The sequence below is a fragment of the Mustela erminea genome, chromosome 4, assembly GCF_009829155.1.
Source record: "Mustela erminea isolate mMusErm1 chromosome 4, mMusErm1.Pri, whole genome shotgun sequence".
In the NCBI taxonomy this organism is placed as follows: Eukaryota; Metazoa; Chordata; class Mammalia; order Carnivora; family Mustelidae; genus Mustela; species Mustela erminea.
Genome location: NC_045617.1, coordinates 127,999,944 through 128,071,432, shown reverse-complemented (window position 1 = coordinate 128,071,432; position 71,489 = coordinate 127,999,944). Strand labels below are relative to the sequence as shown.

The 71,489-nt window shown below is 48.2% G+C and overlaps 1 protein-coding gene across 1 annotated transcript; it reads left to right on the top strand.

The window, feature by feature from the left end:
• The first annotated feature begins 32,129 nt into the window (after positions 1 to 32,129).
• PXDC1 (PX domain containing 1) lies at positions 32,130 to 60,069 on the top strand. Its single transcript, XM_032340987.1, has 5 exons — positions 32,130 to 33,044; positions 46,237 to 46,328; positions 47,068 to 47,185; positions 54,585 to 54,696; positions 58,850 to 60,069. Exons 1-5 carry the CDS (start codon positions 32,789 to 32,791, stop codon positions 58,965 to 58,967), a joined length of 696 nt encoding a protein of 231 aa, XP_032196878.1. The 5' UTR covers positions 32,130 to 32,788; the 3' UTR covers positions 58,968 to 60,069.
• The last annotated feature ends 11,420 nt before the right edge of the window (positions 60,070 to 71,489 follow it).

The window sequence follows — 71,489 nt, the reverse complement described above, 5'->3', positions numbered from 1 at the left end:
CCCACCAACTTCCACTCTCCACCCCTCCCCATGCCCTCGTAGTCCTGGCTTTGTGTTGGGTTGGTCAGCCCAGCCACACTCACTTCTTAGCACCCCTCCAAGGGGACTGTCCCCTCACATTCAGCTGCCAGTCGCAAGCCCAGGTAACCACTGATGCTTCTGACCAACCAGCTGCAGACTGAGTTTTCATGTCTCCCTCCAACCCAGAATGCCAATAAGCCCAGGTGGCTACTGGGCCATCAATCAGAGATTCCGTGACCTCCCTTCTTGAGTTTGATTAATTTGCTCATATGGTCTTACAACCAGATTCTCTCCTGCAGAGTGACATGGAAATGAAGTGTGCCAACTCTAACGGTCCCCAATCTCCCCAGAGTAGGTTATATACCAGTAGAATCCCATTCCCGAAATTTAACATATATTGAGCTATTAACATGAGCTCAGCTCTTTATAGACACGATGTCATTTAATCCTACCAACAACCCCATGAGGCAGGTTTTAAGAAAAATCTGTTTTTTTCTTTACTATGTAGGGAAAACCCCGGTTTCTCCTACTGTGCCTTTCTGTCCTGGGCTTTTCCTCTGTGTTCCCATCACTTTTACACGATGACCACGCTCACACAGAACACTCACACCTCTGACCCTTCTGGTCACCCAACATGTTGCGGGGGGGTCTTCTCCACACCGAGCCAATTCTCTGTCACACCAGCTGGGTGTCCTACAATTTAATTCCATTCTGACACTACCCACCCCGAGACAGTGTCAGATCCCACAGGTTAAATGTTCAGTCGATCCTACAGGACTGTCCCCTCACATTCAGCTGCCAGTCGCAAGCCAGGTAACCACTGATGCTTCTGACCAACCAGCTGCAGACTGAGTTTTCATGTCTCCCTCCAACCCAGAATGCCAATAAGCCCAGGTGGCTACTGGGCTATCAATCAGAGATTCCGTGACCTCCCTTCTTGAGTTTGATTAATTTGCTCAGCAGCTCAAAGAACTCAGGGAAACACATTTCCCAGTTTGTTAAGCAGTATTTTAAATGTACAGAGGAACACCCAGAGGGAAGGCATGTGTAGGGCAAGGCAGCTGGGATGGGGCAGGCACTGCTCTCCCAGGACGTCCGTGGGTTCCACCTGGAAACTGTCCAAACTCTGCACTCTTGGGTTCCTATGGAAGTTTTCTCAGGTAAACATCATTGACCATTAACTCCATTTTTAGCCCCTCTCCTTTCTCAAGAGAATCAGAGAAAGAGACTGAAAATCCCAAGCATCCTACCAGGGTTTCTTTCTGGTGAACAGCTCCCATCCAGAAGCCCACCCAGAGTAGCCTCGCTAGAACAAAAGTTGTCCTTAGTGCTCTTACCATTTAGGAATATACCAGGGTTTAGGAGCCCTGTGTCAGGAATGAAGTCAAAGACTCAGTATCAGAGCAAGAGATGCCCCTAGTGGGTTTTTTTTTTAAAAGATTTTATTTATTTTTTTGACAGAGACAACGAGAGAGAGAACACAAGAAGGGGGAGTGGGGGGACGCCTGGGTGGCTCAGTTGGTTAAGCAGCTGCCTTCGGCTCAGGTCATGATCCTGGCGTCCTGGGATCGAGTCCCACATCGGGCTCCTTGCTCAGCGGGGAGCCTGCTTCTCCCTCTGCCTCTGCCTGCCATTCTGTCTGCCTGTGCTCGCTCTCTCCCCCTCTGTCTCTCTGATAAATAAATAAAAAATCTAAAAAAAAAAAAAAAGAAGGGGGAGTGGGAGAGGGAGAAGCAGGCTCCCCATTAAGCAGGGAGCCCAATGTGGGGCTCAATCCCAGGACCCTGGGATCATGACCTGAGCCAAAGGCAGATGCTTAACCCACTGAGCCACCCAGGTGCCCCACCCTTAGTGTTCTTATCACTTAGGAAATGACAAGGGTTTCAGGAGCCTTGCTTCAGGAGCTGCGGACATGGAGCAATCAATACTTTCTCCTATTTCACACAGGTACCATTATTCTCCCGACGTTAAAGATGAGAAAACTGATGCTACAGCCTCAATTTACCCTGTGGCATGTGGTGTGTGTGTGTGTGTGTGTTTGTATATATATATATAAATGACCTGAAAAGTTATCTGCTAAAACATCCTAGTGGTCACTTCTGGATTTTCAGACTATAAAGACCATATATATGTGTGTCTATACATATATATGTATAATTTTGTGTCTATGTTTTCTCATGTGTGCATATATGTGTATACATTTTCTCAACAAACATAGTACTTGTATAATTTTTTAAGATTTTATTTATTTGATGGAGAGCGAGATCACAAGTAAGCAGAGAGTCGGGGGGGTGGGCAGGCTCCCTGCTGAGCAGAGAGCCCCATGTGGGGCTCGATCATGACCTGAGCCGAAGGCAGCAGCTTAATCCACTGAGCCACCTAGGCGCCCCTTGTATAATTTTTAAATGTAAAAAACTCTTACACACGGCATAATCCATTAGAATTTTACGGGTAATAGATTGTACAGTTTAAGACATTAGCCAAACGACATTCAGAAGAGTACAGATTATCCTTCTTTTCTGGGGTACACACAAATGATTTTCACTACCAAAATGGTAAGCCAAATCTGAAAGCTTCAAAAGGAGATCAGAAGAACTAATAATTGCTGGGACTTCAGAATTCGCCATGACCTTCCCGTGAGACCCTTGGATTTTCTATCATCTGATAAGGAGCACGCGATTCTGACCCCTGGGTCCTCCCCTTCAGGACAAATACGTCAGCATTAACCTGTGATAAACCAGAGGTTAGCACAACTTTTCAATAAAGGGCCAGGTAATAAGTATTTCAGGTTTTCTTTTGGGTACAGTCTGTTTTAACTACCTAGCTGGGCAAGACTGTCCCCCAATAAGACTCTGTTTACAAAAGGAGGCATCTGGTCTGGGAGCCATGGATTACCAATCCCCGTGACAGACCCTTGCTACTCAGAGCTTGGTCCCTGGACCGGCAGCATCCAGACCACCCGAGAGTAAGTCAGAAATGCAGAATCCCAGGCCCCTGCCCAGACCTACTAATTCAGAATCTGCATTTTAGTTAGATGCCCTGATGATTTGCCTACACATTCAAGTTTGAGAAATGTTGTCATAAAAATAGAATCTCAAGCATCTGGGGATTTTTTTTTTTTTTTTAAGTATTGATGCTCAGAGATTCTGATTTATTTTGTATGGGGTAGAGTCCAGGCACAGGGATTTTTAGAAATTGCCAGATGATTCTAATGTGAAGTCAGGATTACAAATCTATAGACATGGTCATCTGAGCCTTTCTAATCGTCACTCGAGAAGAGAGAACACTGCCCATCGGAAAGGTGAATAAAACATGTGCAAGTCTGGCTCAGCTACAGGAAGGGAGGCCGTGCTCATTTGTTTCTACCTTGCGGGGAAGCAAGCCTGCACCCCTAACCCTGGGGGTGACACCCATGAGGACTCCTACCCAAAAGGAAAGCTGCCACCTGCTGATTGGTGTTATCTCAAACCGGTCCCCGTGTGGCTTGCACAGACCCGGTCATGGGGCAGAGCGAGCGCTGAGAGCTGGGTGCAGCCACACACAGAGCAAGAATCCAGGCACCACCATGGCTTGCTGGAAAACATGGCAATACTTAACAGGCATGAATCCAGAAAGGATGGATGACTGTGGAAGTAGGAAGGATCACATGACCAGCAAGCCTAACCCTTAATTTCATCACAGAACATATTTATAAAAAGAACAAACATAAAGATGCTGAATACCAGATGGAATCCTTTTGAAATTTCCTGGGAGGGCCGGGGGAGGGGAAGGCATTGAAGCATATGCTGCGGCAGTCACATCTGTGGCTGGGGGACCACCAAGGGCGAGGCGTCTAATTTACTAGAAAATAGGATGCTAATTGTGCGGGAGGTCTGACTGGAGCTGAAGACCTGCTACCGTGCTATGTGGTCGCAGCCGCCAAACTGGCTCCCGCGGAACCTGCGGATGGATTTCTGGGAGGCTTAGGTGGGGTCGGAATCAGGACTCTCTGTTCCTTCCCTCAAACCTTGCATCTGCATCCCGATCCCCAAAAAGTACCATGCAGGAGTGCAAACGGAATGTGTGGTTGACCTCCAGGGGTTGGGGGAGGGCAGGGTCTTCCGAGAGGGGATAGGATGCGAGGTGGTCAGCCGGCACACACCTGTCGTTTTTGGTGGGGCAGCTATCATTCCTGCCTTCTCTTTCAAAGATCATCAGAACCCTTTGTCGTGATTCTGAAAGACCCTTGATCCACACCCAAGAAGCAGACACCAAGCCTCCACTGGATGCAAGTTGCAAGAGGTTTATTGGTTACACAGGCGCCTGCAGACGCATCAGCCTCTGTGGGCTGAGCGTGCCGGGCTAAGTTGGGGAGCAGATTATATAGGGCAAGGTTGGGGTGGCGGGAAGCGAGTTTACAGAAGCAGGTATGCATGGTTACAGGAGTCTAATTGATTAATTTGATTCAGGCATGATTGGGCGTTGGGGTCAGGGCGTTCTGGTGGTTCCTTGGGTCAGCACTCTGGAAAGTCCCAGTTACATTTTACTTTTCATTTGTCTTTTCTTTTGACAGACCGGGTGATCACAGACATCCTGCTTGTGCAGGATATATGTTGTCATTCGACTATGGGAACAATCAAGCCTTCAGCAAGGGGAGAGGGGGTGCTGTGGGGACATCAGGTTACTTAAACAAGCCTTTAGCAAGGGGAGAGGGGGTCTTTCAATTCCAGCAGCCGGTACAGTCCAGGAGAATACAGAGTGGCACAGCAGGGAAACGGGGACTTGAATCCGCCACCCACTGGCCTGGCAGTAACAGGCAGCTCCCTTCATGGACCAGCTCCTCCCTCATTTGAAGATGGTCTCATCTCTGAGGTCTTCTCCAGCATAGACATCCCAGCAATCAGATGATTACATCTCTACAAAGCTTCCTTGGCCACAAAGTCATGTCCACAGACTTGACCTTATTTATTTTTGGGGAGTTGACTTTGTTCTCTTACATGTGCATAGACTGACTACTTACAATTGTGGTCATAGTCTCATCGTTAGCCCAAAGTGAAGGCCATGGGTGTTCTCATCTTGGAAGACTGACCTGGCCCACTCCTTTCCAAGTCTGGGAAGAGGGTGGCTTGGAGGCTTTGGACAGGAAATCTGTCCCTTCTTAGAAATCAGTTTGCATGGGAAACCTAATACAGAGCAAAAAGGGAGGAAAAAAAACATGCTGTGTTTTCCAAGTTGGGACAACTGGCGTACACTGGGGCTGATCTGGACACACCAGACATACGGTCACTTCCTGCTGCCACATCACCTATGTCCTTTAGCCAGATAACAAAATTAGAACATGCCTTTGTTTGGTCAGGACAACATGCACACGGCACCCCTGAGACCTTTATGACGTGTGCATTTCTCCTACTGGCCACTACACTCTTCTTTCGACACACCTGCTGTGTGATAGGGGAGCTACCCCGCCTTGCCTCGAGCTCACAGCAATGACCAGCAGCTGCCTCCGGGGGGATGAGCCAGCACTTCTCCTATACAGCTCAGGAAACGATTTACAACATAAGACCCCGGGGCAGGCTTCCGGTGTGTCTTTGTCCTCTGACATGGCTGTACCTCTTACCCACTCAGATGTGTGAAAATGTCCCTTCTCAGAGTTTACAAGACACGGTGGCCCAGATCACCTCACATTGTCTAAAGGGCTGAGAAAATACCCTCAGAGATGAGAGATGACTTTTTTAAGAAAAGATTTATTTATTTATTTGAGAGAGAGCAAGTGGCCAAGGGAAAGAGCAGGGGCTGAGAGAGAGGGCGAATCTCCAGCAGACTCCAGGCTGAGTGTGGAGCCTGCCTCGGGCCTCAATCCCAGGACCCTGAGATCGTGGCCTGAGCTGAAATCAAGAGTTGGATGCCCAACTGACTGAGCCACACATGTGCCCCATGAATGACTTCTTAAAGACTCTGCTTCACTGCAGGGAGGCTAGCTTAGCTCTCGTGAAACAGGAGATAGGAGACATTTGTGGGCAGGAGAAGGGTGACCAGCATTAAAAAGCCAGGGGTACAACGAAACAGCTAGAGAATGCCCAGGTCACAGTCCCACCATACGAATGCTTCTTCAAAGAAACGTTTTTAAAACCAGGAGTCAAAGCCAAAGTTGTATCCATCACTGGCTTTATGACCTTGATGGCAATGCTGATCTCACTAAGCCTCATTTTTCTCTTCTGTAAAGTTAAAATAAAAATAATGCATGCATCTCTTGGAGAGAAGATAAGATAATACGCGCTTGGCTCTCTAGCACTGTGCAGAGTGCCCTATAAGGGCTTGGTAAGTGCTAGCTGTTACTGCTGTATCATTTAATTCTTTCTTCTGAAGAAAGCCCCCTAAGGCTCGTGACCTGTCCCTGCCTCCCTGCTGTCTGTTCTCCAACCACCTAACCTCTGCCTGCCCAGAAGAGCAAGAATTCACCTGTGTCTTCTCTGATGGGTCCCATGTGGGACTCAGGGCTCTATGCCCCTCTTCAGTTATAGACTGGCCTCCAGTTCTCTGCCTCCAAACTTCCCCAAAATGTCCTCCAGTACGTCAAAATCAACATACGCCAAACTGCAATCATCAGCTTTCCTCCCCAGCCTGCTTCTTCTCCCTTCGGTCTCCCTCAGAGAAGGGCGCCCCTCAATTCCCATCACCTGGCAGGAAACCTGAACGTCGCTCCACCTCGTCCCACTCCTCGCCCTCAGCAGTAGGCATCACGTCTCCTGGGATCTCACGGCGCAGTGAGATCACAACAATCTGGATGATTACAACATCCGGAAGGAGTCGACTCTCCACCTGGTTCTCCGTCTGAGCGGTGGCTGTTAATTCTTCAGTTTTGAATTCATAGTGCCCAATGATGACACTATAGCCATTTTGCCCCAACTGAAGTTTAGAAATTACCAGATTCAGTCATAACTGAGTCATTGGTTTTCTTCATAGCTGTTCAAAATATTAATAAAAGTTTTGTTGCATGGTTAAAAAAAAAAAAAGTGGAGCAGAGACTCCACTTCCCCCACAGCCCCTGCCTAACTGAGGTCCTAGTAATGAGCCACATGAGGACCCTGCCCACCCCCGAGCTTCAGGACCTTCAAGCTGGACTGCCATGCCAGAGTTGGAATGCCCCGCTCCTTCGTCTGGGGCTGAGATTGCGCATGTCCTAAACCCAAACCTATCTACCCCACAGCCATGGGGTGTGTGTGTGAGGCTTCCTTCTACAGTGGGAGGCCTGCCTCTGTCCCTGTCCTGCTTCTCCCACCCCTCACAGATCTCCCCAAGATTGCCCCTTCAGTAGGTCTCTTGCTTGTGAATCCTTATCTCCGGACCAATCTGCGCCTGACCTTCAGCAGCCCCCAGCATTTCCGGCCCAGCCTATCTCCGTGGCCTCTTCCCTGCTTTCCCCATGGCAAATACCTCTGCACTGCATTATTTTTCACCCTCTGTCTGCAATAGTGAAGAACACCGGACAACTCCTCCATCACAAAGGAACCAAGGTTCAAATTCTCGAGAACGACATGTGCAGAAGTATTCAGGAGGGAGGTCTCAGAGAGGTTATAGCTTACCCTCAAAATACCAGTAATCACTGGATCCACATATCCCTGCTACTCTTTCAACTCTCCTATGTTTTTGTCATTAATAGAATAGGGAGGAGTTCAAAAGCCTCTACACTAATCATTAAGGAAACGCAAATCAACACTGAAATGAGACACCACCTCCCACCGGTTAGAATGGCCACGACCCCAAACCAGGAAACACGTGTTGGCGAGGATGTGGGGAGAATGGAACCCTTGAGCTGTTGGTGGGAATGTGAGATGCCGCAGCCACTGGGGGACATGGTTACATGGTTCAAAAAATTAAGCATAGAATTATCGTCCGATCCAATAACTCCACTTCTGAGCGTACATCCAAAAGAAAGGGGAGCCACGTCTGGAGCAGACACGTGTATCCCCACGTTCACAGCAGCCCTGTGCACAAAGCCCAATGGGAGGGGGAACAGAATGTGGTCCAGATACCATGGACTATTATTCCGCCTTAGAAAGGAAGGAACGTCTAAGCCATCAGATTCATAAAGACAGAAAGTAGAAGGGAGGCTGCCAGGGGCTGGGGTAGGGGGACAGGGAGTCCGAGTCCACCGGGGTCAGAGTCTCAGTCTGACAAGATGCAAAGCGTTCTGGAGGTGAGTATGGTGAGAGTTGCTAGTGACATGAATATATGTAATGCTATCGAACTGTACACTTAAAAATGGTTAAGGTAGTATGGGGGGCAGCGCTGGGAGCCACCCGACCCTTGGTTTCAGCTCAGGTCACCATCTCAGGGTCATGAGATCAAGCCCCGTGTCTGGCTCCACGCTCAGCACGAAGTCAGCTTAAGAGTCTCCCTCTCCCTCTGCCCCTTCTCCCCACTCTGCCCTCTTAAAAAAAAAAAATGGCTAAGGTGGTAGATTTTATGTTGTATGTATTTTACCAGAATAAAAAAATGGAAAACAAAGTCTCTTATATGCTCACAACCCATTCCTGGATTGTCTCCAGCCCAAGTCCTCGGCGCTGTTCCCACCCTACCCACCGACCTCACACTCCAAGTTTACGGCTTTCTAAGCCGTTCTGCGACATGCCCCTTTTGCCGCTCGGGGGAAAATTCAGCCTCCTGGAAACGCTCCACCTTCATTTCTCACCAGTTGGTCCCACCCACGCTCCAGGGCCTCTACCGAGGCTCTCCCCCAAGGAAGCTTCTCCTGCCATCACCCAGCCCTGGGCTCCCGCTGCTCAGAGCCGTGCAGTCTCTCTTCCGACTGCCTGCAGTCATTTCAGGGTCGGCCACGAGCCTAGTGAGCATGGCCTCTGCTCGGCACTCAGAGCCTGTGCTGGGAGCGCGGAGTGCCCCACCCAGTGCCTGCGCAGGGAGGAAAAGGCAAACTCCTTCATCTCCCTGTTCTCTCCTGCACAGCCCCTGGATCAGGAAACACTTTGCTAATGGAAGTGGGTCAGAAATGAAGGCTTGGTGAGCCATCAGGCCTCAAATGTCCCACCATGTTCCAGTAAGGCCACAGGGCTTTTGTTAAAACACTGCACTATTTTGGACTGGTTGGTAATCAGCTCTAGACCCCAACTCTCAGAGACCCCTTCAGAGCTCTGGCCTCCCTGGCCCCTCCCCCAGCACCCCTCGATCTCCCCAAGAGCCAACATCTAATGGATAACCCCCGACACAGCAGAAATCCTCTGGAAACTGTCCTCAAGGAGGGCCCCAGCTGATCCTTGGGTGCCCGTACCTTGCGTGTGATTATCTACTTCATGGTAAAAATGCCCTTGGTGTTGATAGCTTCAGGTAAGAACAAACAAAAGAAGAGAAGATAATAACTGCCAGGACACCGCAGGTCCCGAGCACCCTGGCCTGAGCCTCTTAGGGGCCCTTTCACTGCATTTTGGCCCTGGGGGGTTAGCAGATGAGTTTTAGGAGCTCACACACTCCTACGAGAAGGGTAAGACAGCCTTGGCAAGAAGCAAAAGTGGGCGGCAGCCTCCTGGGCACAGAAGTGCTCTTGGATCTAAGATCATGGGGAATGAATCACACACGGCTTTGGGAAGATCTCTGCCAAGCGCCCACCTGGGACAGCTCTGACATGTACCGTCTGGAATCAGAGTGTTAGGAGAAGCTCCCCAGCCCGGCCAGAGGGCAGACTGGTGTCCCATCTGAGCGGACCCTGTGGACCCTGTGCAGGATCTACCTAGAACACATGCAACATTTTTTCAGGTAAGATCCAAGTGGAAGTTTTCTTGCTTTCTTTTTTTTTCCCCCCCAGCAACCCAGAAACGATGCATACTTAACATTTTAAGAAGGAGCTCATCACTGTTTACCTTCATATGCAGACACCCTGAGTAACTTCAGGCTGGTTTGGACACGCAGGATTTGAAGCAGAGAACAGTAAAGGTTTCAGGATTAATTAGGGCGGGAGTCATTGCCATTTTTCAGGTGCTGCGATATGACCCTTCATGCTGAGTGCTACACAGCCAAGGAGGTTGAGGGAGGCTGGAAGCCATTGCTGGCTGACGCGGAACGACAAGTGTCCCCAGTAACCCACCACGCAGCCCACGGGAGGACGCACTCCCAGGTCTTCTATGGTCACCCAGCCCTCGGGTCGTTCACAAGAGCAGCACTGCGGTGTCCGTAGCTCTGGAAAGTTTGAGAGAATGTATCCTTGGATGAATGAAGAACAAGCCACACACACACACACACACACACACACACACACACACACACAGACTTTGAGAGGTTCATACCTTGATGTCATATGAAAATAACAAATTACTGTGAGTTTGTGAGTAATGCGAGACGCGTTGAGACGTAGACATGGATTTCAGTTATGAGTGAGGGAATGAAAGGGGAAATTGCTTACTGTAGGCTGGACTGGGTTCCCTTAAACACATACTGCTTTTCTGGGTAAAGAAGGGGCTGTATTTTCATCTCGAGCAGGCGGCGTCAGATGAGCTGAGCTTAAGGCTTTGGCACGCGGACAGTCTATCAGCATGTAGCCGTGCGTGTAGCCGCACATCCTTGCTGATTTCATCCCATTTTGTCTTCTTAGAAGGAACTTCAAGCTGCTGCATGAAAATGACATGTTAGTGGTGGGAAAGAGAAATGAACCAGAAAAAGCCGTTTTCTTGCCTAGCTTTCGGTAGTGGAGCGGGGTCCGACGCATGTCTGAAAACTCTTCCTCTCTCGCTGGCAATCGCACTTACTGATCTATGTATTTGGAGGAGAGAAGCACTGACTTAAAAAGGCTCCCTCCTGAATCCTGCTGTTGAACAGGAGAGCACGTGGTGAGAAGCGGAATGCAGTCGGGAGGAGGGGCCCCGGCATTCCCTCCCCCTCCCAGCGACCACCCCGCCCGCCCTGGACCAGAAGCTTCACCACCAGCCGCTTCACACCCAGAAGGCAGAGGCACACTGAGAAGGAAAGAGCCCTGTGCAGTGTTGTTCCGTGGGCTCGATGCTCTCTCTGATGGTGTGTATGAACTGCGCAGAAGGCCCCTGTGATAGGGACCCCAGGCTGGGCGAGGCTGGGGGAGGCTGCTCAACATGCAACTTGGGATTGTCCTTGGTGTTTCTCGAAGACCCCTGGGCAACTTTTGGTTTTACCCTTAGAGTTTCTCAGCCATTTCAAAGTCCTGACTACTATCTCCGTCTACAGTGTGCTTGCCTGGGACACCGAGCTGGCCAGATGTTGGGCCTGAGAGCTCAGGGACATGCTGCTCGAACAGCTAGCCATTCTTGCCAGGTCTGTCACCTCATCTAATGCCTCTCTGGCCCGTGGTCAAACATTTCCTCCTGCCGTTGCTCTCTCTTTGACGATATTCTAACATCTTGAGTTTCATGGTCCCTTGAACAATAAGACACACATGAGCTCAAGGCTCCTCTCCAGTTCCTTCCTGTGCTCCTCACCTCCCTTAGAGGTCCCCTCAGGGTGGGGAGCACAGCTCACAGCCACGTTATCCATTCCTGGGGCCCCACATCTAGTTAGTCTCAAGTTCTGTCACCAATCCCTTTTCCATATTTCCTATCCCTGTCCCTTTCCTCCTGTTTCCTTGGGGACTTTCTGAGTCAATAACCCCCTACAAGCTCTCTTTGCACCCAGCCAGAGACTGTCCTTGACAATGCCGCTTACAAGCCACCAACAACTGTCTGCTAATAATTTCTCGTACACTCTAAGACCAGGAATCCACCAGGATAAACCTACTCCAATCACATATGCTTGTGCACACACACGCACACCCCTACACCATACACACCAGCATATCCACACACCCAACAAACACATCCAACATATTCACCCAATACACACATATCTAACATATTCATACCCAACACACTCACCTGATATACACACCCTGAACACACATACTCAACACTTACCCAACACACATACATCCAACACACTCATACCCAGCACATACGCAACATGTTCACCTAACACACACACTCGGAACATGCATACCCAACACTCACCCAACACACTCACCCAGCATCCCACCTAACACACACACTTCCAACACATTCATCCAAAATACCTACCCAATACATGCACATACCCAGCACCCCACTAAACTCAAAACACAGAAATAACACACACACCTAACACACATACACCTAACACAAACACACAAACGCACACACTTACAAACTCCTGTCAGCTCTTCAAAATATCCAGAGTGAAATATCCAGCCTGGCTTGCAGAGCCTCCTACAGTTAACCCCCACCTACTTATCTAACTGTTCTCCCATTGGCCCCCTGCTCCAGAGAGGACACATTTAGGGACAATTTGGAATAAGCTCATCACTTGCAGTGGAAATAATTTTTCAGTGGGATATTTCGTGGTGTTTACCTGTTCTGTAGACAGCAACAAAGGTTATATACGCAGATATACTTCTGCATTTATACACATATATAGACATGCAAAATATAATATATGCTATGTAATATGTAATACATATGTGTCTATGAAGACAGAGAAATTGTCCAAATGCTGGTCTTTGTCATTGTGAGTTTTGGATTTGAGGCAATGGTGTGGTTTTATAGGATTCAGTTGCTGACCCACCAGTTCACTGCTGGTGCCCATCACATCGTATCCGTCCCCAGGTGGATGGGGATTCCTTGGACTGGGAGGGGAAGGAGAGGGGGAGGGTGTATCTTCTTCATCAGTGTGTTCTCAGTGCTCAACACAGCACAAGCCAATGGGGACCCCCTGTGATCTCCTATAATGAAAGTGGATCTAGGGAGCATTTCCATACTGGGATTGCAGGGAGCATGGCAAGGGTAGTGCCCAGGGACGTGGGTGTGAGCTCCATGAGCCTGTATTTGCAAATTTGTGACCTTTAAATGAGGTTTCCAAAATCCTTCTGGCAAAATGTTTTTTTGTTGTTGTTGTTTTTTTTTTGGTGGGGGGGTTGCTGTGTGGTTTCCTTAAGCCAACCCACACCACTGAGGACCCTTTGACTACACTGAGGCAGGAACAAGACTGGGGGAGATGGCTAGGATCCTATACTGGCATTTCACATCCAAGAGAGACTTACTTGGCCCCAAATATTTTTCCCTACTAAGCTTGCTTTAGTGTCTGACTCATCCCTTAGCATTGCAACTATGGTTCTCAACCCTGGCTACACAGTTGAATCTCCTGAGGTGCTCAGTCCTGACACTGGACGCTTTCACCAAAGGTTCTGGTTCATGGTCTGGGGTGGGCGAGTGGGATGGAGAACTTACTAATCTACCAGCAGCCACAGAGCTTTGTTCCTCAGCTCCCGACAGTGTTAGTGCAGTGTTCCAAGAAGGTTCCTACTGTAGAAGGTGCTAACAGCACCTGCTTCTATTTTCATTTTAAACCAATCCATGAGGGGCACCTTTGTGGTTCACACGGTTGAGCAACTGGCTCTCGATTTTGGTTCAGGGTCCTGAGATGGAGCCCCACATAGAGCTCCACATCAAGTGTGGAGTCTGCTTGAAATTCTCTCTCCCTCTGCTCCTCCCCCTGTTCACACTCTCTCTGTCTAAAGAAATAAATCAAATCTTCAAAAAAAAAAAAAAAGTAAGTAAAGCAATTATTTGAGATTTTTCCCTTTCCTACCTAACAACTTGCACTTCGAAGTCTTCAGGGAGTGAGCCCACATGGTGTGGGGTGGAAGCTGTACCCAGCTTTTGTCAGACTGTTTGCTGAGGACAGCTAGCGAAGCTGGTACTTGCGACCATCTCCAGATTTTACATTATTCTTCATCTTTGTTTGACATTGTTAAATTCATGCCCATATTGGGCCACCAGTTACATAAAGCATTTGAAATACTGACTTTTAAATACAAGCATATGAAGAAAAGAACATAATCATTCCTTGAATAAGCCTCTAAAATTCTACCAGTCATGGTCATTGAATCAAAATTCTCAAGGGTCATCAGTCTCTGGTATCTCAAAACCATTGTCCCACAGAGAAAATAGAGGAACTATTTTATTCAGTTGCTTTTCCATATACTGAAAAGAAAATTTAACAAAAGAAGTATCTTTTCCCTCACCTTCTCATTTTGAAATAAAATATGAAGATGATAAAAGAAAAAGTTTATGGTCTATTTTTGATGCCCCTACCATGACTAACTTTCAAGCTGCATTTTAATATTTGTTGTTTATCCAAACCTTTAAAATAACAGGTTATTTTAAAAACCAGTTTGTCAGGGTGGCTCAGCTGCTTGGGCATCCAACTCAATTTCTGCTCAGGTCGTGATCTCAGGGTTGTGAGATGGAGCCCCACATTGGGCTTCATGCTGAGCATGGAGTCTGCTTCAGATTCTCTCTCTCGCCCCTCTGCTCCTCTACCCTGCTTATACACACACACACTCTCTCTCTCTCTGTAAAAACAAAACAAAATATGTTTTGTCAACAAATTGTGTTTTCTCATATAAAATTAAAGCATGTTAAATAGCACAAGCTACTCATTAAGCAAAAAAAAAAAAAATAAAATGCACTTTACAAATTCTGAGCATTACTATTACATTAGGAACACTTTATGATATCATTTGATATCCGATTGATCTAAAATAAGATACTAAAATAAGAATAGCTTTTGGTCAAAGTCATGCAAAAATAATAAAATGATTTTTCTTATTTTTGGAGGAGATCTTCAGATTACACATTAGAAGAAAGAGGTGTGGGACGCCTGGGTGGCTGAGTCAGTTAAGTGTCTGACTCTTGATTTCTCCTCAGGTCATGAGGAGATATACACACCCTGATGTACACACCCTATGGGATCGTGGGATCAAGACCCCCACCTCTGGCTCCTGCTTAAGATTCTTTCTCTTCTTCTGACCCTCCTGACCTCTTTCTCTTTTCCCCTCCCCCCAAAAAAAGAAAAGAAAGAAAATGCATGAGTCAAAAAGATAGCATCTTTCCCCCAACTTGATGATCAACATCATCCGAGGAGTTCGTTGAATAAAGAGACTTCTGGTCCCCACCCCCGAGGCCCACAAATCAACTTCCAAGAGATCCTGGGGTCCCTCTATTTTATACACATCCCAGATGATTCTGATGAAGAGCCTGGGATGAGAAACACCCATCTTGTAAGAAAGCAGTTTCTCAAGGCCAAAAGAAGCCAGAGAAGCAATGTGTCAGCCGGCAGAAGAGCACAGTTGGCAGAAGGCGGCCAGATCTGCACGTGGTCCTGCCCTGGGAGATCTGAGAATGCTGGAGGGAAGGCAGGAAGACACTGAAGGGGTAGAGCCAGGATTCGAGGAGGATTAAAGCTGTAGGTTATTGCAAAAGGGCAGATCCAATTACTTGTCTCAGAACTTCTCTTACTGTGGGACCTCAGGAAAGGCACTCGCCTCAGGTTCCTCATCTGGATGATGAAGATTAAAAAAACAAAAACAAAAAACACCTCCTAGGATTGTGATCCAGGCAAGGAATTTGGTCCCACAGCAGCACCAACCTAAGTAGAGAACCCAAAGAGAGACTGGGAAAGGACTTTGATGAGTGATTTTGACTCTGTCTTTGACCTGTCTCAGCAAAATTATTACCATATTTTTTTTGAAACTGTAACTTGTTCCATTGTCCTATTCTTTTAGGGGTGGACAATCTATTCCTAATCAATCTGGGACCCCACGCCATTTCATCTGGAAGGCACTTCAGTAGTTAAACACCGTCTCCAAGCCTGGAAATTCTTCAGGGCAATCGAGTTAGAGCCTCTTGCTGAAGGAGGTTAAACAGCACTGTGTTTTGGAAGTAGTTTCTGTAAGGTTCTCCGGGTGAAGATGAAGGTTCTGGAAAGGGAATTTAACAACGCCTACCTCCATCAAACAAGCAAAGTAGCCAGGCTGGGAGGTGGTGGCCGCATATGCTGAGATGTTTGATATAACTCTCAACACAAAGAATTCTTTTATTTAACATCTTTCAGAGACGAAAATGTAGTTGTTAGCTAGGCTTACAAATTGGCGGTCCTATTCTAAAGCCTGTGGACTAACTCACTGGAAGCATCCGGGCTGGTAATGAGATTAGAGACTCAGCTCTCAGACATTACACAGACTAAAATACATATTCAGGAAGCTGGAGATGGGGTCCCGGAGCGGACCAAAAATATGTTATGCAAATACAGTGTGCCTGTATTAGTCTGGGAAGTAATGAAAAATAGAAAGTCGTCTTAAGAATTTTCTTTTCCTTAAAGCAAATCTGTGGTGGGTTCAGAACTGCCCCCCTGAGAGGATGCCCATCTCTGGGCCCTGGCTGGCTCTGCAGAGCATGGATGGGTAGCTCTGGGAAGGCACAGGCAGGTGAAGCCCCACCTGGCTGCTGACAGGCACAGGACCTGCAGCAGTACAGTGAAAAACCAATGGAAGGTGGGTGGGGGGTGGGGTAACTGGGTGATGGGCATTAAGGAGGGCACGTGATGTGATGAGCACTGAGTGGTAAACACAACTGATGAATCATTGAACACTACATCAGAAACTAGTGATGTACTATATGCCGGCTAACTGAATTTAAATAAAATAAATAAATAAAAATTAAAAAAAAAAAGAATGTGGATGTGTAGGTATAGAATATTCTGGAAGGCAGCTCAATTCAAATGATAATGGCTCCTTAAGGTGGGAGAAATTTAGGGACCTGGGGATCAGGGAAGAAAGAGGGAATTACTTTCTATGTATTTCCTTTGTCGCTGCCTAATTTTTTCTTACCCTTGCGTTTATTAACTTTGTTTTACACTTTTTGCGTCAACTTTTTAAAAATAGTTCTTTAGAACTATTTAAGATGGATGAGGGATTGGATACTGTCAGGGAAAGAAGCAAAGGATATCATACGGTTCCTGGCAGTAAAACCTAGACAATGACTGACTTTGGTAGGTTCTTAAAAGGAATATTAGTTGAGGGCAACCTCGGTGGCTCAATCGGTTCAGCGGCTGCCTTTGGCTCAGGTTATGGACTTAGGGTGCTGGGATCGAGTCCCCTCCACTGCTCAGCAGGAATTCTGTTTCTTCTGCTCCCTCTGTCCACCCCCCACCACTTGTGCTCCCTATCGCTCTCAAATAAATAAATAAATAAATAAATAAATAAATAAAATCTTTAAAAAAATAAAGGCAGGAGAAACAATGATTATTTTCATCTTTATCCCTTGAAGTTGGGTATGACTACTCTTAATCCATTGTTAGAATTCATTGTATGTTCATTGTATGTTCCTATCTCTCCCTTCCTTTCAGACGAAACGTTCTTAACGGTTGCAAATTATTAGCATATTTCATCAAAAATTCTTACAGCAGAAGTATGCCACATGGTGATAATTCTCTTCATCAGAAGAATGAAATAGGAAGCTTGGGACATTGCTATTCATTAAATAACATATCCGTAGCTTCTCTCGTTGATGTGCTTTTTCCCTAATCCATAGGCTAAGGAAATTCAGGACAAGAAATATGTATGTGAATGTGATAAAGAGAACATGAGAAAATTTGCTATGACAAATCTAACGTGCTGGTTTAAATTTACTAGAGAGGTCCAACACAGGGGCCTCTCAAAATATAAACTCAGTCTGCACGTGAGCTTGTTACCATAGAGAATGTGTCCCTTAAAATGAGTGAGAAAACTGGTGCAGAAGTAAATGGTCTGATGGCTGGGGGAATGTAGAAAAAAATTTAAAAATCCCAACCCTTGTTTTCCAGGTAAAAGTCTATAGAAGGCAGAGAGAGCAGAACTATCTAAGAAATTCGAAATAGCATTCTAAAGAACTCACATGGATTACAGTGAGGGAGGGGGCAGGCAAAGCTCACATTAGGGCAGAGATATTTTCTTGAAAATGAAACAGTGATGGAATTAAAAACTGATATATGAACTTATCAGAGGTACCAGCTGATCAGCTTCTAAAAAATCAACTTTCCTTTTTCTCAGTCCCCAGGAGCCGGTAATTCATGATCTCTTAGGCTAACAAATGTCAACTGAAGAAAATTTAACTGAAAACCCTGACCACCTGGTAACTGACTCCTCAGGGCACAAAGGGATGGTTGATCTTTCATAAAGAAACAGCCAAAGATACAGAATTCCACACGCCTGGATTGGTGCTCTTCTCTCTTGCTTACCACCTGGCAATCAAAAAACTCCGTGGAATGAAGGGAAGAATGAGTGGTAAAAGGATAGGAATGTGGGCCAGAAGAGACTGTCATAAGGAGAGGGGAGGGTTGAGTGAATATATTTTAAGAAATTAAATTGGAGGAATGAAAAAAATTTATACATTAAAAAAAAGAACTGGTTAATTGGGAAAATTATCGTAGGGTTTTGAACCTGGATTTGTAACCAACAAATGGAAAAACAAACAAGCAAACCAAAAAAACCTCCTCTTAAGATCACCAATGAAGTGACAGAGGCACTTAGAAGTTTCATTTCCTGAGGAAGTGTGCTCCTTCATACCACAACCACATAGACACTTATCCTTAAGGATTTTCCGCCATTTTGCTGTTCCATGGAAGAACCTGAGATACCACCACATACTGGATCAAGAGGACACTCCCATTTTTGCCTCTCCGCTGCTCTCGTCCCCCTACTAAAAGAATTCTGTATTAGTCCTCTCTTTGATGCAGTGTTCCTGGAAGTGCCTCCCAGCTCGAAACCAGTTCAGAAGAGAAGTCCAGCTATTAAGGAATAAACCTTCCAGGCAGGAGGTGTCCAAGCTTGCAAGAAGACGGGGCAAGCTTCCTATACATTGGAGCATCGATTGTGGGATAATTTGGAATATGCACAAATATTTTACTCACCTTACTAAAATGCTTTTAGTTCTGTATTTTTATGTGACAGTTAAATGGTGTAAAAAAAAAAAAAAGGCCTGAATAATAATACTTAATCTTATTTGCCTTCCTGAAGCCTCTCACTGGAACAGGGTATTCCCAGATTCGAGTCATTTTTTTCCCTGAACAATCACTCTTTAAACCTCAAGAACCGAAATGAACGGCCAGAGAAATAGGGAAGTGAAATAATTCGGATATGCTCTGTTTTGATCTCATATTCTTAGCTATTGATATCATTTTATTCATGGTGTTGGAAGCCACTTTGAACCCTTTTTAGAATGAAATAGTCATAATAAATAATTGAACAGTAAATGTGTGGCTGCATTCAAGGAATAATTACATTGCTTCAACATGGGACTTAAAATCATTGGAATTAATTCGAAAACACTCTCTTCGGCTCCATTTTCTCTCAAGTAGAAAAACACTGACTACATGTCGTTTCCTGGAAGTGACCAAAAGCAGCCAAATTAGTCACCAAGAGCCATTATCATTGAATATAAAATTACAGAAAGGCCTCTGAAGACTAGACTGTGCGTACTTTTCAGGAGGGTGTGGTTATGGGTGTGAGATCTGTGGCTAACATGTAACCCTTGGCTGTTTGCCCCAAGCATGCCCACGCAGCCGCCCAGGAGGCCAGCTGGTGCACCAACAAACCAAAAAAACAATCTTACTTACGATTACACTGTTATCTGCTGACACTGAACTTGGAGATTTAGGCGTATAATCAGAATCAAAGGAGATGCCAGTCTGCTGAACTTTAAAATAGGTTATTAACAGGAAGCAAAACCTACCAGCATAGTCTGCAATTGCTTCATTTCTAAACTATAGTTGTAGCCCTAAATTGGTCATCAGGGCTCACCTTGGTTCTTTGGAATGTGTGTAATTTGGGGGTCTGGTGATGGGTAGACCCTCCAGCATAAACTTCCCATACATACATGCTCTTCTCACTTGAAAGTTTAATGTAAGTATTATAACAACTTCACAAAAATTTAAGTAAAGAGGAAGCAAACATTCCGGGAGCTATTCTTAGCTCCTTTTCACTCATTGACCTGAATTGGAGGCTTTTTGGAAAGCAGTGTTCTGTCCATCTCTTTAAAAATTTACTTGTTTTTTCAGGGTTATGACTTTTGCTCTGGGCAAACATTCATTTTGAATGTTTGAGTTAAAGAGCCCTTGAGAAAAGAAACTTCCATTATTTTCCTGTCTGGGTGAGTGTCAGAACATTCCATCATAACATCTAATACAAATGTACTTACTTCTATAAAAGTCAACTCCTTGAACCAAGACATTTGTTCAGTTGCCCTGAGCATTTTTCTTATTTCAGTTCACTGAGCCTTTTATGCCTGGGCAGAATTTAAGCCCTGTTGGTGAGGTCTTCACAGTCATGAGTTAACGTATGAGAGAAATTTGACAATTAGCGGAAATACTTGGAATGGGCAGACAATTAAGTAATTTGGGCTGCTACTGGAAAGCGCATATTCAGGCCAGCTGGAGAGAAGGAGAGAATGGTAAAGGCAGGGGCATCATCAGTATGGCCATACCTGAACAAATCTGGGGGTGAAAACGCACAAAAACCAAAAGGAAAGGGGCACCTGGGTGGCTCAGTGGGCTAAAGCCTCTGCCTTCAGCTCAGGTCATGATCCCGGGATCCTGGGATCGAGCCCCACATTGGGCTTTCTGCTCAGCAGGGAGCCTGCTTCCCTCTCTCTCTCTCTGCCTGCCTCTCTGCCTACTTGTGATCTCTGTCTGTCAAATAAATAAATAAAATCTTTTAAAAAATGTTAAAAAAAAAATCCCACAAAACAACCAAAAGGAAAAATCAGCATGTGATTATTTGCTTTAGAAAGGAAGGTCACCTGAGACTCTCTGAAGTTCTCTTGATTTGCAGTAAGATGTCTTCAAACGTTATCTTGACGTAAATTTTCCCTCATTTCTTAGACTAACCCTCAAGAAGCTAGAACTGTTGTGTTGAGAAGGTAAAGAGAAATAAGCAAGGGTTTCCCAACCCAGAAAGATACTCTTGCAATTCCAAAAGGAAGGCCGCAGAAGGGCAGGAAACATATGCCCTAGAAGGGGAGGAAAAGAAGAATATAAGTTGCTTGGGGCATATGGCCAGGAACATGGTGGCAGGAGTGCTATTGGCCATGGTGGGAAAGAAAAACTGGGAGTGGAGAGGACCACCTGGCTAGCAGCACAGGCTACTGCCTGAAAACCAAGTCACACTTGCAGATAGTGGGTGGCAAGTTGTGTTCTACCTGTCCTCATTGGGCCAGACCCTCATGGAAACCTACAGACCCCCTGCAATGGACAGCATGCCCATCTCGCTAAACATCTGCTGAGCCCCAGAAATGCCTCATATTTCCTCCCATGAATGGCCTGAACCTATATAATTACCCCCAAAATAGAATAGGGTTTTGCTACTCAGCCATGCTCTTGGGGACAAATCCAAGGCCCTGGATGTGGGTGAGGTTGAGTGGGAAAATAGCACCCCCATCACAAATGCCTGCTCATTCTAATCAAATTTGTGGCTATTGAGTCAATCCAATCTTTTCAGAAGCATCTCTACTCCATAAAGAGTCTTCTCGACTAGGAGCCCTTGCTCATCTCACCTACACGGCTGATGGCTGATGTGTTAGATTGAAAAGGCACTAGATGGGCAAGATGTTAGATAGATAGAAATGAGCAGATATCAAATGGAGTAACCTTGACCTAAATCTTTCCCCATAATTTCCTGAATGACCCAGAAGTGCTCCAATCTCCTTTTCATTCCCTCACAGAAGAAAATGTTTACCCAGTACCAATCTAGAGTCTCTCTGTTATGTCATTCAACGAATGCAGGTGCAATCAGGGTAATATCTCTACCCTCAGGAACATTAATAATTGTACAGCCAACATTCACAACAGTGAAATGATCATTGAAGTCCCCATTCGCTAGCAGGTGAAATGATTCTATTAAAGTTTCATTGAATATCTAACTTGGGTATAAAATGCAGTATCCTGGACTTAATTTGGGGAGGATTCTTGTGTCCTATGGTGATGATGGTCTGCCAAAAGCCTGGGTGTTTCAGGATGGAGAACCCTTGAAATATGGCTGTCCCCACTCTCTTTGTCACCTCATGCATAACTATAAGTTACACGCAAGACTCCAGATTGTTTGCTTTTGCTTTTTTTTTTAAGTTATGTTCAGATAGGCAACATACAGTGTATCATTAGTTTTTGATGTAGTATTCAGTGATTTAGTAGTTGTGTATAACAGCCAGTGCTCATCACAATCCGTGCCCTCCTTAATACCCATCACCCAGTTACCCCATCCCCCCACCCCCTCCCTTCTGTAACTTTCAGTTTGTTTCCCAGAGTCCAGAGTCTCTCATGGTTTGTCTCCCTCTCTTGAGTTCTTCCCATTCAGATTTCCCTCCCTTCCTCTGTGGTCCTCCACACTATTCCTTATGTTCCACATATGAGTGAAACCTTATGATAATTGTCTTTCTCTGCTTGACATATTTCACTTAGCATAATCCCCTCCAGTTCCATCCGCGTTGATGCAAATGGTAGGTATTCATCTTTTCTGATGGCTGAGTATTATTCCATTGTATATATGAACCACAACTTCTTTATTCATTGATCTTTTTCCTTGACTTTTAACTCAGTGACTAGGAGGTACTCTGGGGCTAATATTAATGTGCTTGATAAAAATCCTTGCCCCCTGCTGCTTATTCACAATCTGAGCCTGAATAACACTTTGAGATTATCAATAGAAATAAATGGTTTCTCAAGGCAAGAAAACAGGACTTTTCCTCTCTCTTCTTGTTAATTTAGGACTTACTGATTTGAAATCACCCTTAGATTATCTGGATACTATAAAGGAGTAGAAATAAAATATATTCTCCCCCCATTTTTTTCTTGTGAAAATTTTCAAAGATTCAAAAAAGTTAGAAGAATAAAATAGTGTAATAAAAGACTACAATTCTTTACTTGGATTCAGTAATTATTGATATTTTTCTACCTTCACTTCATCTATCCATCTATTTAGTATTTATTGTGGAGTTAATTGAAAGCTAATTTTTAACGTCATGGCACATCATTGCTAAGGACCATGGCATGCAGAGCCTAAAAACAAGGACATTTTCATTATAAAATACCATTATTGTACTTATGAAAATAAACAAAAAATCTGGAATACCATTTAATATTTCCACACATAGTGTTTTTCCCCAGTGGTCTAAAGTTTATTATGTATGCTCATTAGATAGATTTATTTTGATGTACAAGAGCTGACCTTACCCACACTCTGTTCACGCTATTGGCAGAAAACATGGCTTATGAGACTGTTCTAATACCCAAATTCTTATTTGTGGTGAATGTGCTCTAAACTCATTTACTTGAAGGCATATGTTATCTGACAATGAAGTCAGCCTGGTGGGATCACCTATAATCCATTTTTGTTATCTGTCTCTATGTACAGACAAGCAGCAACTACTACAAATTGCTTTGAAATTTTCCCAGACCCAAATCACCACGGCCCATCCAGAGGGTGGACAAACCCGGGGTCTTGACTGTTCTTTTGCTCATGCAGTACAGCAACTTCTGGGCAATGGGCAATTTTAGCAGCAGATCCTCCTTGTCCTACAACCATGTAGAGCTGGTGGCTCCTCAGACATTGTAATTATGAAGATTAATCGATCCAGACAAGAAATCTGTCTTGTTGGTTGAGAGTATATCCCTAATAAAAAACAAAAACAAAAGACCAACTGCGTATTCAGATAGCAGGAAGGACCTTATTTCATGTCAAAAAAATGCCTGTGCTCTGCCCCTGTCCAGAGTCAGAACCTCAGCCCTTCAAGGCTCTCACAAGTTTTACCTGCCAGGGAGGGGGCAGATCATGCCCTGTGCTCCGAAGAAAAAGAAAATACTGGAAGAGGCTAGTGATGGGCAGAAGTGCTCTGCTCTTTCAGTAGGGTGGATGGAGGGAGGGGCACTCAGATAAGGGGTGGATTTGGGTAGAGATCAGGGAGGGAGGGAGCCATCTGGGAGGTCACAGGCAGCTTCATGCCCAGGCAGCAGTAACTTTAGGGCTGCAGTGGTCTGCTGGCTTCTCTGTGGGGGAGCAGACTGAGGGAGGGCACAATGGTAGGGGATAAGCTGCAGGGCTGGGGGCTGGGGGGCTGGGGGACAGGCTGATGAAGCAGGTCCTATAGAAGTCTTGGGAGGACAGGCTGCATTTCGGAGTTTAACTCTGAGATAGGAAGCCATTGATGATCCACATTTGCTAACCAAATAGGGTTCTATGGTCGGCGTTACCTGTGTAGCAAATGCCTTTATTCCTTCTCTTCTACTATATTTTTTTAGGCTTTCAGTTGTAATTTATGCATTTTTTACTGTATATATAATTTGGCAAGTCATCTTCAATTGTTCGTGAACTCAAACAATAGATATTTATATCTCTATATCTATCTACCTAAACAGTAAAGATTTTAAAATTATATTACCTGTTTGGGGCTAATACTTTTCTGGTTAATATGAGCAGCGATGTTGGCTCCAAACGGCAAGAACAAAGTTCAGGCATGGAAATTTTATTTATTTTCAGAACAAGGAGATTCAGAATCCTAGTAGTAATCATGGTCCTTAAATTAACTTAGCCATTTAAAGAGGCCTGATATCTGTCCTAATATAATAGATATGCCTCATATAAATATTATGGGAAGTCACTGTGTCTCAGACTACACTGTCAATCCCTTAGTATTTCAACTTTGATCTTGAAACTCTCCTTATTTTTCCTGTATTGTTTCCACAAACCGGCTTACTAACTCTGCTCATGGCAGCCTACAGAAAACAGCTTGAGTGCATGTTTCAATGAGCTAATAAATGTGAAAACAGCACTTATCTTCAAATCAGAAAATCATGTTAATTCATCTCATCTATTCATGCATGTGTACCATTGGAAGAAATGGAGCAGGCCAGGGGAAGAGGCGCAAATATTTGGCCTGTCCACAAGCTGTTTGCTGAATCACCTCGCACAGGTTCTACATCTAAGAACATTTACTGAATGCCAGTAACTGAAATGTGCGGACTCCATCAGCCTTTCCTAATGGGATTATTCAGTACTGTGACTAACGCTGAGAGCTCTTTTTTTCCCCCAAGATTTTATTTATTTGAGAGAGAGAGAGAGAGAGAGAGAGAGTGAGCAGGAGCTGGGGGTGGTGGGGGGAGGGCAGAGAGGGAGAAGGAGAGGGACAAGCAGACAAGCAGGCTCCCCACTGAGCAGGGAGCCTGATGGAGCCTGATGCAGGGCTGGATCCCAGGACCCTGAGGTTGTGACCTAAGCTGAAGGCAGACTCTTCACGGCTGAGCCACCCAGGCGCCCTAAACGCTGATAATCTTAAACAGTTTTGCATTTTCACTGATTTTTCAGGGTGCCTGCTCAAAAATGGTAACTTTGGGCATGCACCTTGACAGTAGCAATGAGTGAGTCCTGTTATCTAGATCTTAAATAAAGAAATTCCATCCTCAGAAAAGGGGGAGAGTGGCACAATATTCAGTTAGGCAGAACAGGCAAAGCAGAGGTCGGCAGCCTCGGGGCAGAGGGCAGTCCACCCCAAAATGTGCCACTTCATCCTACTGGTGATTTTAAGTAAAGGTTACTTAGCAGACATCCTGCGCAAGGACTTTCAGACCCTCCTCTCTCTCCCTGCAAGCAGGAAATAAATCTCCCAAGGGAGAAGTACCCTTCCTATACCAAAAGGTGAAGAGACATCCTTACCTGCAGAGAGGGAATTCCAGGGCGAGAAGGCTGTAGAAACCATACTTGTTACTTTTTACTGATTCACTGCCCGGCCCGACTTCTGTTTAGTATGTCTTGTTGATTGTGGGGCGACTGGGTGGCTCAGTCAGTTAAGCATCTGACTTCGGTTCAGGTCATGATCCTGGGGTCCTGGTCTGGAGCTCAGGCTTTGCGTTCAGCAGGGAGTCTGCTTCTCCCTCTCCTTCTCCCTCTGCCCCTCCCCGCCTCCGTGCTCGCTCTCTCTCTCTCTCTCTCTCAAATAAATAAATAAATAAAATCTTAAAAAAAATTTCTTACTAATCGAAGCGCCCAAAGTTTTCTTTGTCCTGTCAATTCCTCACAGATTTATTATCCTTTTTGTCGAAAAAATACAAAAACTGCCTGACTGGTCATTTCTTGAGATCTCCATTTTATTACTGGGCCTGCATGGCCATTTAATTAAACTTCAGGGGTTTTTCTGCTGCTCGTTTGTCTCATGTAAATTTAATTCTTAGTCCAGCTGGAAGACCTCAAAAGACAGAGGGAGAGGTTTTTTTCCTTCACCACTCTACAAATAAGATTAGACTCCCTTGGGGGTAACGAGGATAAGAGGGAATACATGGATAAAAAGACAGATTCAGAGAGAGTTGATGTCTGGACAAGTCTCAGTACTCACCTGCAGTCTGCCCTTCCTCTGTCGTCAGGAAAGGGAGACAGTAGGGACACAGCTGAGAGTCTGCAGTGACAAGGGAGAAGTGACCACGTACACAGAACAAGACAGAATCTGCTTACATGAACTTGAACTTTTAAATGAATGACCTTCAATTTATTGAAGTTATGCCTGATTGTTGCATGAAGTATGGAAAACATAAAAATGCACAGAAGGAAATAAAATCCCATTCCTGAGAGATTGGCATCATGAACAATTCGGTCTGTCCCTTTTTTTTTTTTTTTAAGATATATTTATTTATTTGACAGACAGAGATCACAAGTAGGCAGAGAGGCAGGCAGGGGGGCGGGGAAGCAGGCTCCCTGCTGAGCAGAGAGCCCGATGCAGGGCTCGATCCCAGGACTCAGGAATCATGACCTGAGCCGAAGGCAGAGGCTTTAACCCACTGAGCCACCCAGGCGCCCCTGGTCTGTTCCTTTTTAAAATGGTTCAATGCCTGGGGTTTGATGATACATTATGACACTTGCCAAATGTCTAATCGTCGGAAACCAAGGGATAACATTTTGGTGTTGGCTCTGTCTCATTCAGTCATTCCATAGATACTGAGTGAGGATTCATCAGGTGTCAGGCCCAGGGCTGGGCATTGGATATGCACATCTGAATGAGACAGTTAGAGGTCGTCCCTCCCCCCATGGAGACAGTTAGAGGTCATCCCTCCTCCCATGGAGACAGTTAGAGGTCGCCCCTCCCCCCATGGAGACAGTTAGAGGTCGCCCCTCCCCCCATGGAGACAGTTAGAGGTCACCCCTGTCCTCTTTTACTCTATTCTCTCCATTCCATATATTCCCATTTACCATCTATTCTCTCCAGGAAAACATGATTAACATTTAGTTACGATTAGGAATGAATGCAGGCATTATGAGATTGTACAACGGTGTCTCCTGACATTTCCCAGACTCACTTTGTCTGGTTTATGCTAGGATTAGCCTTGCTACCCAGAGGGACGGGCAGACGGTGAGCGCTGCCTTCTTCTGGGCAGTTGTCCGAGTTGCAGACTCTCAGGCCCACCCAGACCTAATGAATCAGGATCTGCTTTTCAACAAGCTTCCCAGGGATCTATAGGGACATTAGGATTTGAGAAGCATTGGTCTAAAGGGTGAGTGGGAAACAGTAGGCCAAGGCAGGCGGTGGAGGGGCATGGGGAAGGCCTGGCAGGCCCGGGAGTGGGTGCTGGGTGGAGGCACCTGGCACTTGGAGATGGTGGAGACAGGCCAGTGCAGATGGACCAAAGCCAGACGAGGCTGGCAGGATGAGCAAGGGAGGCCCTCAGTTTGGGGCTAGTTATGGGTTGGGACCACTTTAGATCCTCTTGGAACCTTAAGTTTCTTCATGGGCCAAGGGACCATATCCTCCTACCCACCCCACCCCACCCTCATCTCCAGGGGCTGTTGGGAGGATCAGATCAGTTAATGTACTGCAAATGTTCACAGCGACAGGCCCTCCCACAGCTTTTCTTTTGAAGAGAAACAGAGTAGAGCTATGGTCAGCTGGATGCTCGCTGAACTTCCTTAATGTGTCTGGAACTGGGGAGGTGAAACTCAAAAGTAAATCCTGGTGCTGATATGAACAATTTATCAAACACATCCCAAGCAGCAGTGATGAAAAAAGACTCTTTAGCTGTGGTTTTGGGTATTGGTGAAGGGAGAGTGGTAGGAAGGGGGAGAGGGTGAATGAAATGGTGGAACCTGTGGGATTAGGGCTGCTCTGGGGCCAGGACTGCCTTCCCCTTCCCCATCTCACCTCCTGGCATTAGCCCCCAGCTTCCTATGGTGTTGTGGGATGCAGGAGTGGGACACAGCGGGCCACCCGGAGAAGTGACTACTTACTCTGCACAGTTTTTGTGTTAACGGTGAGGGCTAGAAAGATTAGAACCTAAAACAAAACAAAAACAACAACAAGAAGCCGAAAAAATGGCAGGAGAGAAACAGAGAGGCCCCTGGGTGGCTCAGTGGGTTAAACATCTACCTTCAGTTCAGGTCCTGATCCCAGGGTCCTGGGATCGAGTCCCAGGTCAGGCTCTTTGCTAAGCAGGGAGTCTGCTTCTCCCTCTCCCTCTGCCCCTCCCCCACTGCTTGTGTGTGCTCGCACCTTCTCTCTCTCTCAAATAAATAAAATCTTGGGAAAAAAGGAGAAACAGAAAAACAAACATCCCTTCAAAAGTAAAGGCCTTGAATTTCAGTGACTCTTACTAATCAGATGGAAGGGTCTGGTTTCCAAAGCTCTCACCTACACCATGGCTCTCCCTCCGTTGCACCTGTGTAACCCTGCACCAGGCTGGAAAGATGCACAGGTGACCCAGAGAGCTCCTCTTTGTTCTCCCTTTCACGTTCTATTAGGTCCGCACAGGCCCTGAGCGGGCAACCCGGCTTGATTTACAGCCCAAAACCACTCCTCCGCCTTTGTATCTGGTCCTCACAATTATATCTCACGGGCCCTCAGAGTTGTCCACAGAACCCTTTCTGCCATTTGCCACGATATTTGTCCCTGTGGCAGCCATGGGCTTTTCAAAATTCTTGTTTACAATTGGTAATTCACAGGAAGGAAAATCCAGGCCAAGGAAGTTCAAGTGAGCAGTTTGAGAATGAACAGCTGGGGTCCGGCAGGGGCAGGGCAGGACCAGGAGTTAGAAGTTCTGGTACTTATTTCAGAGATTTTTTTCATCAGCATCATCAGATAATATTTAAAGAACAGAAAGATACTAAGAAGGAAATCTCGGGGCGCCTGAGTGGCTCAGTTAGTTAAGCATCTATCTTTGGCTCAGGTCATGATCTCAGGGTCCTGGAATCAGGCCTCTGCTCAGCAGGGAGTCTGTTCCTTCCCTCTCTCTGTCCCTCCCCCTGCTCATGCTGTCTCTATCTCAAATAAATGAATAAAATCTTTGGGGGAAAAAAAAAAAAAGAGGAAGGAAGTCTCATTAGCGATGATTCCCACCCAAAGCGAACACTGAGGAGCACTCTGGCTATGGACTTCTAGCCTCCCACAGAGCCCTTGACTTTTTAAAAATTACATGGTGTGTGCATTCATGTAATTCAGAAATGTATATAAGAACATTATAGGTAAATGTTCTTGACACCCTCTTATCTGGACTCATTCACCACCCCAAAGCTTACCTTTATGAATTTGGCAGGTATCTTTCCAAAGTTAGTACTGTTTTGTTCTATATATCTTCATTCCTATGCTATACCCATCAGTCATTCTGAGATCTCTCCATACTTCTCTAACTGATCCATTTTCATAGTTATATAGTATTCCATCATGTGTCACTTATTCATTCATCCCACTTCTGATGAACATTGAAGTTCTTCCCAGTGTCTTACTGTGACCAACACTGCAACAATGAGTATCTTGGTACCTTTCTCTCAGTGCTTATGTGGAAATGCTTCTCTAGAATTGAATCCTAGGGGCTGCTGGGTGACAAGTCATCCACATTTTGAATTTTAATAATTAACCTGCTAACTTGCCTTTCAAAGAGCCTGCTCCAACTCCTGCACCCCAAATCAGTGTATGAGGGTACGTGTCTGTCCATAGTTCTGCGAAAATTCTTGTTGTTGTCAGATTGCCCAAGGATAATTTTCCAAAAGTTAAATAGGACTGTCGAATGTTTCTACAAATATGGCATGCACATGTGTCAGAAGTTTTATTCCCCTCACTAATTAATGAGAAAATTTGTAAGATGAAAACGCTGACTCAAAGACCATTTGGAGAAAGGTTTATACTGTCCTTAAAATATATTAAAATAAGATTGTTAGACTAAATATAAAAACAGTTAATGTCCTACAGGACAATAAAAGATAACCTGTGAAGTTATCTTTTCTCTGGGGCAAAAATTGTTTGCATCTCTATCAAGCACAAATCTGCAAGTTAATATATAATCCTGCAGAGTCTTAGCCTTTCATTAATAGTAAACAGCAACATCAAACAATGGTACATTCTCCTAGAAAATTAAGCAATCCTTGGGCTTTAAAACAATGCCCAGTAACTTTGAAAGGACATACATTGAGAGGTGACGGTCCTTTTTGCCTTCTTTCCAGATTTGGGATAATTTTTCTTAATAGATTTTTAGAAATCTGGATCAATGCAATGGGTGAAAAATAGTCCATTGTGTTTTAATCTGAATTTCTGTAATTATTTGCGGCTTTGGGGCAATTGCTATTTCTGCTTGGGCATATAGTTTTCTCTCACTCTGGGTCTCTTCAAACAAACATCCCTGATAGGAAAATACTTCTTCTCTTTGGTGACCAGGAATGCCTGGCACAGACGGAGGGACAGCTTCACAAAGTTAGGTCTCCTTGGCAACGGGGGACCGCAGATCTGATTGTTCCTAGGCAAGATTTTACAGAATGCATAAAAGCACCTTAATTCTGGCCTTGAACGTCCTAGCAAGGGCTGTTCAGCCCAGGGGCAGCTAGAGAATAAGGGTGTGTGTCCTGGGAGGGTGGCTTGGTTGTGAGAGAGGACTCACTGGGGCTTTGTTGAGGAAGATGGGATGCAGCCCTGCTCAGCTCCTTGAACCTCTTTCTTCAGGCCCCTTGGTCCACAGGACAGACTCCCAGTGGTCAGCCTATCAGCCACACACCCCACTTACTGACTGCAGCCACAGTGGGAGCAGGGCACACCAGACTGCTGAAAACTCCTTCTCCCAGTTCACACAGCAAACGGAGACCAAGGCCAGCACAGAGAGGAAAAGATAAACCTGCTTGGTGAGCCCCAAAGATAGAACACCTCAAGTCACTGGAGCAGTCTGAATAAAACCCGGTGGCGGTGATGGAAGGCGGGAGTGGGGGGGATGGGGGGCGGGGGGACACATCTCAGGCTAGACTGAGTCAAGTGACCAGCAACCTGCCCTCAGCCTCTAACGTTTGTGTGCCCTAGATTGGCTCTCTGCGCTTTCTGGGATTCTGCAAAACGCTGAAGGGGGCCTAGCCCTGGCTCTCCCACCACTGCCTCCGGCGATGTGAGGTCACAGGAGACACTTCTGGAACCAACTTCCAATTCTTAAATGATCGCTTGAAATTTTTTTCTGATTAGGAACAGGCTAAAAAATGGGCTGGGAATCACGGCTGCTGTAAATCCCAGTTTTCAATATGGGCAGTTTCCCTAGTTCGACTTCCGAAATCCCAGACTCACAAAGGGCGACCAGCTCACTTCGAGGGGCTCTTTCCGAGACTCCTTTCCACCACCAGTCCGTCCCACTTCTTAGCAGTGGGGAGGATCCCCTCTCCTGTTGGAGGGCGACCGCTTGGATAGGGGGCCAAAGTCCTAAGGGACTCCCGTTCCCTGTCTGTCTGTCCCTCTGCTTCCCGGTGTGTCTGCGGCGGGTGTCCGGGCTCTGGCACGACTGGAATGCGCGGGGGGACGCGGGGCGGGGAGCGGACACCAGGCGGAGCGGGGACGCTGAGCGCGGGACTGAACGTGGGGGGGATCGGGCCTCGGTCCCCAGCCCCGACCCCCGGCCCAGCCCGGCGTGGGTGGGCGACGGCGCAGAGACTAGGGCGAGGCCAACAGTCCCGACCGCGTCCGGACCCCCGGCACCGCAGCCTCCCTCGCGCTCCGCCCAGCCCTGGTCCCCCGCCCCGACCCACGTGCAGTTCCCTTCCCTGTCGCCGGCCGGACAGGGCGCGCAGCCCCCAGCCTAGAGTTGCAGAGAAGCGAGAAACGGAAGAGAAGAAAGTCTGCACCGAGAACCCCGGGAGCGCAGGCCTGCCCCGCCCTCCCTTCCCCGCTCCTCGTCCAGTCACCCGCGGGCGGCTCTGGGGCCGGGAGGGGAAGGAAGCGGCGGGGGCGGTCTGGGTCCGGGCAGGGGGCGCGGAGGCGGGGCCCAGCGCTCGGGTTTCAGCCCGGCTCCCGGCTGCCGGGGGTGCAGGCGGCCCCAGCAGCTCCGGCTGCGCGTGGGCGGCGCGGGGAGCGGCGGGCCAGGCCACCCCCTCGGCTCGCAGCCTGCCGGGCGTCCGCTCGCCCGGAGGAGGGAGGAAGGCGGCGGCGGTGACCTCGACGTAGACGACCGCGCCGCCCGCGATGGGAAGTGCCTTATAAAGACGCAGCTCGGCGGGGCCCGACCGACTAGTCGCCGCACTTCCCCGCTAGTGTACGCAGAGGTGGGGGGCGGACCCCGGACAGACCCAGGTTACTAAGGACTGCGGCCCTTGACAGCGGCCCACGGACCCCGGCTCTGGACAGACCTGGAACGGACCCCGGCTCCCGGCGGACTCCGGCGGATCCCGGCTCCGGGCAGACGCCGCAGACTCCGGCAGGCTCCCGGGTCCCGAAAGACCTCGGACGGACCCTGACCCCAGAGAGACCCCGGTCCCGGGCAGACCGCAGGCATACGGCGGCGGACGGATCCCGGCCCCGGAGACCTTGGACGCACCCCGACCCGGGAGAGTTCCTGGCCGAATCCCGGCTCCGGGCAGACCTCAGGCAGACCCCGGCCCCGCTGGCGGGCGCGCGGGCGGGGGCCGAGGGCGCCCCCGGAGGCAGGGGCATGCGCGACCCGCGGCATGGCCTCGGCGGTGTTTGAGGGCACTTCGCTCGTGAACATGTTCGTGCGCGGCTGCTGGGTGAACGGCATCCGCAGGCTCATCGTCAGCCGGCGCGGCGACGAGGAGGAGTTCTTCGAGATCCGCACGGAGTGGTCCGACCGCAGCGTGCTCTACCTGCACCGCAGCTTCGCGGACCTCGGCCGCCTGTGGCAGCGCCTCCGCGACGCCTTCCCCGAGGACCGGCCCGAGCTAGCGCGCGCGCCGCTGCGGCAAGGTTCGGGGGGCGCGGGCACCGGGGTGGGGTGGGGAGGGCGCATCGGATGGTGTCTTAGGGGGAGATGTGGTTGCGAGGTCGTTTCACAGTGCAGTGAAGGCAGGAGGGCAAGTTACTGAAGCCGAGATTGCGGCTGTCTCTGTCCCTGGCACGGGACGGGGGACGCTTAGATCCTGCGCCCCCAAATGAAGGGCGCGCAGGTCAGCAGTGGCAGGAGGACGAAAGCCAGCTCGCAGAGTCCTGAGGCCCTCCGGGCGGAAATCAGCAAGACGGGCGCCCCGACTGTCCCCAAGGACGAGTCAGTGACCAGTGACAGTACAGCGGCCAGTTTGGGCCAGTGTCGGGGTGAGCTCCAGCCCGACTCCGGAGTGGCGGCCTCCCTCCCTCCTCACCCTCGGGCGGGCCGGCTGTGACCCCCACCCCACCCGGAAAGCGACAGGAGGGGGCTGGGGAAATGTTTGGGAAGAGTTAACAACAGTGTCCAGTTGGGGTCGCGTCGTGTCTGGCAGCCATCCCCCTCGGAGTGCTCCCCTGGAAGGGGCTGTGCCTCTGATCTTCTCCCGTGACAGAAGAGCCCGAGTACGAGGTGCCACGCAGCCTTCTGTCACTCGTCCGGAGGGGCCTCCCTGCAGCCGACTAAAGAGGAGAGAGCCCAGGTCTCCCCCCCCCCCCCCCCAAGGAGTGGGACCGCATTCGGGTTTGATTAACTGCGGCCTGCCTCCTCCCTGGCCTTGTGACTGCCCTGGCTCCTGGGGATTCGAGTTCTCAGAGAACTGGTGTGGCTTCCCCTTTCCTACGCCCTGGCTGACGCCCATCCCACCGGCCGCACTTTGGAGGCCGGGAGGAGAGGCGGCTGGAAGAGGGAAGGAAGCGCGTGAGAGAGGCTGAAGTTGAGCCCAGAAGGAGGGGCGGGGTGGGCGGGTTCAGAAGGCCCGGGGAGAAGCGGCCCGGGGAGAAGCGGCCTGGGAAGACTGTAGAGCCCTGAACAGTCCTTACCCCGCTCCCACCCCCTCACCACTTGTGACCACCTGCGGCTCTGAGACTAGTCACACTTCACTGAGAGGTCTTCCTTTCCACAATCTTCCAAGCAGACCTGGTGGCACCTGTAGGAGGCACTTCCTGAAGCTGAGGGACCCCAACAAGCCTCCTTAGCTGTTGGATTGCCTGAGGTCTTAAGATAACCTCTACTTCCCCCTGTGGGACCCCCGCCCCAATGTGTGAATTATATAGATAATTAACTCGGTTCTGATGACATCGTTTGGAAGGGCTCCCAAAGCCAGCAAGTTCAAAGGCCCTGAGTGAGATGGCCAGCCTTTCAGCTTCTCTTTGCTCCCCAGAGTCTCACGTTTATTGCCATTCTGGAGATAGCTGAGCGTTATTTCAAGCATGGCAGCAGTTTTCCTTGGATTTGTTATTTGGGTGTGTATATTGTATTTTTTTTTTTTTAACAAAAGAATGTTCAAATCAGGAAAGCTTGCATGAAGGAACGACAGTTTGTTCAGTGACTTACATTTTTGGTGGAACAAGGCGAGCCGTTAACAAATTAGAGCCCCTGAGAGCCGGCCAGTGTACATGCCCTCCCCTGTCCTTGCCAGGTCTCGCTCTGGGCAGGTGGGACAGCTCAGCTGGGACCCCAGGCAGGCAGTCAGGCTGGCACTGGGCTCCTCCCCTGTAACACAGAACCGGTCCTACTTTTTGGAGGAGTGGTGGTGAGGATTAAAATGCATAGTGTAGTGTCTCATAGTAGTAAGCCCTCCATACATGCTAGCTGTTATTGTTACCCTCAGCATCAGCTGTTCCTGGCAAGGGTTGTAGCCAGTGGGGAAGCCCTGGGATCTGGTAGTGAAAAGGACTTGCCGGGAGCAGAAGGGAGGTGGGTGTGAGCCACTGGACCTGCCTTGCACACACCCCGGCTCTGACCCATCTGTCCTTGTGCTAACAGTGCTGGGTCAGTTCTGGGTTCCTGAGATGTAGACATAGAGTGTGTGTCTGAAATGAGAGTGAGACAGGTTTAGGAAGAGGGGGATTACCAGGGGGAAAGGAAGATCTAGAAGGATAGGAGAGCTGCTTAAGTGTCTGAAGGAGGGAGAAATTAGTTCTGGGTGTTAGCCCTGCTGCTGGTGGAGGTGGGGGTGGGGCAGGTGCTTAGGATGGGGACCAGTGATTGGGTGGAAAGGCTTTCTACTGGAACTGCTGGCCCCTTTGTTCAGGGGAGACCCCTCTGAGGGCTGGGCCAGCACCCCCTGGAGGGGAGGAGATGGGGTGACCTTAATTCTTTGTCCTGGTGGTCCTTGATTCTCTGCATGAGGCACGCTGCTACTGCTCTGGGGCACCCCTTTGAGTTTCCGTTGTGCAATCCCAGGGGAAGCCCCTTTCTTTTCTTAGAGTCTATTAAGTCCAGGGAAATTGTTCACTGAATCAAGTACATAATAGTAATATAAGAGAAAATTCTACCTGATTTCCATGCAGATTTGTTATTTGCATAAAAACATTGTCTGGATATACAAACTGTAAGTACAGAAGGCAACGGGATGCGTGTGTTGTATGGGAAATGTCAGGTTTCCTCAGAATCGTTCCCCACCAGATTCCCTTACTGAAATTTATTGAAATGCTTCTGGCTGGATTAGATTTGTGCTCTCAGCTTCTATTAACGAGCCTTGTGAGCAGATCTGGGTTTTAGAGCTCATGCTGGCAGCAAGCAGGTAGCTCTTCTTGGGAATGTCTGATTGAACGCCCTCATGGGGCGTAAAAGCCTTGCCCCCTCACTTGCATTTTTGAGTCTGCATGCAGCTAAAGGGATGTTGAGCCCTTTTCCCTCGCCCCTCAAGTCTTGCCGTGGGGGAGAGTGTTTATGTGGAGAGAATGGGCTTTTCTCTCCCTTTGGCACACACACTGCGGTGTTAGGCTCAGGGACTGTCCATGGCCTTGAATGTTTCACTTTGGTACATGTTGCGTAAAGATACTGCAGGCGCTGCACACGTGGAGGGACCTCCCTCACTCACTTACCTTCCTGGCCTTCTCTTGGGCAGGGCTGACCTCAGGAATTGTCCTGTTTCTGTCCGCTGTCCTTTTTTTCTTAGATCTTGACTTTCCACCTCACCCTCTTCTTCCTCTGGATCTGAGGTACCCACCCATCCTTTCTGGTGCCTTGGCCCAAGGAGATGAAGACCGCTGCTTCCTCTGGATATTATCTCTGGATGACCGAGGGGTTCCTTTTGGTTTTCCTAAACCCCTCACCAGTGGGGCTGAGTCTTGAACCTGAATTCCCTCTGTGTGATACTTATGTGGTTCCGGGTTTCCTGACGTGGTCAGGGTCTCCTGCCTGTTCCATCTCTTACATCTGAGAAGGTTTACATGTTAAAACATAAGCATGCAGAATCTCTGATTGGCTGTTTGGTGCTCTTTGCCCATTTTGCTTTTTTTTTTTTTTTTTTTAATAACACCGATTTCAGGCCTGGTGAAGTCTGAGCCATCCTGGTCACCACTCCAGCAAGAGATTCTATTTTCCAAGTAGTCAGGTGACTTTTGATTCTTGATGACCTTGAAATCAAACATTTTGGTTTCATATTCATTCATGCAGTGAGTATTTGCTGAATGCCTGCTGTGTGCCGGGCATCATTCTAGTGGGTGGAGACACAGCAGTGATCAAAAGAAGACCCAGCAAAAAAAAAAGAATCCTTGCCCTCTTGATTGTCATATTGTGGTTGGGAGAAATCCAACAATAAACAAAGATAAATAAATAATATGGTAGATAGTGATAAATATTCAGAAGGAAGCAAGTAGGCAAGGAAAGCAGCTATGACTTCTAGAGGGAGGAGTTAACTTTCAGATAAGGTTCTCCAGATAGTCTCAAAGGAAGTGACCTTTGAATCCGGGCCAGAAGGAAGGGAGAGGTCAAGCTTCTTGGTCAATACTTGGAGAAGCAAGCCTTCCAGGCAGAGGCAGGAGCAACTGCAAAGGCCCTGAGGCCAGGACTGGTCTGCCTGCATAAGCATAGATAGTCTGGTCTTAGATTTGAGATTCTGAGGACTGGAGTTAGGGCACCCAGGAGAGAACTGGAAAAGGCTAGGTGCAGGTACATTTGCTGAGCTCCCACAGCCCAGACCATGCTCCCAGGCCCTGAGCCTGCCCACTCATTCTCACATGGACTGCAGGGGAGAAGCTCTGTTCCAACTACGGCTGATGCAGAGGAGAAACTGTAGAGCCACCAAGCTTACTTGCCTAGTGGAGGTGGCAGGAAAGAGATCAGACGCCACATGGGGCCCCGGGCAGCAGACCAGAGGCAGCAAGCTCAGCTCTGCCTGGCCTCACAGGGCCCTTGTAGCCTGGTGCTGGCTGAGTGTGGCTCTACCCTTTGCCTCAACACTGCTGCCCACCCCACAGCCCTTGTGTCACTTCACTTTAGAGCATCCTGCCCCTTCGGACTTCGGGGATTTGGAGGTATTCTTTTTGATTCACAGATGTATTTTTTGAAGCTTTTCTAGATCGGTGGTACGTGCACTTTGCCCAGGCCCCAGGGCAGCACGCCGTCCCAGGGCAGTGCCTGCGTGTCCGCCCCCACGTAGCCTGCTCTCCTCTCTCTGCCTTCTGTTTTTTCTCTCTTCCCCAAATGTGCACCCGGGCTTCGTTGCGATTTCCTTTCCCCGCACTCTAGGGCCCTCTCTTTTCTCTGCAAGTGGCTGAATTGGTTCTCGGTCCTGTGATCTCATCCCATCAGATCTCGGACGGTGTCGGGGGCCCCAGGGGACCTGACCTCACCTCTCAGGTAGAGAAGGAGCCAGCCAGAAACTTACACATGGGGTTAGGTGGCTGGCTTCTAGGTCACAGTTACTTTCCGCCGAATTCCCGAGGAGAAACTTGGCCTGCTTCTTGAGCAGACAGCTCCAGGAGCCTCCGGCTGCCGTCGGGCTGGCCCACAGGGACACCGGTCCCCTTCCCTTCTAAAGTCTGGGCCTCATGTGTCTCTGTGGTCTGTCTCTACAGACACTTTTCCAAAAGCTGAAAGATGTTCCTGCGTAACGAAGAGTCAAGGGAAGGGGAGACTGGAATGCCCGTGGAAGTGCAATAATGGGGATTGGATGAGTTTGTCCCTTTTCAGTGAAGCTCAGCCTGGAGTAAGGTGGGATTCAGGCAGGCTGGTAGTGAGAATGAGCCCCACGTGCATTTGCCCTGGGGGGCCTCTCGAGCAGACCCCACAGCCCCCCTCTGCCTTCCTGAGGAGGGAGTGCGTCCAGAACGGTGGCTGGTGTTGCTGATTCTCTCAAATCACTTTTTCTTGGTATTTGTGTTCATTTTTACTTTCTTGGATGACTCTAAGTATCTGCTGGATGTTTTCGGTTGTGATCACTAAACAATGGTCCCCATGTCCGGGAACAGGCCTGAGAAGCTCCCTGGGGCTGCTTGGTGTGCACCCTCTCCTTGAGGGCTGGGTCGAGGGCCTGTGCACCATTCTCTGCCGGCCAGACCGGGCTTCCGTCAGTGATGGTGGCACGGGTGTGTCACGCCCCAGCACAGACCCACATGCAGGATGATGTAATTCTCCAAACAGACACCTCCAGTCTGCTCTCCTCACCCCACCCCCAAATTGAGTCATGACCGTGAACCGAGCCACTTTGGTCCGTGGCTAATTTATACTGGCAAGCTTTCATATTTGTTTTGAGACCAAAACATCTTAATCACCCTTCACTGATATGTAACTTGGAATCAGCAGGAAAACTCTGATGAGCAGTAATTGGACAGAGGCTAGAGGGAGGTGGGAAGGAATCCCACGTGGTGAAAACTTCTACCTAGAGCATGTGAATCCCAGCAGAACCCCATCCTGCTTCCTGAGGGAGAAAATTCCCCACCCAGGCCCCGAAAGAGTGAGGATCCCCCTGGGGACACAGGATCCAGGTGGGAGGGGTCAGGGTCATAATGACTCCCTTGGGGGTATCACAGGGTCCCTGTGGGAGAAGCTCAGGCTGTGTGGTGGAAGGCGGGGGCTTTGGGAGCCCACAGGTGAGGAATCAGAGGCTAGCTCTGTCCCCTGCTCCTCCGCCATGACTTTCGGCAGTCGCTTAGTTACCCAAGCCCCGGATGCCTGATTGATGAAATTGCATGATGGTATCCCAGGAAGGGCTGCTGGAGGGCCCGACAGCCATGGAGTACCCAGAACCGGCTGGACGCTTGAGACCCGAGACCTGCCGGCTGTGGACTCAGGAGCACGGGTCCCTGGAGCTTCCGCCGTCTGCTCCTGGACACGCAGCATCTTCCCCAGGGTGGTCCAGATGAGCGGGGGGTCGGTCCAGGGCCCGCCCTGCTGCTCCTGATGGCATCTGCTTCCTGGGCGGCGACCCCCAACCCCAGGTCCCTAGGAGGCACGGATGGTGCAAGCCCCAGCCCAGGCTAAAGAGAGAGCCCACAAAGGGGGTCACCGCCCTTATGTACCTCAGTGAGAGCCCTGCAGACCAGGCCTGTTGCTTTGCAGATCCAGAAACTAGAATTTGGTGCTTAGCGTGGGTCAGGCTTGGGGACTGTGCTCCAGGGGCAATTTCACCAGGCAGAGATGACTGTAGGATCCTAGGGCGGGTGTATGTATCACTCTAAGAAATGCAGCTGCCAAGTGGGTAGGGTTCTTGTGAGCAGAGCCTACTTGAGAAGCCTTGGCTCCCCAGTGCCCACTGTGGGGTTTACCCTCAATGCCCTTTGTCAGGCCCTGCTTGTTTTAGTCCTCACCCCTCTGGCCTCCTTAGGGCCTCTGCACCTCCTGACCCCACTCAGAGTTCCTCTCCTCCCTCCCTGGGGCCCCTGTATCTGCTCACCTGGAAGGTGAGGGTGTCCCAGCTTGGAGTACTCCTGTCCGACCCTGGTGAGGGTGTCCCAGCTTGGAGTACTTCTGTCCCCCCACCAGGGGACACCCTGCTTTTTGTGGCGGGGTGTTAGCCACATGCCCATTGTGCCCATTGTGATGTTTGCCACATGCCCATTGTCCTGACTAGCAGGAAAGCTCTGGGGAGCCCGGGACCGTCTGTCTTTCCAGCTGCAGTACAGTACTCCCCTGCCATGTGATAGGGTGCCTAGCAGGGATAGTTTAGGAGGAGTGGCTGAATGCGTGCTTCCTGTTTGGGGAACCCAGCAAAGGATGGGGTGTCCTAAATACCTTTGATCCGAAGACAGACTCCCCGAGGGAGTGGCTGCTAAAATGCAGTAAGTGGGAAGTCCAGTAAAGGAATTGTGCTTTTATTGGGAGAGGATAATGAAGAGGGCCAGGGAGGGAGGGACTGGGGAAGGGCACAGTCAAGGCCAGTACCGTGGAGTCCAGCAGTCCTTCTCTCCTGCTGATAAAAACACTTCATTCAAGGGGGCGCCTCCCAGGAGCAGGAAGAAGCAGAAAAAGGAGGACCTCCTCTCAGCCCCTTCTTGGGTCCTCAGGGAGGTGCTGTTTCTTCTCGGCCTCTTTGGTGTCCTCTGATGCTTTCTCTGCCCTGCTTTTCCTTCTTGGAAAGATGCAGGAGAGAATTGCATGCCCAGCGGCTCCCTCCTCTTAACAGCTCGGTGTGAGCATCACCAAAGCGGGCAGCCTCGTGGAAGGTGGGTGGGAGGGTGAACCGTGCCAGGAGGGAGGGGAAACAGGGTTTCTGTCCTTCCCGATATGCTGCACTACCCCACACTCTACATAGAGTAGAGTAAGCACGGGCTCCTCGGGAGTGACGGCCCCTCCTGGGGTGCTTAAGTGTGCACAGAACCGGCTCCCTTATGCTGTCAAGCAGGCCATTTCGAACTCTCCGCTTCTCAAATGTCGGCTGCCTATTTAGAACACAGGTACCTAGGAAATCAGCATTGAAAATTTCCCTGGAAGATTCCACCTATTTTGCTTCTAAAATGGTTATTACACACCACCTTTGAGGAATACCTCTCTCTCTCGCATGCGAGATGACCCGAGCCGTCTGCCTTGCTGTACGGTGTGTTGATGGACATATTTTATTAAATGGAGAAGGAAATCTTTAAACCTAATTTATTATCTGACTCAATTTGAAAGTGTGCTTTACAGAAAATTTCCCTAGGGCTCTGCTATGTGAGTTTCCTCTAAGAGACGTGTTCTTGGGGTAATGGGCACTTCTTAATGTGCTTTGAAAAGGACGTTCTTCCTTAGCAGTTGATCCAAGAGGCACCTTGTCTTGATTTCTGGAATGATGGGAGAAGGCCCCAGAGTCTAGCCATGGAGGAATCCCCGCAGTTACCAGAGGTGTTCATCCCAAAGCCTCCATTTACTGAAAATGTGGGACTTTGGACTCAGAGTTTCTGAGGTTAGGAAACGGCTTTGTTTATGTTTGCCCTCCCTGATAAGTCTTTGTGCTGACTCCAGCGTGTTCATTTTGGATTCCAAGAATAAGTCAGGTGTTTGCGTTTGTATAAAGAAGCTAATCCTAGGGGCGCTTGGGTGACTCAGTCGGTTAAGCGTCTGCCTTCGGCTTAGGTCATGATCCTGGGGTCCTGGGATGGAGCCCTACATTGGGCTCCTTGCTCAGCAGGGAGCCTGCTTCTCCCTTTCCTTCTGCCTGCTGCCCCCCTCTTCTTGCGCTCTCCCTCTCTCTCTCTCTCTGACAAATAAATAAATAAATAATCTTGTAATTTTTTAAAGATTTCGTTTATTTATCAGAGAGTGAGGGAGAGATCACAAGTAGGGGGAGAGGCAGAGACAGAGAGAGAAGCAGGTTCCCCGCTGAGAAAAGAGCCCAGAGGAGAAATAAATAATCTTAAAAGGAAAAAAAAAAAGCTAATTCTGAAAATGACAGAATCACATTTTGGGTTCTCGATTTTCAGTGCTAAACTAGTTTAGAAAAAAAAGGACAAACTGGCTGCTCTAGGCTGGTTTTTGGCCTCCAAATATATTTAAGTTAACAGACTGTAATTTATATATAATCACATTATCAGTCTTTCAGATTCAAATCTTTACTTGCTTTGAGGCTAATCAAATTTACACATTACAAACTGAGTACAGTGAAACTTTACAAATGGAGATTATATTAGTGACTATGCTTTATCAGAAATTAAAAAGATTTCCAGGGTCTGTGAATTGTGCGAGTCTACTACTAACAACTAAAGTGTGCTAGTGGACCCTCCTCCCTTCTGTCCTTACCAGGCGAAACCTGGTTGGTTCCACAGAGTGCTAGCACCCCCTGCTGGCTACTTCTAGGGTGACAGTCTTATAACCAGTAGATGCTTGACAAGTTTTTCTGACCAACCGTGCAAAATCGCAACCATTTGCCCGATTTCCATCACAGATAGGAAAACGGAGTCAGACAAGATCCCCACAGAATCCTTGTTCCATCCAAAATATTTGGAACATAAAAGCTAGAAGTATTTAGATTACTGTGTTTAAGCCTATTTTTAAAAATAAGTTTTAAAATTGCTGTTTGCTGTAAACAATTCCTATTCGGAGAAGCTTTATCAGCCATTAAACACCAAAGCTGTTGGGTCACAAAGGAAAACTACAGCGGATAGGCTAGAAGGAAACTCCAGTGCATATAATCTGTTTGGGGTAACAGTCCTTCATGGACTCTGTTCTTGCCACCTGCCCGTGAAAGTAATGCAATGTTCCACAACTTCACCTTTTAGCCCTGTCACATTTTGAGAATTTATAATAATTTTGGTCTCACGGTAGGTGTCTGAATTTCCCATCCATCATGAAACCAGAAAGTCTGAAGAAAGGAACCCCTGTGTGTATGAAATTCTAAAATGATGATTTGGTTCATATTTGCATTATGGCCGTTTGGGGCTTGTTTTTCTTAAAAATACTTTCCTAACACATTTACGGTAGCCCTCATTTGATGGGAAGCACTTTTAAAACAACTGAGAAGGGTGATGTCCAGGGCCCCGGAGGGAAGGGAAAGTCTGGGCTGCAGGGAGGCGCTTGGAGAGTGGTGACTCCTTCATGCCATGCCTGTATTTGGGGTGTTGGGGGACTTGCTATGCTCTGAGCTCTGGTTGGTGGTGGTAGCTGCTGTTAAGCAGGTTTCACAGTGTTCAGCTGGATCCATTGTTTCCTCAATCCCTCTGCCTTTGATTAGCTGAGGCCTCTGCTGGGGTCACCCGGGAAGCCAGGATGGAGAAGCAAATGGGCAGCCACCTGTCATTAATGTTCGTGGAGCGAGGGATTCCAGCATCTTCCTTTGCCCGGTTAAGTTTCCAGAGCCTCCTTTTGTTTGGAGGCATGTTTACATTTACAAGGAGATCCATCTGGCTGCTGTTGAGGATCATAAAGACGGGAAGCAGTCTGGCTCTGCGCACGTCCACACATAAACTCAGACTGGCATGACTCATGACTCATGTGATGCCGCGCGACTGTCAGGCCTGCGACCTCAAGCTAGGTGACAGCAGGTTCTGGTGTGGTGCTGACCGAGTGTGGTGCTGTGAAGCATGAATTAGGGTGATGAGCCTATGGGGCAAGATGGAGCGCACCCACAGAAGACCATTGACGCTTGACTTCCGTGCTCTCTTCTGTAACTTCAGTCGACCAACAGCCAGTAAACATCAAGTCCCCTTCATGCGTCAGGCCCTGTGATGATAACAGTGAGAGGAAGAGGCACCTGCTCCCCTTAGCTTTGCACATGGGGATCTTGGGGAGACCCATAGGTCTAGGAGCAGTCACAGGACTGAGTGGTGAATACTGCAGAGGTCAGGAAAGTTCTCTGGGAGCCAAGAGGCAGCTCGGGTTCCATCTTCAGATGTGGGGAAGGCTTCTCAGAACAGAAGGTGTGCGCCCACGCCTTAAGGGATGGGTGGGACATTCCCTCCTGTGAGCCTGGGGGTGGGGGGGGGTGGGGGGAGGCCGGGGGGATTGTGTCTGGGTAGCGTGGACCTTTGAGATTAGCAGGAGAGTATGGGGAGTTGCAAGGCACAGAGCTGTAAGGTGGGCTGGGGTTGATCAGGGAACGTATTGCTTGCCTTTTTCTACTTCATTCTGTAAAACAACACTCTACCAGGAAGATAGGGCTGCTGGATAAAATACAGAACACCAAGTTGAGCTTGAATTTCAGATAAGCAGCAAATAATTTTTTTTAGTGTAATCTGTCCATACTACTGCATTATGCACTGTTTATCTGAAATTCATATTTAACTAGGTGGCCTTTGTTTTATTTGCTAAATCAGGCCATCCTAAAAAGAAGATCACTATAGAGCAGAATGTATTTATCCTACTATACATATAACTTTGCAGCTATTAACTCAACCGTGGGCTGAACATTAATTAAATCAAAGATGTAACCCAAAATGTGTCATTGAGGCAAAAATGCACGAATTATAAACCCTTATACTGACTTAAGATTGTTAAGTTGTGAAGTGTATCCTATGATTTGGGTATACGTACGCTGCGTGCATTGACCATATGAGAGGCTAACCTTCCTACAAATGCATGTACAGAATATAAAATAATAAAACTACTGTGTCATAGATGTGAGTGATTTAAAACTCATATTCTAGAGGTAACAAAAGTTGAACTTTAATAATAATAGTTTTATTCATCCTAGAATGAAGAAGGATTTGGTGGGGACGATTAATTTAATTGTCCTCTCTTAAAAAAAATTTTCCAGAGGATTTTGCAGACTCCCGGTAGCAAACAGAAGATGAAAGCATTTTGGTGCAAAGAGCAAAACAATGTGTGTGTGTGTGTGTGTGTGTGTGTGTGTGTGTTGCCAAGTAAGGAATTCAGGGCTGGGGAAGAAGCATCCTGAGATTCTGGTACTATTTTCTTTCTTCTTTCGGCTTCCCAGAACGTGCAGGGGGTGTGGTGGGACCTGGTAACCCGAGAAGAGGGGAGAAGGTAGAGAAAGCCCAGTCCCTTTCTCCGGTGACTGCTGGGGTGTGTGCCTGGGCCCTGTGGACAGAGAGGCCCCAGGTGGCCCGCAGCCCAGCCAGCCCCCTTGGGCTCCAGCCACCTGAGCAGCTGCTGACTGGCCCCTGGGCCTGCGGGGCTGAGGGGGTGGGCAGGTCCAGACAGCCCCTCTGACACCTGAGGTGGCCTGTGCTTTAGGATGTTGAGGGAACCTTGCTTAGAAGTTGGCCGTGACGCAGGTTGCTTGAACTGTATGTTTAATCATTTAGTTTAGGAAATTAACTTGATGACTTGTTGTTTCCGTTGATGAATTGCCTGAAGACCAAGCCTTTCTCCTGCAAAACCAAACCAAACCAGAACTGAAAACCTTAGATGCAGCATCTGGTAATAGTTCTGGGATGATCCCAGTGCTTGGTCTGGCCTTGGCTCCCAGGGACCATCCTGCTGGGCCACACGAAGTATGGCAAAGAGGCCCGTGTCCTTGGGAATGTCATTGCCGCGTCCCCAGGAGTCCAGTGTGTAGAAACTGAAATGAGGAGACTCAGTCTGTTTCCTGCTCACGGGGAGGCTGAAGCACACCCAGGTCTCCAGGCTGCCCGCCGTCATAGTTTACAGACTAAAGTCTCTACTTCCCGAAAGTCACTCAGGACCCTGTTACATGTAACGAGGGTAGATGTTCAGATTCTGAAAAAGTGCTGTGAGCCATACCCACTTTGCTTTTTTTTTCTGGGTAAAGATCTGACTTTTCCCCTTCCAAACCCAGCATGTAAATGACTTGTCTGAGTATGGACTCCATTTCCATAGGCTCTTGAGGTCAGTGGAGGCCAGGCGAGCCAGCCCTTCCACTGCGTGGGTGGGGCAGGTTCTGGGCCACCCCCCGCCCCCAGCAGCAGCCACCACCTGCCTGGGGCTGAGTGGTCCCCAGCCAAGCTTTGGTCTTGTCATGAGGCTGGCCCTGACTGTCCCACAGAGGGGACTTTGATCCCTGGCTTACACCTACGTTTCCCACTCATTCCAATGTCCCCCGCCTGCCAGACTTCTCCTTTCGGGGAAGGGCATCATCTCCCCCAGCACACATGGAAATCATTCATTGGGTCATTGAAACTTAAAATGAGGTTGAGAGCACTGCTTTCAGAGTCAGGCTCCGTAAGTACTCCCAGACGTCTTTGGCGGAGGGGGCACATTGGGCAGTGGCTTCCTTGTCATGGGGTTGTCTGTTGTTCTGTATTTAATCTAGGAGCACATTTCCAGCCTGTTTTGTTTTTGGTTTTGGGTTTTTTGGGGTTTTGGGTTTTTTTGTTTGGTTTGGTTTGGGTTTTGGTTTTTTTGACTTTAGGCATTTCTGTCTCAATTCTGTCTGAATGTCTGTCTCAATTCTAGGCCTGGTTGCCATCAGGGACGCCCGCGATATAGAGACCAGGCTTAACGAGGTGGAGAAGTTGCTGAAGGCCATCCTCAGCATGCCCTGCAAAGTGAGTATGACCTGCGGGGCTGGCGGGGGCGGGGAGGTCAGGACACATCCTGTCCGCTTCCAGACAACCGATGCCCTCACCCACATAGCTGGTTGCTCCCTCCCTGGATGGTTCAGGCCACGGGGAGAGGCGGACAAAACCAGGGGAAAGGAAGACTTCTGTGGGCTCGTGCAGCTCCGTGGTTTTCTCCTTGGTAAGAAGTGAGAGTCAAGGGCCATGGAGGCGCTGAGTAGAAGAGACATGGTCCCTCCACTGCCATGGTCTTTGCTTTCTTGCCTCCACTCAGAAGCCCACTGGTCTTGCAGAGGGTGTTTTGGAAGAGGGTGTATGAGAGCAAGGAGAGTGTTAGCATCCACATTGGCAGATGGCCTTTAAATGAAGGGGGCAAGCTTCGTGTACTTGGGACCCACTTGACTACCACAGGGTCCATTTCCTCCTCTGCGAATGGGGAAAGTCAACACACCATTTATCATAAGGGGAAGGGACACGTTTGCGAAATCCGGCACGTACCAAGCGCTCAGAAAATCTCTCCATTGCTTCCATTCACCCCATCCCCACTGTCCCTGGAGCCTTGCATTTTTGCCACATGGGGCCATTCGTAAGTGAAAGGTGGGCCTTGACTACAGCCTCATCAGTGTGGTCCGTCCCGCCAAGCATCTGGAAGGTACAGGGGCGTCAGCCTCACAAGAGGCCACCTCTAGGGAGGACTCAAGTTTGGTCATTAACGCACTTACCCCAGTATTCCAGGTCAGAAGTTGTGCTCACCTTCTTTGAAAGATCTCCTCTGGACCAGGTGTTAAAAAACGACAACGTACATAAAATTCAACCCAGCTTTCAGAGTCCAGTGAAAATATCAGGTAAGAGCTGCAGGGAAGGCATGGGGAGGCCGGGTCCTGCTGTGGAAGGCCGTGGTTCTTGGGAAGCCTTTCCAGTTCACCGGGTAAACCTTCTACCCTTGGGATCCAAAAAGATGATCCAAAGAGTAATAAAGTGGGCGGAGGCTGTTACCTGATTTTCATGGAACAGTGTTTTCCACCTGTCGACCTGCAGTTTACACTTCTCCCATTTCCAAAAGGAGTAACTCGGTATATCAGTTGGAACTTTCTTAGGAAACAGGGTCATGATGAACACATTAATGGGGCACTGGGAAGTGAATGACGTCAATCAGGAGTCTAGCAGCTGATGTAAGATTGTTCACATAATATGGCAGTGGATTGGGTTTTAGGGCATCCAGGACAGAAAGGGGAGCACACGGTTTAGATGTCACTAACGTTGACACCGGACCATACCTTCTAGCCCCGAAGAGGCCAATGTCAGCAGCAGTAAAAGCGAATGCTGGCTGGGAGGAGCTGCCGGCCGGCTCCCCTGGGGGGTGGATGAAAGGTGGGGGGAGCTGGAACTTAGCCCTGTTTGGTAGCTTTCTGCATCTGGGCTGCCCATGTTGTTAGAACACTAGACTTTCGTATTTGCAGTACTGTTTTGGTGAAGGCTGCTGAGGGGCATTTTGTGGGGAAAAGAGCTCCGTCCCAGAGTCCCGGACATGGGGCTCCCCCAGGCAATGGACAGTCAGCTTGGTTAGGCCCAAGAGATGGCATGACCCCACATGACTGGGGTCGTGTGGGAGTGTGGTGGGCGGAAAGGGCGGAAAGGCAGCTACAAGAGGAGATAGGGTTTGGCTCAAGGGGAGATCCTGCAGAAGGTGCTGGTCTGTTGGAAGAAGGGAAGGAGGGATTCTGCATTTAGCATTCTATTTCCAGAGGGAGCATGGGCGGGAGGGACACCCCGGAAGCTGGTGAAGAGCAGTCAGGAGACAAAAGTGCATCGGAGCCCAGAGCTGTCTCCTAAGAAGGCACTGGGGGTTCACGGTGATAGGGAGACAGAGGACCAATCGGGATGGTGGTGGTGGGTGTCTTTAGCAGGAAAAGTGTCCTTACAGAGCTATGTGCTGTAGCAGGGGTGAGATTCTTAACCATGTGTGGGGGACGGGTGGAGAGGGTGGGCAAGTTCAGGGGACCCAAAGGGAAAGCGCGTTAGCATGTGACTGGGTGTGCGGGATGGCTGGCAGGCCTGGGCTTGCTGGGGTCTGCTGCTTTTGATGTCCGTCCAGCATGGCTTCCTGTGTGTTGTTAGGAAGAAGAGCAGGGTGTTTGGGTATCCCTCCTTAGCTGGCACCTAGTATCCAGAACCTTCTTCACAGGAGAAATGGCAGTCATTTATCCCGGTTGGGTGTCTATGGACCCCAGTCTTGGAGGGCACAGTGAAGGCTCCGGGATGCTTGTCACTCATGGTGGCTTTTATGCGCTGTCACTGGAGCACAGTCAAGTCTCTGTTCTTTTGTCCTGAGCAGAAGAGTCCCAGCACGGGTGTCACTGTTTTGCTTTATTTCTGGTTTGAGCCAATAGGAGAGCAAAGAGTAGCAGAACTCTTCAGGGCCCTGTGCTGGTAGCAGGCGCAGAACACTTGCTTCCGGTTGACCCCGGCTACGCGGAATTGTGTCTGATTAATTCTGGAGTGCAGCCACCTGGAAACACTCCCAGCCCTCTGTCTACCGTCCTGTTTTTACTTGTGACAGGGCTAAACACATGACATGCCCCATGTTCATCCTGAAGGGCTGGAAATAATGAGGTGAAATTTATCGGGGATAATTGTAGCCTCCCATGTGAGGCTTTAGCTACACTCTCTGGGTCTTCTGTGAGGACTGAGGACAGGTTTTCGGTCCCAGGGACATTGCAGCGGGTGCAAATAAGCACAGGGATTTGAGTTCGGCACAGGACACTTTGTAGCAACGGGAACTCCATCCAGCAATGGAGTCTGTAAATATCTATTCCAAGTCTGTTCCGAGAGCCTAGTGGCTCCCTGCAGAGGCCAGGGCAGCCTGTCAGAGGCATCCTCCCCAGGGTCGGCAGCTGGGAGAGGCGTCTCCCACCCTTGAAGAGCTAAGATTCTGTCTCCTGGGGCCTTCATGAACCTCCTTATCCGCTTCGATCGATTGGGCACCAAGTCTGAGGCTTCTCCCCTGGAAGCGTCCCAACCTCCCCATCTCTGCTCCGGGACTAGGCGGCCCTCACTCTGTCTGAGGGAGGGCTTCTCACCATCAGTGTATACATATGCAGACAATAACGGGGTGCACCCCCGGAGTGTGAGATATACTTTCGTTACTTACTGAGTGAGTTAAGAAATATATTAAGACAATGGACTATGGTAAATTAAAAAATACTTTTCAATGAAACCTTTATTTACAGTAGCACTGGTATGCCTTTGAAGAACTAGTCTACACGTGGGCAAGCCATGTTCTTCAGGCTTGTTCTCCTATGTGGGTGTTTGTGGATTCGAGTCCCCCCAGACTTGAAGCTTCAGAATCTGGGCAGTATGACCCCTCCACCCCAACCCGGGCATATCCACAGGTCTCTCTCTCTCTCTCTCTCTGTCTCTCTCAGCCTCCCCCCTGCCCCAGGACAGACCCTGAATACTGAGGTTGGTCATCCTAGACCTCTGACTTCCTGGGCTCATTCATTTTCTCACAACCTTACACTCATGATAAAGGCCAAGTGCCCTAGTCATTCCAGAAGGCCAGAGTCTGGTTCACACTAGCTTTTTGATGCCGTCGCCATGGAACCCTTTGCTCCAGACCCTCGGCCTCCCCTTGGTGGGGCTTCGCTGTGCTGTGGGCTCCCATCTTCCCTCCGTTCCCATAAACCCTGCCCGTCCATCCTGTCCTGCTAAATTCCACTCGCTCCTGAAAATGCCCCTGCCTGCTGCAGCTCACCCCACCCTTCCTCCTACTTTCCTCTCCGATTTCTTAATGCCTGCAGCTACTGTTGATGTGGCACGTAGGGAGGTGGCAGCATGGGCGACAGGGGCTGACCTAGGCTTCCCGCGGGCTTTTCGTTATCTCCAGGCGTGCGCAGGGGCTGTGAGTGCGCAGCCGCGGAGACTGCTGAGCGCCTGGGCTCCGCTAGATGGCGCCAGGCGCTAGCCACATCCTGGGGCCGCTGCAAGGCCTTGGGAGACCCTGTGACCTCCTGCGGGAGGCTTTGGGCCATCCTTAAACATTCTTCCTCCCGTGTGAATCTAAATGTTTATGGAATCAGAAAAACTTAAATAGAGTTTTCTACATGGTGGCTGGGTCCGTGCTTAGCAGGAAGCCTAAAGCGCCACTGTGATTTGCCTACTTGGACTAATCTATGTAAGCCACAAAAATATAATTATTCAGGCTTGGGGGCGGGGGGTGGGTTGGAAATGAATTCTAATTTCGTATTTCATTAACCAGGCAGCTGTACCATCTCAACCTTAATTTTCACCGTACGAGGTTCATCCAGTTGGTGAATTAATAAAAAGGCCATGCTTTGGATTTTGTTTGATTGCTGGACTGCACTGAAAATATAATGGGAGAGAGGATTTGCATGGAGGGAAGCTGCGCTGTGAATGCTTTTGGAGCTGAGCTAATGGCTGCATTAAAAAAAGAACGTAGGAATTACTGAGCTGAAGGAAGGATGGCCTATGGGGCAGAGGAAAGCATGGCAACAGCTAAAAAAAAATAGGAAAATCATGACCCAGTACACACCACAGTCGTACAGTTGACCCCTGAACAGCACAGGTGTTAGGGACTCTGACCCCCTGCACAGTTGAAAATCCGTATAACTTTGATTCCCCCAAAACTGTTGACCGCAAGCCTTGCTAATAATATTAACAGTTGATTAATGTGTACTTTGTATGTTGTATGTATTAAGTATTCTTACACAAGTAAGCTAGAGAAAAGATGTTATTAAGAAACCTAAAGAAGAGAAAATACATTTATGGTACTATAGTGTACTTAAAACACACACACACATACACACACACACACAGAGTGGACCTAGGCAGTTCAAACCTGTGTTGTTCAAGGCCAACTGTAATTGTTGCAGGAAAGGTCCACTGGTAAGATGAGTGGGGAAAAGTTGGAGAGAAACAGATTCTGCACAGTATCAGTGCATCGCCCCAAGATATATATTGACTGCAAAGAGAAAGAGTGAACCTGGCAGAAACTTCTTATGCAAGTGATGCTGATGTTGACATCACACCCCCTAACAGGATGCAGGGGGTGGGGGGAGAGGGGAGCACAGGGTCACTCTACAGGATTCCTGCTGGGAACACTCCACGTCAGTCAGAGCTCAAAAGCTCCAGACAAATTGAGGGACCATCGATAAAATAACGCACCAGCCCCTCTCAAAGTGTTACTTTCATAGGAGATGTGGAGAGACGGAGGAACCTTCAGAGGCTGCACAAAACAAGGAAACAGCAATGCAAGGATCCCCAACAAAGGATCCAGGGTTGGGTCTATAACAGAAGACAGGGACATTGGTGGAAAAGCCTGTACATTCCAGTAAGGGAGGTGTCTGGTTAAGTCCACCAGCTTTGATCATTGCACCATAGCTACAGGAAACGTTAACATCAGGAGAAACTGGTGAGGGCTACATGAGAACACTATGCTGTTTCTGTAACTTTCCTATAATTCAAAATTAGCTCAAAAGATAAAAGTTAAGAAATGGCAAAGCATAACTCTTCATGTGAAAAAAAAAGAATGCAGGAAAGTAGCTTGAAAGGGAACTGTTTCATGGAATCAGTCGTGTATGGGATGAAAGTAATGACACTGGCCAGTGATTTTTGCAACAGGGACTAAGCTGACTTCTAAGACATTCACATTCTATGTGTGTTTGGAGACAGGCTTCAGATGTGAGCGCTGTTCTGTAATCATAACATTTTCTCTGGTTCGGTTTAATTGCATGACACAACAGCTATGAAGACATTTGCAGTAATGGCAGTCATCACTACCATTTGCCCGGCCCGCAGTATTTGTTAGATTCTTTACAAATACCATCTCATTTTAAGTACTCCTGTGCTTTGGGGATGGGTATGCCCATTTTATAGATGAAGGAAGTGAGCAAGCAGTAGCCTGCTCCCCTACGCATGAGTAGCAGAACTGGAGATCATAGCTTGCCTTGCACACCATGAAACCCCATGACTGTGTACAGAGGTTTCTTTGCAGGTGGAGTTAAAACAGTTACAAATCTGTTTTGGGGGGCTGGTAAGGACTCCATTTCTTAGAGATCCAAATTTCACATTTAAGAGAGATGAGGAAGTTTGAAAGTTCCTCTGTGAGGTAACTCTTTATTACCGTCAGAAATGTTTTGTTGCACGGACATTTGTTTTCCCTTGTAGGATTTTCCCCTCCAAACTCCCTTAGCAAAGGGGTGGCGGAAAGGGCTGGAGGCTGAGGTTGGATATGTTTCTGAAACAGACATATTTGAGTCAGAGTTAGTCAAAAGCAATAAAGAGAGGGGTTCTGTGCTGCTGTATGTTTTGATTGGAGAGGCCAGGGCATCTTAATCTTTCTTGTTACAATGTAGTCATCTTCAGAATCTGTTCACTCCGACTTGGGTATACATCTTCCCACCTGTAGAAATGTCGTTGATCCCAGAGGTTCCAAGTACTGACTTTTCATCAGGTCTTGGTGTTCCTTCTCATGACTTCAGGCTCTGCAACCTTGTCTTTGCGCAGGGAGGGTGGGTGCAATTCAACCTGGAGGGGTGGGGTGGGCAGGGAAGAGCCATGCGCTGATGTCACCCAGAGTGTTACTGACGGGACTGGTATTTCAAAAGACCAGAGAACCATGAGCTGTCACTTCTGCAGAAAGTCAAGTGGAGATGGTAGCAATTACTTGGCAAATCTGACTGATGAAGCATCGTTTTATTCCTGTGAGGCTGAGGAGGAAACCTTCTCTATTTCTTTGTTTGTTTTTGTGTAGTTTTCCTAATTCTCTTCACATGGAAAGAAATTCAAAGAACTACCTTTTCCAGGTATCTGGAAAGAGTAAAAATAAATAGAAAGTTACAATTATACTTGTGAGAAAAGAAAATCCATGCATGGGAATAAAAACAAATCTAAATTATGATGAGATGAAGGAAAAAATTTAAAGAAAACAATCTCCCAAACAGTGGTGACAGGTGCCTAGGGAGACTGTGGACAGGTGAAGGATGTGTTTGTTACCTGTGCTGGGCCAGTAGGAGAGATGAGCTATTTCAAGTTGTGTGTTTCTGTGTGTGAGCCTCTGAATGGGAAGATGATAATCCTTTGGATTTGAAAATGCCCCAGAAATTCAGAGTCAGTTTTTTTAAAGATGAGCTAAGGAGAGGACCTGATTTGAGAGACAGACAAGGGCGGTGAACAGGGCCCTTCCCTGACTAAGAGCTAAGGTTCCCTAACCAGCTTCCCAGAGGGCTGGAGAACTCCCAACACCGAGGAGGACTAGTAATGGACACCAGATCAATTCTTGGAGCATTTTACAGAAACACATTCCCTGGGGAAATGTAAATAAAAGCTACACCAGATAGGAGAAGTCAGTCAAGACACACTGACTCCTTATACTTAAATGGACGAGATGGCGTGATGGAATCCGGTAACTCATGAGAGTTTAGAGTTGAAGGGATCCTTGGAGACCATCCACTACTATGCTGAAATTCCCCAGTTGAGGATACTGAGTCCCAAGACCGTGGACCTCTGGTGTCCGGGCTCCCAGTCCGGGGCTGTGTCCCCTGCCACACATCCAGACATGCCTGTCCTCTCCTCTCCCAGTGTGGGGTAAACACTAGACTTCCATCCTCAGAAGCTCACTGCCTAAGGCCAATGTAGACTACTTTGTTTGCCTTTTTAACTACCAAAATTTATGCGTACAGATTAAAAAAAGAGAGATCAATTTGTTTACAGAATTATATAAAGTAAAAAGGTGAAGTTGCCCATTTGGTGTAAAATGCATACTGATCTCAGCTGACCCTCACAGCAACTCAGGGCAGTGGACAGTGTCATCCGCGTCTCAGGCACAGGGAAGATCGGGTACCTGTGCAGAGCCTCACGGCGGCAATGTGTGATGGACCCAGACCCAAACCCAAGCCGATAGACGTGAGCTCAGTACTCTCTCTATGCCAGCTTTAAACCAATAGGGAGGGCTTTTGGGGAGGGTGCTGGTAAAATTCAGAGCATTTCCTGGAGCCTCTTGGCTTATACAGGGTCCTCAGATGTGGTTTCTGTGGAGGTTGGCATTAGCTCCTGAATCTGTTGGTAGGACTCCAGAATGGGCCTCTGGAGTGTAGAGCATTCTCTTGGAGTGTGGGGGAGAATTTAGGGCTGTAGATGGAGGGGGAAGTAGAGAGATTGGTATAAGCCCAAAACTTCAAAATCTGGCCCATCCTGCATATTTACTTCATTGCTTTCATTTTTCAGAAATCATGAGGTCCAATGGATTTTGCTTAGCAAATACGGAAACCATTGTTATTGACCACAGTATACCAAACGGAAAAGACCAGCACCTGGGTGTGGATCCAACAGAGCACTTGTAAGTAGACTGATTTGGATATAGTTTTATAGAAGGGATCCCTGACCTGTCAGCCTGTCAGCTGGTGCCAGAAGCCAGAGTTCACGGCCCAAACAGAGCTCTAGAGGAAGCAGATGTGGCCGGAGATACTGAGCCATCCTGCCTGCATTTGGACACTTTTTTGAAGTGTTTGACTTTTCTAGAGGACAGTGAGAGCTTGCTTCATAAACCTTGAGGGGAAGAAGTTCCTTTGGCCAAGGGGCTGGCTGAAAGGGGGCATTAAGGAGAAGTGGCCGGACTTCAGGGTCTGGTCTGTGCTGGGCCCTGAGGAACTACGGCGGCCATAAGCCTCCCTGCTCCAAGGGCCTGGTCCCCTGGGATGGGGAGAAGTGTCCCCTGCATGGTGTCACCTCACAGGGCTGGAGATTCTCCAGACTCTGAGGTGGCTTCCGTAGAGCTCACAGGCTGAAACCTGGCGCCGCTGGGCCTGCTCTGAGGGGAAGGAGGGTGTGTCTGATTAGTGAAGGCAGGACAGCCAAAGACACCACAGCCTTCTTTGTCCCTCCTTCTCTAATAAGAATGTTTAACCGTGATAAACGCACTGGGAAAGCCCGACACCTGGCGTCCCTGAGAGGCATAGCCTCCTTCATCCCTCGTGCACTTCCGGGTCATGTCCTTGGGCGTCTTCAGGAGGCAGCTTGAGGGGACATCACAGCTTGGCTTCTATTGACTTTCCAGGCCAACCCCACAGCTGCTGCTGGTTATGTGAGCCTCAGGAAGTTATTTAACCTCTCCTGGCTTCTCTTCTCCGAGTGGGGCCCCTGAGGCTCTCCCGGGGTCATTGTAAAGATCTCAGGTGGTAAATGGGAACCCCCTGGCCCAGGAGCCCCCGCAGACTCTGAGCACCCAGCGCAAGGCGCGCTGGGTGCTCAGAGTCTCCCTGGGGGCCCATGAGCAGCACAAGCCGGGGTCGGGGGCCTTGGAATCTCATATCCGGCCTCACCCACTGAGCTGCCAGTAAACACGCACTAGGACGGACCACCCCAGCCGCCGACAGCAGAGCAGAGCACAAGCCCCGGGTGTCTCTGAGCTCCTGCTGCAGGCAGCCGGGGCCTTTTCTGCTGGAGCCTTGCTCTGTGACCGAGCACAGGGGGAGCCACGTCAGGCCCATGGAACCAGCTCCGGCCGGCAGCTCCCACTTTCTCAGTTTCAAAGATGTCTCTTGGGTCAATGGCACAAGGTTCCCTCACCATGGAGATGTCATGAAATGCTTGTGTAAGAGGATATGCTGCTAAGGCTGCTGGGGGTGGCCCTTCCCTGACAGGTCCTTGTCCCTTTGCATGCCTTGCTGTGACACCACGTGGCTTCGTACCCACTGTGCGTGTCTATAGCTCATTCATTCATGAGCTGGGGGCCCTCCATGATCACAGGGCTGGCACCGAGGGGGCACGAGATTGCTCTACGTGAAGTGGGTGACCAGAAGGAGAGGCCCTGGAGCGTCATGGGAGGAGCTTCTGCGGAGGGGCTGTCTTGGTGGACGAGGGGCAGGTGGAGACCCTCCTTAGTCAGTAATAGGGTCCCAGCTCTGGCAGCAGTTTCTCCCGGGAGACCTTTTCTGTTGTCGGGAGTCCTAAGAGGCCAACCCGCACTTGGCGAGACTGAACAAGTAAGTTGAACTATGAATAGTTTTGCCGAGGAGAGAAGCTCACAGAGAGAAAGCAAGGGTGGTAACATGACCCCACAGCTCTGCATGGACAGGGATGACACACCCTTAAAATGGGGCCCCTGGGCTCCAGGATGCCTGGCTGAAGGAAACCGAGTAAGAAAAGCCTCGATGATCCCAGAAAGACTTAACAAAGAAACGTCTGCTTCCGAGTGGCTCAGGGGAGCATTTAGAGGGAATTCCTGAGGCGGGCTTGCCAGGGTTTTCTCTGGGTGTCTGATGTAGGGCAGTGCACTGACAGTCTGCCGCTGGCTGTCTCTCAGGAGCAGTCTGTTTTAACACTCCCCAGGGCTGTCAGGCAGGTGATGGGGGTTGACGATGGGGACAGGAGGTCACAGATCTATGTCGTTGGAGAACAAGGCTTTGCCCCCCTGCCACAGCCATCCTCCGTGGTACCTGAGGGTGACTGTTTGGCCTCCACACTGTGAATTCAGTGCTGTCAAGCCTGCCATTAGAACTTGTGCTGTGATGCCAAGAGGGCAGTCTTCATGCTTCTGGGGCAGGAATGTTCCAGAACCCAGGCACGGACCCTGTGCTCAGGGAATGGGGCTGTGAGTCAGCAGGCCAGCGGGACCTCTGGTGGTCATCCTGGTTGGCTGGAGTGGTTACGGGGTTCCTAGAAATCCACCCAGGGCTGAGGCAAGCCCCCCATTCTGTCCTCACAGGTTAGGAGCAAAGGTATTTGCCAGGCCAGCTGAGGGTCATCGGGGATGACGAGGCCGCTGGACTCAGGCCGGTGACTCATTTTCCACAGCGTCCCAGCTTCCCCTCCCTCCCTGGGTTTTTAGGGTCATGTGATGAGGGCCGGAGATATAGGAAACCGGCCCTGTTCCTCCCCAAGCTGAGCCTTTCCCTGCATCCAAGAGTCGTCTTTTAATTCATTCCGCTGTTGGTTTCCGGGAAGAGTCCGCATCCTGGAAAAAATTCGAGGAGCTGGTCTTACCTCCATGAGATCTATCGCCCCGGAGGCTGCGAACACTTGTGTCGGAGCCTCGATCTCCTTCTCCGCAGCCACAAGCTACCCAGGCAGGCAGTGCGGGGAGGAGGAAGCGGCCCCGAGCCCTGCCCTGCCCCTGCAGCGGATGCGGGGAGGCCCCGCACATCGCCACACAACACCCCTCACTGGGGAGGCGGAGGCCTTTTCTCACTGATTCAGAGCCTCCTCCTCCACTTTTAACTTAACGCTTGGACTGAGAGGAAGTAAGCTCCATTCTGAATTAGGAGGATGCTGGGAGGGGCGCTCTGCGGGCAGGGTCTGGGCCTTTCCACTGCCCCCTGTGCGGCTCCCGTGTCCTGGGCTCAGTTCATGTTCTTCCCGGTGCCTCCCAACCCTTCCAGGCAGAGTGGAGCTCCTACAACCGTACTCGCTAGTGATCCTTCCAGTGCCAGGAATCAGCGCGGGGACACGCTGTACGCTGTGGGTTCCTTCCGCGGGCCGCTTGCTCCTGGGAGAGCAGGGAGGGAGCGCGCCTCCGCCCGCCTCTGCCCTGCCCCCTCTTTGTTGAGGAAAATGGAAAAGCACAAACAGCATCTCTGGCCCTTCCTGGGGAGAATGTCCTTCAGGGAACGGTTTCTCTGTTTGAAAAATCTGGAGGTTGTCCCCCCACCCCCACCCCCCAGCTTAGGAGGCCGTGTCTGGGTTAGGCAGGGAGTGGAAATGGTTTCAACTCATGGGGGAATCCGTATCCGGATGGCATTAGTCACCTTATGTGCGGAGTACATATTCTTCCCCAGCTCTTCCTGCCTGCCCTCCCCCATGTAAACCCCCACACTGAATACACGGCCCCTCTAGAAGGAGCCCTCCCTCCAGGACCTCCCCAGCCCCCCACCCAGATCCTCTCTGGGCCGCTGATCTCGCGCCCCTAAGTCAGCAGCACCATGTGGCTCGGATGTGGTTAGGTTGTGAGCTTGTGGCCGCAGTGGCTTTTCCCACTCATCTGTGCTCTTTGTCTGTGGGGCCCCGCACCGGGGGGGGGGGGGGGGGGGGGGGGCCTCCCTTTCCCACAGACTGGCTCTCTTTCTTGCTTCCTGCCATGTCCCCAGAGCCTGACACAGAGCAAACCCTGGACAGAGAAAAAGAATCCCTCTGTGAATGAGTGAGTGAATGAATGTCTTAGTAAACCCTGGGTCATGAATGCGGAGAGCAGCGTCGAAGCCAGGAACCGCCAGAGCTGTCAGGGACTTTAGAGAAGGGTCCATTTCACCTCATTAATTTGTCGCCATGGTCCTTGTCACTCTTCCTGACCTGCATTGAGAAGGCCGTGCCCCGTGGTCCGATGAGCGGATGCCTCATGAGGAGCCTTAGGGAAAGCCCTTCCCTGGTGTTTGGTACTGACCCCTAAGCGCCCTCCTGCCAATGACCTTCTGCCCTTTCTTTCTCCACTTCAGTGGGCGTGGGGGTGGGGGTCAATGAACCAGCCCCAGCCCTTACCTCTGAACTTTCCTTTTCAGGTTTGAGAATGGTGGTGAATTTACCTCAGAGCTGGAAGATGGTGATGACCCAGCAGCTTATGTCACCAACCTGTCCTATTACCACCTGGTCCCCTTCGAGACGGACATTTTAGACTGAGTCTCTCGTGAGGCACACCTCCCCCCACCCTCGACTGGTGGTTCTGTCCCAGCTGCCCCAGGCCTGGGTCAGGGGGTGTCTCTACGGTGACAGTGCCCTGGAGGCCTGGGCCCATGGAGCAGCAGGGCTTTCCAGAGGGCCATCCCCACGGTCTCCCGCAAGCAGGATCCAGGTCCCCGGAGCCCCGCGCAGCCTGCTGCTTCTCTGCTCACCACCACCAGCCTGTCTCCACCTGCCTGGGACTCGCTCCCCATCCGTGTGTGGGAGAGCCACAAGTGCCTGCAGGACATGTGGACACCAGGGCGGACACACAGGGCCTGGCAGTTCCCTCGTTTCCCTGTGACTGCTTCCTGGGGAAGAGCCTGTGCCCTGGTGCAGTGTACCCCATGGCCGCCTGGCCACCGCTCACTCCCCACCATTCCCTCACACGACAGGAGCACAACATGGCCTGTGAGGTGGTGAGGAGTCACCACAGTCTGGACGACATGGGCAGGGAGTGTTGGGTAATCCAGGATTTCCCTGGGAACCAGGAGGTGTGGCTTTCATTTTCCTTTTTCATCTTCTTTGTGGAAACTGTGGGTCTGGTGTCAGCCAGTGGGGTTCCTTATAGAAGGTTCTTTTGGGAATGGTGAGTGTTGGCTACAGAGATAGGGAAATCACTGCCCATCAGGTCCCCGTGAGCAAGGACTGAGAAGTACTGATTCCCCTCCAGAGAACAGAGTTCCTGCCTGGCCTGCCAGCATCTCTAATGCCCCTCAGCGTGGGGTAGCCCTGCCGTAAGCACTCCAGGACGTAAGCACCCCAGGCTGTAGAAGGTTCACCTCTCCTGCTGTTTACCAAGCTCTCAGTGATGTCATTGCCATATTCACCTGCAAGGGGGGGGGGGGGATCAACAGGAAAGCACCGAGTCCCCCTTTGCCCCTTGGGGAGGGAGGAAGGCAGGCCTGCGTTCTGTGTGCTGATCTCCTCATGGTGTCTACTAACGACCAACATTTGCTAATGTAAATAATAGTAAATTATTGAGAATCCTAATTCTTTTACACAGTCTGTTTTTTAATCTATTTTAATTAAATAAAGTGTATTACTCTACTCCAGGATTTAAGATGTCTGGTGTCTAAAGGTACGGCTCTTTCTGTTCCAGGCCGCCTCAGGGCTGGCCCCAAGCATTCTGGCCTCATTGTTATCTAGGAAATGTGTTCTGTTCTCACCCTAGGGAATAATCTGTCTAAACCGAAAAGTGAACAAACAGCTTGTGTTTTTTTGATTTTTGTTTTTCTGACTTGGGGTTGCCCCCCCTTCTCCATGTTCCTCTTGGCAGCCCCAGGAACCCTCCTCTGTGACCTGACAGCCTAGCATGGGATTTCCATGGGATCTGCGTTTCCCTTCTGTCTCCCAGCTGTGCTCGGCTGACACATCCTGCTTTCAAATAGGCTCTTGGATGGCTGTTGGGGGTTGGCCAGTTGTCTTTCTTCTCTTGCGGGGTGAATTCAGTTCCTTACAAGGATAGGGCTGCTCACCTAGCACTTAAGATTAGAATCAATCACCACGTTTAGTTAATCACCATCTACGTTTCAACAGTTGATCCTCAGGACCCCTATTCCCCAGAGCTGCTTCTCTTTCTCTCTCTCTCCGCCCAGCTGCTGGCCAAGTTCCTCTCTCTGCTTACGTGGACCGTGTTTCCCCACTGGGGCCCAAGTTTGGCTCTGCAAGCTTCTTCACAATTTCCAGTCAGTACACCATGAGACTTCTCAACTAGGGGTCGGGTGTTTGGATATTTGTTTTCCTAGGAAGCACATCAGAGCAATTCTCTGGCTTCCTTTTTTTTCCCCTGGAAAAACACAAGGCAGGCTCATTCTCATTCTGACATTTGAAAGAATCTGAAGTACAGGTAACCGTTTCTTTAAGTGCAGTGGTGATTGGTCACTAGCGCTCAGCATCCCTGTGGGAAGGCCAGTGTGGGGTGGTGGGGCCTGGAGCAAACACAGAGCTCGTGCACTGTGTAAAGGGAGCAGTCAGCACCGCTCTGTTTAGTGGGCCGTTCCAGCTGGTTGGGTGGGCTCAAGGTGGCCAGTCCTCCCAGGTTTTCAAAAGGAGCTGGAAATCTGACTTTTTATCTGAAATACCCCAATTTTGAAGAGTTACCAAAAAACACCCATGACAAGAAACTTTTCCAAGTAGAAGAATGAGGAAGTTTTGGTTTCTAAACTGTCAGTTCAGAGAATCAACACCAGACAAGTTCAAGTTCACATGGGAAGGTTGCACTCTTGCCCACACATTTCTCCAGAGACTTCTTTACAACAACCTGCCTCTCTGTTTCCTCTGTGACATGTCCCTCATGCCGCCCTGGCAACCAGGAGGCCCTTGGCAGCGGTGGCCTGGACACTCCCCTTTGTTACCGAATCGTGTCGGTATTGCACTCCACTGCAAAGGGGTATGCAGTTAAGACAATTTTTTGGCAAATTAAATGAAAGAAACCTGCATTTCCTATTTGAAAGGAAACTTCAGCATACGTTATTTATAGGCAGGGGGATCATCTGCTCCTTGTGTTGTAAATAGACACTGTATTTCACGGATGAGATTTGCTTGAAGGTACACCACGAGGACACAGTCTAGGTCTGTCCTCTGATGAGCCTGCAGAATTGACATGCTGGGCGGTCCACGTCCTTGCTGCGGGACAGCAGACGGGCACAAGCTACCTGGTAATTGAGCAGACTGGGGCTCATTAATAAGCACACCGTCCTCAAAGATAGAACATTCATTAATAGAAATATATGCAGGTGCTGGCAGCCAAACCGCCCTGAGCAATGTGTCCTAACCTTGGCCTCTTTCTCCTCCTGGGGATTGAATGCATTCTTGGTCTTCGTTTAAGAGGGCATTCTGTCAAATTACAAGCATTTTTATTGTAGGTGAGATTTCTGACCCATGTCCAGAGGGGTTAAAGTACTTTCTGCATACCAATTTTCTGCTCTAGGTGCATTACTATTTTCACATGTAGATTTTATGATTATAGGGGCATGGCAAGGCCAACAGATCAGAGGACTGCCATTGAGAACATGGTTTGTTACTCACAGACCCCAAGAGGAGGGAGACACAACACCAGCAGGGCCACGTGGGGAAACACCAGGGCTGGTCAGGAGGCAGAGAGAGAAGGGGGGTGATGCTGTGGGCAAGAGCCTGCAGAGAAGAACAGGCAAGGCAGAGATAAGCAGGTTTTGGATTGGCCAGACTGAATAATTTCAGTGGGGTCTGGGGCACTGAGGCTCCCCACCTGGGTGTCTGACACCTGTCCTTAGGGTGATTAGGGCAGGTGGACAGTGGCCCAAAATATGAGAGCCCATAAAGGAGGTAGTGGGAGTGTGGGCTCTGCACTGGTTGGTTTGCACATGCAAGGTGGGCTCAAGGCAAATTGTTCACTATTTCTAGGAATTGACTAATCCCAGGAAGGGCAGTCCCTCCATCACGAGCAAGGTCCCAAGATGTCTAAGCATCAAATATAATAACTTAGAAGATGTCCTTATTGCACAAATTAATCCCTAGGAGTCCTATGAATCCTTGGTCTCCAAAGGGATCTGATATTATCCCCTGCTGAGGACACAGAGGAAACCAAAATTGTGACATAACTTGATACCTCATGCACGAAACTTCCAGGAGCTACAAGGCTCCACAAAGATACAGATGTCACTTTTTCTTGATTTGAATGGGTAATATAGTCCTGTGGTCCAGAACTCAAAATGATTTGAAGGGTTTTACACAGAAAGTATTGTTCCCATCCCTGTTCCCGTCCTCTCCTCCCTAACACTGATGAGTCTCTAGCGCAGACTTGTACTATTTCTTTATGGAAATACCAAGCACACAAGAATATACATATTTTTTAGACAACAGAAGAATTCCTCTGAAATCTATATAGCTTAGCCTTCATGGCCATTAACAATGTGTCCTGAAGCACTTCAGAACTCAGTGGTCTGCTCAAACGTGATACGTTTTACTCCTAATCAGAGTCTGAACAACTGAAGGATTTGGCAGGTGTGCAGTGTATCGTATCTTAAACACGTTTAACTTTATTAGATTGCTGGGCAAAGTGTTAGAGTTTCTATTATTTGTTCCTGTCTGTTTTGGGGTTGGAGTGAAGATCAGGGTGGTAGGAGTTGGCAGAGGGTTGTGAATTTTCCATAAACTAAGGGCTGCTCTTGGTCTTGATAGTAAATCCTGAGAGCAAATTTTTCTTTTGTGGGCAAATTCACATTAAACAATCTTTTTTTTTTTAAAGTTTTATTTTTTTATTATTTTTTAAAGATTTTATTTATTATTTATTCGAGAGAAAGAGAGAGAGAGCGTGAGAGGAGAGAGAGGTCAACGGGAGAAGCAGACTCCCTGCTGAGTAGGGAGCCCTACGTGGGACTCGATCCCCAGACTCTAGGATCATGTCCTGAGCCGAAGGCAGTTGCTTAACCAACTGAACCACCCAGGCGCCCCACATTAAACAATTTTGAGACAGATGTCTAAATCCCAAAATGCCCATTTATTTATTTACAGTAGTTACAACTGATCCAGAAATCAGAATCCTAAGAAGTTATGGCTGGCCAGTGTATTCACTCCTGGCAAGTGGGAAAAGTTGAATAACGATCTAAAGCCTGTTCATGAATATGGAATTAGAAGGGAGGAGATTAATTAGATTAAACACTCCTGGAAATATCACTGGTACCAGGGCTTTAAAATTCTGTGGGAGGCATTTTGACACCACACAAAGTCAACAGATTTTTTTTTATAAGTGACTGTTCTGTGTTTTTTCTCACTTCTCTATGGACAAGTGAAAATTTGTTAGGGGCAAGCTATGAGATTATTGGAAACACCAGTGTTGAATGAAGAGACAATAGAGATGACCTCAACAATGGAAAAACCAAGCAGTAACATCTCCAAAGTCAGGATGGCCTTGCCTGTAGGCAAATGCAACTCAAATATCGAGGTGAGGGTTATGGGAGGGCAGATCCTCTTCTTGGTCCTGCAACATCCTTGCTCAGAAGGGAAACTTCTCAGGAAGACTTTGCTGGTGGGAGGACGGGGCACACAAGGTTTCATCATTTATGTTCCTTTGGATGGAACAATTACGGTTTCCTACTGCACCAAACACTCAAAGTTGGTTGGGTTGGTCAAGATTTCTCCACTGGATGGTGACTGGTGGGCACTGAACAAGTTTGTATCTGTAATAATTCGGACATGTCTTACACTCAAGTCTTGGGATCCATTCTTCTAAGGAGAATTTGCATGTCTTAGTTCTAATCGTTAATTTTGGAGTATAACTCACAATGACAACCTTTTATTACTATTTGATTTTAGTTTTGGGGCAGGTATTGTTTACACACAGTACAAAATTCAATATAATACAAAGTGGTGCTCCTTGAAAAACAAGTTCCAGCTCATTCTCATGCCCTAGCTACCCTAGGGACAAACGTTAGAACCAGTTTCTTGCGTCTACTCCAGAAGTATATATGAATGTGTATATTTTTTTTAATGTATGCACCTGGCTTTTTTCCTTAATAAATTAGTTTGGAGATTCCTAGAGTTACCTCATTCTTTTTACCTAGATGCATTTATTTAGCTAAGCAACATTTTCCTTTTATTTTCTTTCCTCATGATATTTTCTCTGTTTCTGTTTCTTTTTTAATTTTGTAAATATGTAAACCATTCACATATTTCAAAATATTTTCAGTCCATTCACCCACTCACTATTTGTTCAAGAAATACTTACTGAGTGTCCACTGGGTACCACTGTTCTAGATTCTAGGGATGTATTGGTGAACAAAGAAGCTCATTTCTCATGAAGGGAGCCAGCAATAGACAAAATAAGTGAATGTGAGATGATAAACTGGAGGACATGGAGAGAAATCAGCAGAGATGAAGATCTTAAGGCTGGTTGAGGGTGGTCAGGCAGGTGAAACTTCGGGGGTGAAATCTGAACAAAGATGAGGGAATTAGCCATATAGACATCTTGGGGGTGATGTGAGGACCTGGTAGGCCAATGTAAGGTACTGGCTTTCCTGTGAGATGGAACCCCTGGGGGAATTCAAATGGAGGAGTAATAGGAAATGATGTAGACAAGGGTCATTCTGGCTGTTGGGTGGAGAATAGGCCTGAGGGGCCAAAGTAGAAGTGAGGAGACTAGTCAAGAGGTGTTGCAGTAATCCGGGGGGAGATGATGGTAGACCATGGTGGTAACATTGGAAGTAGGAATCAGTGGTTGGGTTGGCCACTGGGTAAGACAAGAAAGGACTCAAGGATGACTGCAAGATTTTGAGCCCAAACAACCAGATCATTTAATTTCCCTCAACTGAAATGCCAAAGGTAGAGCAGGTTTTGGAAAGGAAGAGCAGAAAATGATTTGGATGTGTTAAATTTGAGATGACTAAGACTTGGGTTTGAAGTTCAGGAAAGAGCAGATCTGATGGTGGAGATTTGGGAACTACCAAATTGAAAGATGGACTATTTAAAGCCATGGGGCTGGATTTGATCATCACATGAGTGGGTGTAGACAGAAAAGAGTCTCGGAGATTGTGTCTGAGAGCTAGAGAGAAGATCTAGAGATCTAGAGAGAAGCCAGGAGAATGAGAATGGTCAGTGAGGTAAGAGATAAACCAAGAGTACGTGGAGTCCTGGAAGCTAAGCAGAGACAGTATTTCAGGAACAGAAAAGGATCAAGTGTGTTTGATGTTCCTGATAATGAAGTATGGTGAAGATGGAGAAAAGAACATTGGATTTTAGCATAAGGGAAGTCACTGTTGATCTTGACAAATGCAGTTTTGGTGGAATAATGAGAGCAAAAACCTGATTGGAGTAAAAAGATATACAGTAAAAATGTTCCTTCCCATCTCCCCCATATGCCTTTTCTCCCAAGCCGCTTGCCCCAGCCAGGTAACCAGTTTCATTTTTCCTTATCTGTAGGTCAGGAGTTTTTATACAAATATAAGCATATGTGTACCTATATATTTTATTTTCCTATTGTTTCACTTTGGAGGATTGCTCTACAGATCGACTTACATGTGTACTGTAAAAAGGTTATTCTCTGCAATATTGTCTGTCATAACCAAAGAAGATCAGAAACAGTGCACCTGTCTACAGAGGATTGGTTAGAGCACTCCCACAATGAACTGTTGTGCAGATGTCAGCCAAGAATGAGGAAGTTCTGCAGAATAGATAGAGATACTCATTGTAGCCTGTTAAGTAAAAAAAGCATGATGTAGAGAAATATATATAGTATGCAAAGTGGAGAATAGGAAAACGATAGATGATAGATAGATAGATAGATAGATAGATATCTGTGTTATAGGGTACACTAATCTATAATTTGATAGACATTGTGAAATTGTCTTCCATAGGAGCCAGACCACTTTGCATACCCACCAACAATGCATATGAATATAGCTAGGCCTCTATTGATGGAAAATGAGATTGCTTCATGTATTTTGTCATTGCAACATAAAAAACAAAGGTATATCTGAACACAAAATTTCTCATGAATAAAAATGTATTTGTAGAATAAGGCCTCATTGACTATAGAAGTATTATTTTATGTGAGAGATGTAGGAGTTTTTTGTTTCTTTTGTTTTTAAGTGAAATTAAATGTTTTTAAAGGAAATTAGCCTTTGTATCACTCAGCTTTTGCTGCATAAGACAAGCTCCAAACTTAGTGGCTGAACAGCTGTTTGTTTAGCTCCCAGTTCTGTGGGTCGGCAACACGTCCTGGGATTCACTGGGTAGTTCTGCTGCTTGTGACCAGTCTTGGCCGATCTTGGCTGGGCCTTCTGCTGGAGAGCTGGTGGAGGAGAGCTCCTGGGGTGGCTCAGCATCTGTGCTCAGCATGCTCTCTCCTCCTCCACCTGGTCAGCCTAGGTTTTCTCACATGGGAACTCAGAAAATCTGGGGGCAGAAGGACAGCAAGCCCCAATGTGCAAGTACTTTCCAAGTCCATTCCCACCACATTCCTTACTGTTCACTGGCTTGGGCCCAGAGTCAGTGTAGGATGATGCGACCAATGACATGGGTGCAGGGAGGTTTGAACAAGTTGGAGCCATTACTGCAATGAATTGACAACATCCCTTAAAGGCCCAATTTTAATTCTCTGTTTTAAGAATTTGGGGTCACTCTAGTCCCTGTTACTGATCAAGCCAGGTACTGTGCTAGAGTAGGAGACACGTGAGTTATGGTCCCCAAGTCCTTGACTGAGTCTGAACCACAGTTTCAGTCTAAAATAGCTTTTTCCTTGGAAGTTTATTTCTTCTGAAGAGAGATTTAGTGGGAGTGAGACCCTGATTTTTTTAGTTTCAAAAATACATTTTTATTTTCTGAACACTTTGCTTTTCTTCACTCAAGAGGAACTTGATGACCAGGTACCCATCTGGCACCCCATGCAACCCAGCAGGCAGGGTCTGACTTTTGCTGATTTCAGCTGATAATGTGTTTAAATGGAAATACGCAACATCCAAACTAGGGCTCTCAGAAATGCACTAGAATGGTTGGATGATTGAGTTAAAAGTCCCCCAGTGACTTGGAATTTTGACTCATTGAGAATAGTTTGATTGACGCTTACCATCCACCCAATTTATTTATTTTTTTCATTATGGTATGGTATTGACTTGATTAAGTCAGCCTAGGAGCCTCCTGGCTTTGGAGAGAGAAGTCTGCAATAAAATCCATGAATTTAGTCCTCTGAGAATTTAGGCAGACAGGTGACAATGACTTCCCATCCCCTGAGGCATAAGAGTTGATGAGACATGATTGTTGTTACCCACATCCAGGCCTGAGAAACCACAGGAAGCCCTTGACAGGGAACAGGAAGAGGAGAACGAGAAGTAATATTTGTTGAGGATCTACTATGTCCCAGGCACTGCTCAATGCAGAGTGTCCAGAGATGTGTAAGATGCTCAATACTGGGTAGATAGCAGCTAGCCTGTGAAAACACAGAACAAAGCATAGTATGAAGGAGGAAATGGTGAAGGAGGAGATATGTAAGATGGAAAAGAAGGACAAGGAAGAAAAAATAATTCCAGTAAAGCAAGGAGAGTGAAAAGGTATGGATAGACCAACTCCCTGGTAGGTCATTTGAAGGTTCTCCTTCACTGTGTACACAGCGCCCCTGACTCCTTCAGCCTCTGATTTGCTTCAAGACAGCAGTCACCTCACAGAATAGTCTGATATTTCAATCTGCCTCAGCGGATACTCAGTGTCCACACTGGATGTGGTCTTTATCCTTGTGTTTGGTCCACACTCCGACCTGGGGTTTGTGGGTTAGCATCAGAGGCCCAGAACCTGCTTTCTTTAGAACTAGACCCACTGCTATGTGACTGGCATCCACCCAAGAGCTGAGCACCTTGAAAGTCTAAGGAACTCCTTCAGGGCCCCTTGGATCTGATTAAATGAGACCAAAGGCCCAGTGTGTCTTGCTCACCTCATCATTCTAGTCCTAGAAAGATGTCTTACATGCAGGAAGGTGCTAAATTGTGATTTGTCAAGAGAGCATGTCATCGTGGCCTGAATAGGTTCATGCTTTCTCCCCAAAGACCCACAGTGCCCTGGAGAGTATTTATTTGCTCTGGGAATCTGGTTCAACTTGATCTTCAGTAGTGTGAGTAGGGTCAGGGCAAGGGGGCATGGTTTTTACCTGCCCCTAACCAGAAAGAATTTCCCCTCTCACTTACCAGGAAAAAAAATAAGAAAAAAGAACAAGGAACTGTAAGTCATACATTCTCTGTGTCTGGCTTATCTGCTATGGGAAAATATTGACCGGAACCCAAGGAGAAGGTCTGTTCTCCCTGGGCGGTGGGTGATGGGTTATTTGGCTGTTTGGATCACTAGAAGCAACATGAAAGTTTCGATTCAGAAGATTACAGTTCATCCAGCAGGTAGCAGCTGGATACTCAGAGCTCCTCTCCACCAGCAGCTGGGCTGTGATCTGGCTTTGCCCCAGCCCCTGCCACATCTGCTTACTGGGAAGGCTGGACTTTAGTCTGGGCTTGCTGGAGCACCTAGGTACCTGACAGGGTGGGGTGTTCCCTGAATCCAGCTTGTTCTGCGTGGAGCTGTGGAGGCCTGTCTATCTCCCACCAGGCACCCTGTTCCCATAGTTCTCGCTGTGGCTCGTGGCCTTCTCCACCCCCATGATGCACGTGGTACCACCCCGTCATCTGCCAACAGCAAAACATCACCTCACCATGAGTGGGGCTTCTGATTTCCAGTAGATTTATTGCTTCATATGTTTTGTTTAAAGCCTGCCTCTACCCCAGCCTTGAAACATATGGCCTTGAACCCACATAATCCCTCCTGTGTTGCTGGCTCTGTCATAGTGAGGTAAAAACAAATTTTGGTGGTGAATTGAATAGAGTGTGCCATATTTTCTCAAATTATGTTTTGTTTGAAGGTTTATTTGTTTTTTGAGGAAAAGAGAGAGAGATAAATGGGAGGGGCAGAGGGAGAGGGAGAGAGAACCCCAAGCAGACTCCGCACTTAGTGTGGAACCTGATGCAGGGCTTGATAACCCTTAGATCATGACCAAAGCCAAAACCAAGAGTTGGATGCAACCGACCGCACCACCCAGGCACCCCTCAAATCTTTCCAAAATAATCTAAGAGGGTTGATTAGATTTCATCATTTATTATCTTCTTGAAAATCAATTTTGAAAATTGAACCAAGTAGGGCCATGTTGGTCTCAGTGGGTTTGGAGTAGCCTGATGTTGGGGGACAGGTACCACCCTCTCTTTCCTCCAGCCTGGCTTTTGCCCTTCTCATACAGGAAGTTGCCAAAGCTGCTCTGTAAAGCATAATTTCTCACTTTCCTTCTCCTGATTATCCTAACTAGAATAGATGAAAGCACTAGTCTCTTGTTACTTTGTCATGGTTCATAATTGTTACACTTAGGGAAGTAGTTACCACTATGATTCTTCTTTCACAGTCATGTATTAATGATAAGGGCCCAAGTTGCTGTGATAACCCACAAAGCCAGTGGTAGAGCATCATACTTGTAGTACAGTGTTTGGAGCCAGGTAGACTAGATGCAAATCTCACCACAAACGAACAGACATAAATTCAGTGAGTTACATGGCCTCTCTGTGTCTGAGTTTATTCACCTGGAAACCCAGACAATAATTACTCCTTTACATATTTGTTATGAGGATTGAATGAAATAAGGAAGGCAAAACTCTTAGTAATGTCTAGAAAATAATATGTGGGCAAAAGTGGTAGATTCTGTTCTAGGTGTCTATTTTGGAAGGAATTGATTTATTTTTTTTCATTATTTTTTAAATTATGTTCAGTTAGCCACTGTATAATACACCATTAGTTTTTGATGTAGTGTTCAATAATTCGTTAGTTACGTATAACACCCAGTGCACATCACAACACATGTCCTCCTCAATACCCATCATCCTGTTAGTTTCCCCACCCATCCCCTCCCCTCTGAAACCCTCAGTTTGTTTCCCGTGGTCCAGAGTCTTTTATGATTCGTCTCCCTCTCTGATTTCTCCCCCTTCAGATTTCCCTCCCTTCTTCTATGGTCCCCCATGCTATTGCTTATGTTCCACATTTGAGTGAAGCCATATGATAATTGTCTTTCTCCGCTTGATGTACTTCACCTAGCATAATCCTCTCCGGTACCATCCACGTTAATACAAATGGTGGGAAACCATATAAAGTATCATGTCATCTCCAAAGACAGAAAGTTTGACTTCTTCTTTGCCAATTTTGGTGCTTTTATTTCTTTTTATTGTCTGATTGCTTAGGCTAGGACTTTTAGCTCTATGTTAAATATTAGTGGTGAGAGTCCCTTTCATGTTCCTGACCTAAAGGGAAATTTCCCTTAAGGGGAAAACTCTCAGCTTTTTCCCATTGATAATTATATTTTTTCTGGACTTTTCATAGATGGTTTTTATTATGTTGAGGAATGTTCCCTCTATCCTTATGCTCTGAAGAGTTTTAATCAGGAAGGGCTGTTGTATTTTGTCAAATGCATCTTCTGCATCAATTGAAAAGATTATATGGTTCTTGTCTTTTCTTTTATTAATGTCCTATATCACACTGATTTGCAATTCAATCAGCCCTTGTATCCCAGGAATAAATACCACTTGTTAGTGGGTGAATAATCCTTTTAATGTACTGTTGGATCCTATTGGCTAGCATCTTGTTGAGTATTTTGGCACCCATGTTCATCAGGGATATTGGTCTGAAATCCCCCTTTTTGGTGGGGTCTTTGCCTGGTTTTGGGATGAAGGTAATGCTGGTCTCATAGAAGAAGTTTGGAAGTTTTCCTTCTGTTTCTATTTTTTGAAACAGCTTCGGTAGAATAGGTATTATTTCTTCTTTAAATGTTTGGTAGAATTCCCCCTGAGAAACCAACTGGGCTTTTGTTTTGGAAAGGTTTTTTCGTACTATTTCAATTTCATTATGATTATTGGTCTATTCAGATTGTCAGTTTCTTCCTGTTCCAGTCTTGGTAGTTTATAAATTTCCAGGAAGACATTTATTTCTTCCAGGTTGCTT

Excerpts from the sequence above, each read along its gene's own strand:
- PXDC1 (XM_032340987.1), top strand. The coding sequence starts at position 32,789 with ATGGCCTCGGCGGTGTTTGAGGGCACTTCGCTCGTGAACATGTTCGTG. Across the intron at positions 46,329-47,067 it reads TCCTCAGCATGCCCTGCAAA|TATTCCAGGTCAGAAGTTGT; the intron begins GTGAGTATGACC and ends CACTTACCCCAG. Across the intron at positions 47,186-54,584 it reads GAGTCCAGTGAAAATATCAG|AAATCATGAGGTCCAATGGA; the intron begins GTAAGAGCTGCA and ends TTCATTTTTCAG.